The 70,177-nt window shown below is 42.2% G+C and overlaps 6 protein-coding genes and 1 non-coding gene across 7 annotated transcripts; 2 read left to right on the plus strand and 5 right to left on the minus strand.

Moving 5' to 3' along the window:
• Nucleotides 1–790: 790 nt before the first annotated feature.
• cenpi (centromere protein I) lies at nt 791–11,950 on the minus strand. Its single transcript, XM_071536420.1, has 20 exons — nt 11,736–11,950; nt 11,036–11,173; nt 10,436–10,554; nt 9,405–9,512; nt 8,799–8,847; nt 8,578–8,624; nt 8,140–8,229; nt 7,907–8,038; nt 7,558–7,701; nt 6,008–6,128; nt 5,655–5,749; nt 5,369–5,486; nt 5,044–5,108; nt 4,529–4,638; nt 4,164–4,299; nt 3,810–3,934; nt 3,198–3,246; nt 1,944–2,162; nt 1,420–1,461; nt 791–1,221 (listed from the first exon to the last, which is right to left on the minus strand). Exons 1-20 carry the CDS (start codon nt 11,905–11,907, stop codon nt 1,078–1,080), a joined length of 2,223 nt encoding a protein of 740 aa, XP_071392521.1. The 5' UTR covers nt 11,908–11,950; the 3' UTR covers nt 791–1,077.
• A 700-nt stretch (nt 11,951–12,650) lies between these two features.
• tmem35 (transmembrane protein 35) lies at nt 12,651–15,229 on the minus strand. Its single transcript, XM_071536426.1, has 2 exons — nt 15,079–15,229; nt 12,651–14,076 (listed from the first exon to the last, which is right to left on the minus strand). The coding sequence occupies exons 1-2, from the start codon at nt 15,196–15,198 to the stop codon at nt 13,711–13,713; spliced, it is 486 nt and encodes a 161-aa protein (XP_071392527.1). The 5' UTR covers nt 15,199–15,229; the 3' UTR covers nt 12,651–13,710.
• A 1,013-nt stretch (nt 15,230–16,242) lies between these two features.
• arl13a (ADP-ribosylation factor-like 13A) lies at nt 16,243–19,609 on the minus strand. The gene is made up of 9 exons (XM_071536427.1): nt 19,536–19,609; nt 19,066–19,136; nt 18,710–18,962; nt 18,433–18,538; nt 18,036–18,241; nt 17,779–17,887; nt 17,149–17,413; nt 16,928–17,044; nt 16,243–16,820 (listed from the first exon to the last, which is right to left on the minus strand). The coding sequence occupies exons 1-9, from the start codon at nt 19,592–19,594 to the stop codon at nt 16,765–16,767; spliced, it is 1,242 nt and encodes a 413-aa protein (XP_071392528.1). The 5' UTR covers nt 19,595–19,609; the 3' UTR covers nt 16,243–16,764.
• Nucleotides 19,610–26,072: 6,463 nt separating this feature from the next.
• Nucleotides 26,073–34,597, plus strand: xkrx (XK related X-linked). The gene is made up of 3 exons (XM_071536413.1): nt 26,073–27,018; nt 31,789–32,048; nt 32,743–34,597. The coding sequence occupies exons 1-3, from the start codon at nt 26,666–26,668 to the stop codon at nt 33,594–33,596; spliced, it is 1,467 nt and encodes a 488-aa protein (XP_071392514.1). The 5' UTR covers nt 26,073–26,665; the 3' UTR covers nt 33,597–34,597.
• Nucleotides 34,598–34,899: 302 nt separating this feature from the next.
• On the plus strand, nt 34,900–41,227 carry nox1 (NADPH oxidase 1). Its single transcript, XM_071536393.1, has 13 exons — nt 34,900–35,025; nt 35,285–35,380; nt 35,627–35,737; nt 35,903–35,987; nt 36,640–36,785; nt 36,922–37,115; nt 37,227–37,353; nt 37,558–37,650; nt 37,736–37,977; nt 38,645–38,807; nt 39,067–39,213; nt 39,329–39,453; nt 39,609–41,227. The coding sequence occupies exons 1-13, from the start codon at nt 34,981–34,983 to the stop codon at nt 39,733–39,735; spliced, it is 1,701 nt and encodes a 566-aa protein (XP_071392494.1). The 5' UTR covers nt 34,900–34,980; the 3' UTR covers nt 39,736–41,227.
• Nucleotides 41,108–57,702, minus strand: cstf2 (cleavage stimulation factor, 3' pre-RNA, subunit 2). Its single transcript, XM_071536394.1, has 13 exons — nt 57,624–57,702; nt 57,292–57,370; nt 56,779–56,948; nt 56,492–56,628; nt 55,171–55,290; nt 54,858–54,980; nt 54,099–54,198; nt 44,317–44,416; nt 43,767–43,966; nt 42,763–42,887; nt 42,132–42,215; nt 41,441–41,596; nt 41,108–41,245 (listed from the first exon to the last, which is right to left on the minus strand). The coding sequence occupies exons 1-12, from the start codon at nt 57,700–57,702 to the stop codon at nt 41,474–41,476; spliced, it is 1,440 nt and encodes a 479-aa protein (XP_071392495.1). The 3' UTR covers nt 41,108–41,245; nt 41,441–41,473.
• Nucleotides 57,703–59,288: 1,586 nt separating this feature from the next.
• Nucleotides 59,289–59,361, minus strand: trnav-uac (transfer RNA valine (anticodon UAC)). Its single transcript has one exon. It is a non-coding gene; the product is annotated as a tRNA-Val (tRNA).
• Between the last annotated feature and the right edge of the window lie 10,816 nt (nt 59,362–70,177).

Consider the following 70,177-nt stretch of genomic DNA (forward strand, 5'->3'; position numbering starts at 1 on the left):
TTTGGTCACTGCTCATTTGAGACCAATGGTACTGTAAATCAGGAGTTCCCAAACTTTCTTACCAAAGACTCGACAAATAGATCCACAATAGACCCCATTTAGTAAAATTTAAGATTTTGTCCTATGGAAGCCCATCTGAGAAAATTTATGTCGGTAGATATGATGCCATGGTGATAACAATAGGGTTTTTTCTTGGGACCCCCTGGAATTCCGTCAAGGACCCCTGGGGGTCCCAAGAGCATACTTTGGGAACCACAGCTTTAAATGACTTGTGGCCTTTCATACCCATTGCATTTGCATTGCTTACAGATTACAGTGAAATGAGGAAAGTTGGACAGAAGTTCGATGTGTCAACACAAGCACAACAAAAGTTATGCAAATACATGAGATTGTTGGTCTTGTTCTCAGTCACGATGGTGGAGGAGGGAGAAAAGCTGATCTCTTGAGAACTGGCATGCTGTGGATTTCACTGCACCCAATATTTTCCAAAGTAGCTGAGGAGCCAAGGACCTATTAACTATCCAGATGGGTCCCTCAATTAAAGGAAAATGTTGTTTTCCAGATGGTTGAGCAACTTACTGCAATAGATACTGATAATTATCCCCATAATGAATTCCCAAGTAATTGATGCCGTTTGATAGAGACTAAATTCACATTGCCTTTAGGGAATGAGCCCAAGACACTTTGGTATGTGTACCTTCACATGTTACGTCTCCGTCAAGTACTGCAGTATAATGTTGTCATTAGACACAACAAATTGATTTTATTTGCTTCTTCAGTAAAAGTCCTACGCTCATTTATTCTTATCAATGTGCAAGAGCCACAGGAACGACAGATGGCAAGCTGTACAAGAATGGACAACAAAACAAATACAAGTAAGCTAAAAATTGGATTTAGACAATGCTAAGTAAAAATACAGGATAAACACATCACATTTATGTACATAAAAAAAGACACACTCAGATGTCTGGTGAGTGTCTTGTCTTGGAAGAGATGAGGGGATAAAATATGTACAAGTCTTTTATAAGGTGAGTAAGATCCAAGTGGTTGTGTTTTCCTTCTCATTGAGTTGAGCGTCTACCTCTGGTCTGCGGGCAGACTGTCGCCCTGCCCGTCGCCCGCTGTGGATCGCCGGCTGATGTTACTCTGAACAAACTGTTTAAGGCCATCAAAGCCCTGGGCAAACAGATACTCCAGGTACCAGCCCCATGGCTTGGAATGCTGAACACGCACACACATACACACACACACAGAGAGAGTTATATACAGGCCATCTAAAGACTTCCATGATCAAACAGGTCTCTGATCATTACAAAAAAAAAAAAAAAGTCTATGAAATATGAATTCTAAACTTCAAACTGACATCACTACACGTGAAGTCTATTAACAAGGAGGAAATGAAAAGGAGACCCTTCATACCTTTATGGAATTGAGGTCCATGCCCCTGCTCCCTGGCCAACACTGATAAAGAGGGAACATAAATATTCATTGTCAACCCACACCTAGTAAATCTCAGCAGAACATCGCTGGAAGTTGTGGTCGGACAGAACCAAAAGAAGGTACGTGTATTATTAAATATGATGAAAACTCACGTCTCATGCAGCTCCCATGAATAATAAAATGCGCTACTGTATTAATGGATCTTCCATGAAAGATACATTAATACCACATTTGTCTCCTTGTCTGGCCTGTAAGTCTGTTAACCAAACTGGACAGACCGGCTGCGTGCTGGTACATCAAATGCCTCTTACAGTTTGAAAATCAGCATGAGCTTTTCAGCAGGTGTTTTTAAAAAGGGTATGTTGATGATACCCTTCGGCTAGAAGAATAATTTTGCTTCACCCCCTCTGGGCTGTGCTGCACCAGACAGGACCCTATCTGAATCTCTCCACACAAGACAAATCAGAAAGTAAACCAAAGCATCCTAAATGCTACACACCCACCTTGTGGTGAAAGTCGACAGCGTAGCTCAAGAAGGCAGGGTGGTGGATGAAGTCGAAGCTGGTCCAGTACTGCGGCACTTTGCTCTCGACCAGCAGCTCCTCTCCCAGCTCCATACCTGTGCCCGGCTGGAACATCTTGGAGTTCCACAGGCAGTTGACCATGACGACCAGGTAGTGGTTGAATTCACGGTACGTCTGTCGGCTGATGTGAAAGGCCTGCTGAAAAACAGATGAGAGAGTCAGAAAGGCAAGACAGAATGGGGAGAGAATTAGATGAAAGAAAGATAGAAAGTGGAGAGAGAGAGAGAGAGAGAGAGAGAGAGAGAGAGAGAGAGAGAGAGAGAGAGAGAGAGAGAGAGAAAGACAGAGAGAGTTCAACCAAACCACTCTGCATGTCTAAATATCTTGAGAATTTCACCAAGGTTGGATATTATGCGAGACCCCATTATATTATACGAGACCTCATTATCCATTATCTCTAATGTTTGCTGCGCTTGATGAATTTGCAAGTCGTTTACTGGGTCCATTTTCCTTGATAAGATGCAGTGACATTTTGAGTTGAGCATATTGGCTGGCTGACATCTAATTATAAATTCATGTCATATAGTGGCAGTCGTATAAAAAAACATAACCAAAAAAACATCTTTTCAAGTCCCCATCCCAGACTGTTTTGAGTATATCAGCTATAGGTAATGCTTGTGGATTCCTAAAGGGCAGGACTAGGTAATGGAAAACCTCTTTGCACCACAGTAACTCAAAATGTTTACAAACAGCAAATAAGTAAACTAAGTCAATCTACATAATAGCATAAGCTACATTCCTGCAATATAAATGCAACAATAGTTTGGAAATACATTTAAAATTAAATTAAAAATGCCAAATGGTGTGTATCTTGGGCTTTGTGTTTTATTTTGTTTGTACACTGTATTCCCCATTTTTGTCTTGTGATTGATTGTTGATTAGTTAGATTTAGATAGGTTTGTTCTTTGTACAGTCCTTTGAGACATGCAATGTGATGAAGGGCTATATAAATAAACCTGACTTGACAAACCAACAGGCCATCTCTTAATCAAATTAACTGCCATTATGGAAAGTATTTTCTCCCCACTGTATGACACGTACCTGGTGTCCAGATGGAACAGATGGACATATAAATATGTTGCAGCAATATTTTGCACTAAGTGTGGTAAGCAGCTTTCCTTGACCTTATTATGCAGAATCTCGCACATGCATAGCAACAAAAGTTTTCTTTACCTCTGTCAGTTTTTCTTGACTCTTGGCTGATGTCAAGTTCACCTTGTACCTGCAAATAAATAAAAAATAAAAAAAGAGCAGTGACCTCTGTGATCCTGAATTGTAGGAAAACCAAATATACATGCTCATTTCCAGCAACCTAAACATGTTGAAGTGTATTTAACCTTGTTAGTTATCATCGTAGCTGCACGAGTTGTGAAAGAAGATGCAGAGTAAAACAATGTTCTTTTGTCACAACATATTTATGCTTAGCTTTGGAATAGTTTTATTTCACTTCCCCAGGCTACAGTCAATTAGTTGACATCGTAGGATGCGTGTAATTCAAGCCTGGAGTTATAAATGATGCTTGAATTCTACTTATGAAGAGGAGAGGAGAGCTTAAGTGTATTGCCTCTTAGCCTTTCATTATCATAAATCATACATGTCAGATTTACTGAGGAAGTGCGTTGAAGCCATTTCTGATTCCAGTTCCTTTTCATCATCAAATATGCATACACGAATGACATATTACATGCAGGGTATTTTGCATATGACATACAGCTGGTGTGTGTACGAGGCTGAGGTCGAGATAATCTTGCGGCAGTCTGTAGCATGGAGATGACGAGTCCTCACCTGTACATGATGTGGGCCAGTCTGTCCACGCTAACGGGATCGGTGGCAAACAGGGCCGGGTAGAACACTCCAACCGGGGGCATCACCACCAGGGGGAGCCCATACTTCAGAAACATGTCACACACCTGGGGGGAGGAGAGAAGTGTGCAGGCATACACCCAAGCACATGCACAGTGACCGAGCAGAGGTGAGTGAAACGCACATATACACAAACAAATATCTCATTGCTCCTACTTTTATTACGACCCTGCTTTGCCAGATGCTGTAGAGGCACCTAACAAGTCCAGGGACAGGTTTTATCTTGCCTGACTAAGCGGACAAAGTAAACACATTCATCAGCATCAGCCTAGTTACCGTCTCATAGAAATCCAGGATGAAACTGAGCAGGAGAGAGTGACAGCCTTCAAGCTGAAGGCCCACAGAAGCTAGGCGACCCACGAAATGCACCAGCTCCATCAAGGAATCCTTGAACCCTGACAAAGTCATGTTTCTGGGGAAGAGGGCAGAGCAGAGGGTCAGACGCCTCAACACGTGTAAGTGTAAGCCTGAAAGGACTGGTTAGGTGTGAGAAAGTGGTTACAGTGTTACTTAGCCTGAAAGAAGAAAAAAGCTTAAAGATCTGTGACCCTTGTACTCAATGAATCAATTCACATGATGAAGTGTTTCAGGTCTATTGCTTGTTTATGCCCAATGCCCCAGGAAGTATATGTGAGACTTACATGGAGGTGTGGCTATTGAGGCTGATATCCAAGCCATCCTCCAGAGCGTACACAGAGTGCCAGGTCAGCCACTTCAACAGCATACTGTTCAGACACTCTATCAAACCGCACTGGAAAGGGTGCCCACACACACACACACACACACACACACACACACACACACACACACACACACACACACACACACACACACACACACACACACACACACACACACACACACACACACACACACACACACACACACACACACACACACACACACACACACACACACACACACACACACACACACACACACACACACACACACACAAAGAGGAGGGAAAGGGTTAATCACAGTTAAAACACACTCAGAGCCTAGAGTAAGAGCCATAACGAGTGCTTTATAAATACAAAATGCCATCTAGGGTCTGTTTTATTAAGTAACAATCTGAGTTTCTCTGTCTGATTCAAATACAGTAGCAAGCTAGTTCTACTTGTGTCTCAGGGATGAAAGCTACCATATTGTCTACCTTGAAAAACAGCGTGGATGTGAAGAACAGCTGCATGAGGGGCTCAAACAGAAGCCGTCTGATACCTGGGGAGAGATAGAGGATTACAGTTGCACCAGCCATATAATTCAGCGCGCCACCATGCAATTCCCAGCACATGGCAGAATATGGCAGGCCTGGCTAACATGGGCATGTGGCTGCATTTTAATTAGGGGAGACAGCATGGTTGGGCAGGAAATCGAGTGTGTGTATGTGTGACAGAGACACAGAGAGAAAGAGAGAGCACACAAGAGGGAGACAGACTGAGAGACAGACAGAGACAAATGGTGGAGTAGGGAATACTCACAGGAACTGGGGACAACAGGGATGTTGCTCAGCAGGCTGAGGATCTGTGGGCGGAGGAAGGAACCATCCCAGACGTTGAGAAATTTGTAGAGAAAGGCCTCTGTGCTGGAGAATCCCTCCTGGGTGAGCAAATGGGACAAAAAAAAAAACATATGTCTGTGGTATCACTTATTAAAAAGCAGCGAGTGTCAGTTGAGTGCATGGGTGCCAGTCAAGGGACACAGGAAATGGTGGATGACAGGTGTGAGGGAGAGAGGTCGGCGTCGGGCCTGAAGGGTGAGCCTCACCTGGAGAAAGTGCTGTGTGGACAGCAACCGGTCCAAAAACTGTAGAGCCTCTTCTGAATTCTGGGAGACTCCTCCATCGCTGCAGAATAAAAACTCTTCACAAAAAAAGAGAAAATGGGCGTTTAGCAGGTGAAAAGGTCAAGGGAACAAAAAGAAAAAAGCAGCAGGTTTCTGATTCTATATGTCTTTTGACAGTGAGATCCTCCCTCTCTTTTAAAACCTTTCCCTGAAAGAATCCCTTTGATATGCCAACTAGGTAATGTTGTTTGGGTTCAACTCAAGGTGAGCTTTGCTTTGGATGCATCTTCCTGATGGAAGATGTCAGAGTAGTTTTGTAGTTGCTATCCCCCTACCTTCGTGGAGAGCATGGCCAAGCCAGAAGTTTAGGCGTAGGAAGGCAGACTCATCCTGTACACAGTCCAGGTACTGCAGTGCCAGGCTGGAGCCCAGCAGAGAGCCCATCTGAGCTGGCAGCTGGCGTAAATGAAGAAAAAACAACACATACATCCAAAAAAAGTACGATAAATAATAGTGGCAACGACAATAGTATAAAATATGCATGACTACAGAGGAGAAGCACAGAGATGTGATGAAATAAATCATATTGTCTACCTGTACCCACACAGTCTCTCACATCACATCAAAGACAAACACACACACACACACACACACACTTAAGGCCAGAGCGCAAAGCTGATCCGTGTGCTAAATCGGCTCAAATCAGGAGATTAGTTCACCTACTGAAGAATAAGAATCCCCTGATGCTCATGTCCTTGTTTTCACTGAGTGGGCCATCAATCCGCTACTGGGCTAATTCTTCAGTATCCAGTAATCCTCATAATGCCAGCATTGGGACATTTCTCCCATCACTCAAGACATTTTCCAGTCTCTTATTGTGTATGAACAGCTGCCTCCCAATATGGGGACTTTGTCAAGTATAATAAATAAATTAGAACCAGGGAAGACAGATTGTCGACGGACACAGCTCAGTCTTCCAATAATTACGGGGCAAATGCATCATTATTCTGAGAAAGCAACATTCTGCTTTTAACAACGGGAGTGCAGGCGAAGGAGGAGAGAATCGATGATCCCCCTGAATAGTTTTATCTGGATGATTGACTGTACTCATCTGTCCATCCCAGCACATGGTAAACTACGGCTCCTCGGCTATAAAAACAGTTAATGCTATCGCCATCCGAACGCCTTATTACTCATGTTGGCTTTGTGAGCAGTGAAAGAGATAAATTTATGTAGCATGAAGCATAAAAGTCCTTAAGCCATTTAAAATGATTTATGTTAGTTTATCAGGTCACTGGATCTGCAGAGCAAATAGACATTTATGGGGAGGCCTTTTTAAATGGCCGTTCGCTTTGTAACTTTTTCAGTGGATTACTCAGTACATCTCTTTTCATTTGTTAATTCATCATTCATAGAGGATAAACATACCACTGATGAAGTCTGTAAACAGAGCAATGGCACGTTCAGTAAGCAAATGACAAGCAGAGTGCTCATGAAGCTGCTTTATGCTTGAATCTAATAAACAAATGACAGTACCAGGCCACCTCTGCTGTGTTTCTGTAGGACAAAGTTGCTGGTGGCCTCGTACTTGGTCCAGGCAAAAATCTACAAGTGATACAGTGCCACCCTGTGGCCATGATGAAATATCACAAGTTAAATGGAGTGGGGTCATTCCTTCTAATGGCGTGCAGTATTCAGAAATTGACATACTTTATTTATTCTGCTGCTTAAATGCTCATCTTCCATCCGTTCCTAATCCAGGTGTTTTGGGGCTATGGGACTACCAACTGAGAGTGGTGGCAGAAGTACAGAGAGGTAGAGGCTGAGAGAGAGACAGAGGCAGATTCAGAAGTAGAATTCAGAGAGTCGTCCTAGGAAAAATTACCTCTATATGGTGGAGATTTTCCAGCAGTTGAGAGAAGGAGTCGAGCTGCACCAGGGGGACCACCTTTCTGCTGGAGATAGTGTCGGTCTGAGCCTGGATTTGGACTGCAGAACTCAATGCTGGCAGTTCCAGATGGCAATGTTTCTGAGACAGTATAGTAAAACAGGCAAGTAAGTATACAGGCAAGCCTAGGCTATTTCATTTCCTGGAATTAATCCTGATGCCAACATGAAAGGAAAAACTTAAAAAGGCTGAGATCACTCTACACAATAAATTCTACATCCATTTTCAAAATTGTTCTTCCAACCGAATCAGACAAAATCAACTTAAACCCGACCCACGTCCATACCCTTTTCCTAGGGTTGGTCTTATCTTTCATCCCGAAGGTCAGACTGATGCCAGAGGCAACCTGGGAATTGCTCCTTTTCTGCACAGCAATCAATGCTGATTTCCAGGGGGCATTGTGGTTCCTAAACCCTGCCTGAGAGACAACAGGAAAGATACAATCACTACGGTGCTTTTGATGGTCATATGTTATAATAAAAGCAAAGTGGGTGTGAACTGCACAGTCCAGGTACAAACCCTCATTCGTGACGGAAGGGAGAGCGTCACCAACTCGGGGCAGAACACTTTGTACAGCGACAGTAAGTGCAAGAGGAACGGCTGCTTGCCCTGAGGAGAAAGGAGAGAATATGAACATACTGTTTATGATACATCTTTGAGCTAGGCATCTCCCCTTTTGATTGAGGTCTCTAATTATATGCAATACAACGATAAACGATTATATGAGAGGATAAACTGTTTATGGGAATTGTGTGCATAGTGCAGATAACACAATATGACAGTATTATTCCCTCCAGCAATTTATCATTGAATGGATTTACATACTGAGTGAGGAAATCATGTACTAGTTTTGATAGATTGCTCCAAAGAACTGAAAGGATGTGGAAACGAGAGGTTGAATCTATCTATGAAATTTGATCACATAAAATCTGCAAAGGGCAAACAGAGGATGGTTACCAGTTTAGATTGTAGATCCAGTAGCTTCCTGACTCTGAACAGTCGCACTATGATGGAAAAAGAAGTGTGAGATTATGCTTAGAGAAGGCATGAAGTTAACACAAAAAAACAGAGGATAATGGAGGAACCCAGAAAAACAAATCAATGGCAGTTGTATATCCAAAAACCTTGTAAACAAAACCATGTATATCACATCCCAGGTGTGATAATGTTTGGCTTACCACTTTCCTTTCTGGTCAAAAGGTACAACAGATGACAGACGAAAGGACACTGAAAAAATTGCAACACAATTTCATCATTAATCCACAAACATCAAAACTGTTCAGTGGCTCTCATATCACCTAATTAAGTCATGTCACTATGCTGGTAAGCACTCAATAATTCACGTGTCTACTAACAACAACCATGTCACAAACCACTGAGGGCTGGTTATGAAGTATCTTGCTGGTTATTAAGAATAAAACAAACCCCTTTGTTGTCTATAAACTTTATGCTTGACCTGAACCAGATCAACTAATGGTCTGTCTTTCTAGTCAGGCAGACATTTAGCTCCATCTATCTCACTGAGACTGTTTCTGCGCCTGGAATAGGGCACAGCATACATAAACCAAGTGGCATTTACCAATTTATTCCTATTTATACTAAGCTCTGACAGATACAAATATAAATATGTCATTTAAATCAAATGTCAAATTAAGATTAGTAAACTTTAGATTTCCCACTCAAACAAACAGTTGTAAATAAATTGTATACAAATTTGATTTGATGCTGTCACATTTGTGCTAAGCAGCTTATTACAACAATGCCAAGATCATCACTATACATACCAGATTTTCCTCTGTCACAAAGCTGAAGAGGAAGCCATAGATGGCTCGAAGCTGGTCCTTAGCGTCAATCATGTCAAAAATGGTCAACACCCATTTTATGAAAAGAACCTGGAAAATATGTACACATGCATTGGACATACACTCAGATTCATGAATTATTAGGCTAAAACCTTAACCAGACACAACACATACAGACTCTCAGGCAGATAAACCAACACTCACTCATCGCTGCATAGTCCAAGAACCTCTTAGGTGTTGTTTTGTTGATTTCCAGTTATTTTTCCAGACTGAATAATTGCATGAATGCAAAGTATACAGACAGCTTAAGTAGTCTTAATTCACAGCCTGCAGCTTAAAAATTGATCAGGTGGCTACTGGCAACAGCAACAGGTAAACTAAACTCACACTTTTGTTATTGTATGTAGGATGATTAGATTAATAGAAAATTAAGTAAAACTAATTACTATTAATTATTTAGAATTCTCCCATATTTCTCTGATAGTGAACGTAACCATTGTACTTCTAATCCAACAATGTGCTTGTGAATTAAAAGAATTAGGGCAAAACAAACAATTCAAGAAATTATTGCACTATAACACAAAATAAAAAAATTAACTATCGTTGAGATCAAAGCTCAAGCATAAAACTTCAACAGGCAACTTTACACATTAGCAGCTCTAAATGGCAGCAAGAGGGAAATGTTTTCAAAATTTGAACTTAAATACCCAGAAATCATATATCGTTACATCAGCAGATGGCACACAGCATGGTCATGTTTACCAACCCAGCCGGTCTGTGATCGCTTGATATCAAAAGGGACAAAATATTTTGCTCTAAAGTGTTGTCACTTCCTGTGGACTGAGAAGTGTACCAACACCCAAATTTCATTTAGGAAAATAGGGTGAATCTATGGGGTCTCAATTAGGAGAGGATGGGATGCTCTTTTCTGTTGCATCTGAGGTATTATAGGCAAGCCCAACACAAATGACAGTGTAAGACAGTTGTAAGTCAATCAATTACTTGGTCCTTACTTGTGTAGTGATAGGTATTTTACCGACACACAGCCAAACTACCGCTCGAACAACGGCCTCTTGTGGCACCACAGTGGCAGGGATCAGACACTTCAGCACCCGGACACACGGACTAGATCCTACACAGAGCAGACCACAAAAAGAAAAACACATATAGAGAGAACAAAAGTGAGACTGACTGCTAAAATACTAGATTATCAAGAGACACCATCAACTTAACACAGGTGTTCCAGGCCAGACAATTCATGTACCTTGTGTTTGATACATATGAAAACTATGTGTTCACATCAAACTGATAATTACACATCACATCTACTGCATAAGCAATGTTTACCTCCAACATGTGAACTGGTCAATGAAACTGTGCAAAGGCAGGCTGAATGGCTTTTACAGTGGCTTTTGTGTGGTGCAAACACAATAGTATTATATTTTAAAATAACTACCAGATATTATTGCATTTAATTTTGATAAGAAACTTCTGTACTGAGCCAATTATCGTATCAGTGGCCTACAAATAGAGGCCCAATCCCATGGTTGGAAAAGCCAAATTTAACACATATCCAGCCCACAGTTGCTGAGATATAAAAGTGACTGTCTTACCCATACGAAGGCTCATGGCAAACTCCAGCATAATAGAGATGGCTTCTGGGGGAAGTCCTTTACTGTATGCCACTCTCTCCACCAGCACCAGGTTCCTCTCCACCTCATCATTCCCAATACACGGAGTGCCTGCTTCAACTGGAGGGAGAGGAGAAATGGCACATCAGTGTGTAAGTGTGTGTGTGTGTGTGTGTGTGTGTGTGTAACAGAAAAGGTTCAGTTACACAGCTGACCAATACAACAAAGAAACCACAAAAAAACAAGTTCAGATGTCAGAACGAGCTAGCTTAAGTATAGAGTTTGTTTGTTTGTTACTGCTAAAGTTGATGTTTGGTCAAGTGACCAAGAGACCACACTGTGTTACCAGTAACTGACTTAAAGAAACTATTTACTGAGCCAAACTAAAGCATTCCTGCCACGAATCCTGGTTTGATGTCGCCAGCTAACTAGCTAGCTAGCTAACGTAAACCAGCGTAGCAGTTGAGAAGTTCACTGGGAAAAAATGGATGGTAAATTTGGCAACGTTAGGTAACTTATCGGTAACGCTATGCCCCATATTCAAAAAGAAAGATTTTTTCTGGCCATGCCTATTTTCTGTCTTTCTATTTTCCTTGTTGTAAATACTGGATAGTAACGTTGGTTACGCCAACGTTAGCCAGCTAGCGTTGCCGTTGCTGGGTGTGTTGTGAGCCGTGCCTACCGTCTGAAAAGTACTTCAGCGCAAGAACAAACGGGTCCTCCGCCTCGTTTTTTCTTCTTTCTTTCTCTGCGACTCTCAAACTTCTGTTACTGCTCCGACTAGAGACAGATTGGTCGCTTGTAGACAACGAGTCTAAATCCGGCGGCCGCGACAGGTTTAGCGTTGTTGCCATTGCTACATTGCTAAAAACAAAAAAATATTTGTTTCTCTCAGCCTTCAGCCATTCAAATAAAACTCAAATCTTCCGCGCGACCGTTTGTCGTGCGCTTGCGCAGTATACTCCATCCGCTAGCCTGCTTCCTGGTAGTTGTAGTCCATCCCATTCTCACCTCAACCGCCTACAACTTAGTGGTAAATAAAGTAGGTGGGTAAACTATTATCTCCAGTCCGTGATCATCAGTCGAACAATTACCAATATAACACAAATCAATTATATGTACTGTAAGGCACGTATTTTCCCCAATAATACCGTATCATATAACTACATTAGTTTCATGCTATTACTATGATGTGAGTAAGAAGGTGGTTAGACTCTTGGTTTACAGCCCTGACTGTAAATCCAAGTTCATTTAACAAAATGCAATCCAAAACTGTGTAATATAAAATGTTGATAACATAAATAACACATCTAGCCACTGTTAGGGCATGATGGAGAGCACTGCATTTTAGGCTGTGCAGTTTATTGGCTTGTTATGAAGTAGTTACCTTAACAGGGATTGATGTACACATTGTTATATATGAGACAACAAAAAAAACACAATGTTGTGGGAAAAAAACCCATATTGTTGGACAGCTGTGTTATTTGAATTGGCATTAAGTGTGCAGTGCAGTTGAATGAAATCAAAAAACACAAATAAACAACATTTAGTCCATCTCACCTCCAATTCTTTATTTTAATTATATCATTTACTTTTACAGAAATATTGTGAAAAGACAAACTGATATGATTTTCAACTGAGATTGCATCCAAAAAGCTAAATTTGAATAGGAATCCTTTTCATAGCTTCAATGAGAAAATTCAAACAAATCAAACAAATAAGCGAAAGACATAAGTGACAGTGAATGAACATAAGACTATTAACTGTGAACAGCAAAAGTCAAAATCCAGTTTTGTTAACAAGGAAAGACACTTTTCATTGGGTTTTGCTCTGGAAACATGTAACCTAGTATCAGACACCTGATGCAGCACCTGCTGTCCTTTCCAACTAAACAACTTCAAGGTGATACTTGAAGCTGAAATGAGAAGGAGGATTTTCAGCTTATTTTTCTTTAGGAAAAGGGATTTCATGCGTATAGGTATTGGAAAAAGAACAACTAGTATTTATATATTTTTTCTAAAACAGGCCTTCTGCTAAAAAAATGATGTGATATTCAATAAATGCGAGATGATGTATAATCAGTCTATAAATCCAATAGTACTAATTTTGGTTTATAATCTATACTTTAGGCCAAATGAAACATGCTTGAACTATTGTAAAATAATACAATTCATAAATTATCAGTTTCCCCTGCCTAAGATATAAAAAAACAAGTTAGAAAAACAGGCTACAAATATTCATTCATGAAAAACAACAGCATTCTCAAATCAACTTGTAGCCTAAAGGAAATTCATATGAAAGTAAAAACAAAAACACATACATATTTAACACATTGTAATGGTGGAATAAATAAGGACAACAAAAAAGGGAAAATGGATGGACTAGTGTGACAATGAGCCAAGCTCATTACAGTTTTCACAGGTATGATTGTCCACAGTTTTGTATCGGATTTATGGAACAAGAGTTTTCAGTTTCACAATAACAGTGCAGAGGAGTAGGTGAGAGTAACCAGTCAGCCAACAGGATGGGACAGGGGATGTGTGTGAGGGGCATCATTATCAGTAGTGACTGCTTCCTTCAAAATTTGAATTACTACAATCCATAGAAGAGGCACGAGGCTCCCTTCGCTGCGGCCCAGACCAAAGGGGAAGCGGAGCTTAGGACTGCTTGACCTTGTTCTTCTCCTGGTCGTTCATGTGCTGTTCCTCCCTGCTCTCCTCCCTCTCCGGCCGGTCCTCGCTCTGGCGGGCGATGAGCAGTCGGCAGGTGAGCAGAATACCGAAGACTAGAGCGTGGGCGTATCGTTTCAGAGGGTCTCCTACTAGCTGGTGGAAGAAGAGGACGGCCAGCATGACCAGCAGCAGCAGAAAGTTGGCCACATCCTTCGGCCTGCCGGGCACCAGGGTGAGAACCACACCGCAGCCCACCTCCAGGGAGCCGATGATCTTACGGAGCAGGACCGAGCTGATGCCGATCTTTTTCAGGCCTGGCAACGCCTTGGCGTAGCTCTTGTATGCCCTTTTCTGAAAAACACAGAACAGAGACATCATGTCAGTTAATCCTAAAAGACTCAACAACTCCTTCAGGCAGTAGAAACTTCTACTGGGAGTCTTTTAGTGAGATGGATTAAGGACCAAGTGTGCATTAGAGGTTCACATCCTCAAGTCAAGCAGTGTTTCTCCACTAAAATGCTTTGATTTCCTCACTGTAATGAGTCTGGGAATGTGTGCCTATCGCTTTAATTGCAGGCCTGCAGTTGGGCCTTATCTGAAGAAAACCCTATAATCTTATAAAATGAAGCTGAACGACACTAAGCAATTATTCTCAATGCATATTCAGTTGGATTTAATGTGAAGTCTACACGCATGGCAGCTACTACCTTACACACAGCAGTTCAACATCAGCACCAGCAGGTGCATCACACAGAATTTGCTCGAATGCGCCGCCATTGCTCTTTGGCTATTAAATTACTCTCCACATGAATTGACAGCGAGAACTACAACACATATTCACATATAGATTAATATTTGCAAAACTGATGATTGTTGGGCCCGTTCTTTGCTGCAAGTAGGCCAATGCTAAATTATCTATATGCTGTAACACATTTATAAAGGAATAGAGATGCATGCGTTCATTCGTTCCTACTTCAGTGTTTATTGGCTGTTGACTGAAATTATATCTAATCGTTTCATGAATACGTTGCAGGCCTGCTGTCAATATCAATAACATTAAGGTTTATTATCTTTAAGCATATAGCCTTTATGCTAACTGTATTATATACAGGGAATGCAGCAGGTCTTAGAGGGATGCTTGACAGAATATTCCGCTGGGAAAGGCTTGGCGATAGATGTGATGATGTCTAAATATACGATGCATTCATATTCAGTATCTTGGACGAATTTAGGTCAGCATCCCAGCACATTATTCGAGCTTGAGAGCCTTTCGCATCTGCACCCAACACAGAACAATGGCCTTTTCCCTCGGATGCAGACCAGCAGTTTTGTCCTCCCCGCAGTTTTACTCACCATTTCACTATATGCATCTTTGCTTAGTCTCGGAGTGAGCTTAATGGTTCCCATGAACACGAAAAACAAACCAAGAGCGAATGAGAGGGCCACAATAGTTATTGTCCTTGGTGAGGCCATCTTCGTGTGTGGAGTCCCGCCACCGTGCAGCCTAGTCGCTTCCCGGTGAACTGAATGAACGACGCTTTCCCGGTGAAGATGCACAAGGGGGATGGGCTTCAGGATGAGCGACAAAAATGGCGACGTACGAGTCCCAGTCAGTGCCCAGTGAGCCAGGGGCGGAGCTAGGGTTTATGGGACAAGAGGTGACTCCGGGAACCCCCTCACTTTCCTCTCACCCCCACACCACCCTTACAGCATCTAGGACACACCTCTGTCTACCCATCCGCAACTCAAACACACCCCACACACATTCATGACTGATCAGTTATTGGACATTTCCCTAACTGAAATTACTGCCTTAATTAACCAAACTTTCACCATGTTCAAATTTTGTCTTCGGAGGACAATTGTGTTTTAGCCTACAATAAATACCTTGCCAATTTATATTCCTGCTTGTTCCAGTTTGTCTCAGATAAGACAGCATTTGCTGTATCATATTTTTGACAGTTTTATTTGTTCTCAGTTTTCAACCAAACCCAGCAGATTGAAATGAAAGTAGAAAATCTTAATAAATATACACTGGAGGAGCACAAAGGGCATTTTTGCCCATATCTCATCATATTCAATCCCTTGTGATTATTGTAACTTAAGATGTAAAGTTGCCCATTCACATTTGAACTTTAGTGTTTTGTTTTCATGGAAAACAACTGGCCTTTTCCTCATGTTTGGCTTTTATAACAAATAAGAGTAGAGGTGCAAATCCTGTGTAACAAAATCTGCCTATTATATTGGCTGACAGTCAAAAGCATACAAAAGAATTAAGCTTATTTGGTTATAAAAATTCAAATAAGCATTTATAGTTTACTGTGGCTTTTTTTAAAGTTTCAGTATCTCAGAAAGTAGCATAAGGGTTGCTAAATAATTTGCCCGCTATTATAACCGTAAGTGGTATGAGTGTTGCTCCTGCTATAATGTAAACACATAACATCAAACACATGACAGTAGTGACAAAAGAGTGTTTATTGTAGTTTTCCATAGATCTGTTCATCACTTTAACGATGCCCACCCTGTACACACACTGTTCATTTCTGGAAAACGTGGACATTTTTCAAATAATCATAAAAAAACAGTTGAAACATTTCAAAAATCACATCTCCCTTTCAATCAAAATAACAAAGTATAGTATATAAACAAAAAACTCTTCTAACAGTTTGGCGAAGTTAATGTTTGACTTTTTTGTTGTTGTTTTTTCTGTTTCTTTTGTGTAATTTTTATATATATTATTTATTTATATATATATATCTATTAAAAGGACAACACACACTATGAATAAATATTCAGAGCTGCCCTTCACTACACAGTGGAATTTCCAGTTGTACTCCAAAGGTTCAGGGATCAGGTCTGAGGTGAGAGTGTAAAAAGGAAATAATAAAGAAGTAGTAGGCAGAATGTGTCTCTCTGCCTTTCTCCTGGTGACTCGCTGAGATGTGAGTGTGTGAAGTGATGCTGTGTGACCATAAACTCTTGCAAGTAGACCACACATCGTCCCGTTCAGGTCACGGGACACAACCAGGCTTCACTCTTTCACTTTCCCTGTTCCTGACGTTCCTTCAGAGCCATGATCGCTTTTCGATACAGATCTATCAGGGTTGGGAAACAGGGTTGTCTTTTAAAACTGGGATTTCATCACAGAGTCCACAGTGCTATCGTACTTGAGTGGGGAATTAAAGAAGTGGATGAGGCTCACCAAAGGTAGCAGACAGGTCAACAGGTTGGGAGTAATCTCTAGGCACCTCCTCCGTATTGATCTTGTTTTTCCTTTTTACCTTCACCACTTTCTTCTTTTTCCTCTTTTCCCCTTTAGCTAGACATGAGAGAAAAGAAATATTGATTTTTTTCCCTTAAACAAGAGTTGAAAGCTTATTAAGAACCCATAAGCTGATGATAGTTTATTTAAACCATTTATACCTTTGGGTGTCTTCTCTTCATTTTCAGGTGATTCTGGCACATCCAGAGTCTCTTCTTTCACCTTCGTCTTGCGCTTCAGTTTGCCTCTTTTTGGGGGGATCAGGGCACTGCTGGCTTTCTCTTTCTGTCCAGATTGCTCTTGCTCCCCTTCGTTGCCTTCGCCCTCCTCCTCCTGTTCATTCTCTCCTTCTTGGTCCTTTTCACCTTCCTTGATCTTAACCTGCTTCTTCTTCTTTCTGCTCAGCTTCTTTTTCAGTGTGTTCTCCTGTGAGGAAAATACTTGTCAGCACCATTCGAAGTATTTATTATTACAAATGTCCAAAGTGCTTCACAATCAAAGCAAACAAAAGACAAAGGACAAGCTTACACAAGGAAAGAAGACGACAGTGGCATAACCATTGGGGTTAGGGTGGGATACAGACCCTGGTTAGGGTAAAGGATGGGGTAGTGGGATAAATTTATACAAAATAAACTAACATAGTGGAACAATAATAGAAAGAGAAACATCATTACATAAAAGCATGTCTATAGAAAGACTGTAGGTCTTAAAAAGTGATTTAGACATATTTCTGCTTTGACGTAATGATATCACATGATTGATTGATAACAGATTAATAACATTTTCTTAACCTTTTGCAGGATGTTTCGAATGGGTTGCAGTTTGCCTCCACCCTTGGTCTTTTTCTCCTTCTCTTGCGGTCGATGAACCTGGCGAAGCTCAGACTTGATGGAACGCATTCTGAGGTGAGAAAATATTTTACATAAAAGGTCAGTGTGCAGCCCACACTGAATAATACTCTATACCAAAGTTGCTCTTGATCTATTCTCTGCACAATATCTGAAGGAAAGACCTCTATGAACTATGTGAATGTGAAGACGTCTCTCACCGTTCCTCCTTGGGTTTTCTGCGTCCTTTCTCTGCTTTCCCAAGTTTTTCCCTCTCTTCAGGAGCCAGAGGCCTCTTGCTGTCCCGGGCCACGCGGGCACAGAGCTCTGGGTAATCCAGACACACGGCACGCAGCAACCAGCGGAGGCCCCGCAGAGTCTTCCTGTCCGACCAGCGTCGCAGGTCCATTAAGGCTGAGCAAGGCTCCTGGGAGGTAAGGAAACTTCATCAATTCAGGATGAGTCTGTTTCTCTGTCTGAGTTGTCTACCTGCATTTCTACAGTTCTGTGCCACTCAGTCTGCCTGCTTGTTTGTCTACTATCCACAGTCTGTCTCAATATCTACATGAGATTTGTGTCTGTCCAACTAGCAGTAGGTAATTGTAGGACAACACTTACAATATGGCACAGAGAGCGGCTCTGGTTGACCAGCTTCTCCAGAGACAGAAGCTCAATCAGCTCACTTCCCAGCAAAGCGTTCATCTTGTCCTGTTTATTGGCCAACCTGAAAAATAAAGGAAAGACTACACAGTTAAAAAGTCGCCCCCCAAGTTTACGGTTACCCAATGACTTCAGTTATTTTGATATTTTGTCTCATCAGCCACCAGAGAGCACTGTTTACACCGTGGATAACAAATCACTCCATTCATCCAATTAAGAAGCTGACTTTACTTACACCAGTATGGGTTTTCCAGCCACTCTTGGTTGCTTCAGCAGGTCAGCCAGAAGCTCCTTGACCTCCTTGATCCTCTGCCTGTCGCTGGAGTCGACCACGAAGATGATCCCATGCACCTCTCCATAGTGCTCCCTCCAGGCGGCCCGCCACTCCGCTGCCCCTCCCACGTCCAGCAGGGTGACCAGGTAGTTCTCCACTCTCAGCTCGTTGCGGACACAGCCTTGGGTGGGACCCGCTTCCATAGCATAGGGAACTGAAGCAGACAAATATTTACACGCTGTGAGACACAGATGCGTTTTTTTATTGTCTCTATTTCTGTTAAAGGCACATTTAAAAATGAGTCACTGTTGAATTACCTCTGAACATCCCCCTGATAGAGGATGTTTTTCCTGCTTTGTCAAGACCAAGCACTAGAACTGCCACTTTCCTGCGGAGAAGCACAAAATAAAATAAAATACAACATTGAATTTGAGTTAAAACTACACTAGGCAACTCACATGTTGGCGCTAAATGGCAGCAAGAGGTAACTGTTTGAAAAATGTGAACTTCAAGAGCCAGAAATCATGTAAGATGGCATCAGTAAACTGCACACAGTTGCTCATGTTATGTCTAGGATTACTTTATACGAAAGGCAATAGAGAGGCAAAAGATCTAACGTTGGTGAGTCCAGGAGAATGGGACACTCCCATCTGTTGCATTTAGGCTGATTAAACAGGTGAGGGTTTTTTACATAAAAATTTTGCCTAGTGCAGCTTTAATTCATAGACATCAGACTATTATTAAAATTTTCAATCAGTCATTTTTGAAGTAATTTGCTTTCTCTTGCCTGATTGGCTCCTGTATCTTGGAGACCCAGGTGCAGCAGTTGCTCATCAGGTTGAACATGTTTACTTGAGGTGAGCAAGGTGAGCACAGTGGCCACCATTTTTTTCTGGAACTGGTACCTGGGAACAGATGGTAGACCTTAGTATGACACACACACACACACACACACACACACACACACACGTACGCATACACCTTTGTGCGCACACACACATGCGCACAAAAAGGGCCAATCTGTTAAGTCACTGGGGGTCATGGCCGGGTCCAGCACAAAGATGCTGTGTGTCTGTCTCCCGTGGGCTTAGGACAGTTTTACAGATGGTCACTCCAGGCAATGATGTGACTGCCAAGTCTCTGTCTCTAGCTCTTTAGAGTCCAAAATTAGCTCACTTGCTGAATATATAAGCAGTCATATTTTCTTTAATATTGCGGATCCATAATCAACCAAAAATATCTAAGTATTTTTGTGCAATCAGCAATAAGGACCATTGCAGTGTTGTCAATCATGTTCTCCAACATACAGATTTCCATTTCCTTTTTGAAATGACTTTTAGGTGCATACATTTACTACACAGATTCAAACTTTAACAGGAATCTTCTTCACCCATACTTGGTACCATAAGTTGAACAGTTAAGATTTATCTCCATTGTACATTGCAAGATTAGTTTATTCTTACATAACTAGTCGGCTACTTACACGAGTCATAGCTCTCGCATCTTCTATTCTCCTGAGCATATAAATCTCAATGATCAATGGTGACATCACACACTTGGCCTGGCATAATCCGCTCATGCATGAGCACAGTACTAGCTTTCTGCCATGTCCTGGGAACTATGAGTCGTCTGCTCAAGTCTAGTAATACACACTCAGCAGGTGTGTCTGAAGTGACAGCCGGGCATGTGCTAAAAAAAAAAACAAGCACGTCTGTCAGCCCTTTGCCCACTGCATCTGCTCAGGCTCTGTAATCTGCTAAAGCCCTGACTGATTCAGTTAAGAATGTCCCTCTTTCACAGTGTAGTTAACAAGCTGACCCCATTTTTGTTTTGACTAGAGAAGGCAGACAAGCCATCGCCTGCATTTCCACAACACTATGAGCATGAGGGTGTAAATATTTTCTCTGTTCAAGAAGAGCATTTTACTCAGGTGTCCAAAATCAGTGTTTTGGACATTCAAAACAGGCTAGTACACCAGTTTCACTATCTGTAGTACAGAACAGTAACAGTAATGACACTGACACGAATTATTAGTGTGACTACTATGATTAACAACTATTTAAAATGACACGATAAGGATTCAGTGTTGAATGTAAGAAAAGTTCAAATGTGAAGGTTTATGTATTGTGCTCAATATGAAGATTTAAATAGGAAAATATTAAATGTTGTATGTTCCGAATTCTCTGGGTTTTCTCTGTGTTTCATCACTACTAGCAATTTTCAGCTGATTTTTGTAAATACTGTGATAATATTGTTTACCATGAATGTTTTTGGCAGACATGATCATACCATGAAAATCTGATATCGGCCTGCGCCTAGAACAAACGTATTGACACCCTTGATATCAGAAAGCATAAATAAAATGACAGATGGGAATATAAAGGATGAAGGAGGCCCAGTAGATAAATTCAGAGTTAAACTCTTCAGTGTCAGCAGTAATCATGGCTATGTGAAAACCTGTTGATGTAAACAACAAACCTCTACAGAGGACTAGTTTGACTGTGTTTAATCAATATCTGAAACAAATAAATCTAAACCTAAAAAACTCTTGCATCAAGAAAAATGACTAATCTAAATTCACACACAATGAACAAACATGACATACACAAAATGCAGTGGAACAATGAAATGAAACAATGCATTTTAAGCCCAGTGGACACTACAAGTCTTGCTAAGTCCCTCAAACAGGCTCAAACAGGATACATGGAGACCCCATTGGGTCTCCATGTATCACTTACTTCACCACATCAGATGCAAAATTTGCAAAGTTTAGTACAACTAAGAGAAATTGAAGGAATACTTACAGAAGGATTTCTATGTCCATGCATTTGCTTGTGTGCACCTCTCTACTGACATCTTGTACCAGCCAGCTACAGAGCTAATCAGGCTCAAACTAAGCCCTTGGTCACCTCATGTGGGAGGTGCAATCTGGGAAGTGTGGTATTGGCATTTCAACCAATCCCACGGCCCTTTGAGCCAATTGCCAACCCCATTGGGTGGCGTGCTCCTTTTTTAACTGGAACAGATCAAGGTGTGTATATCGGGCCATGAGAACTAAAAGTGTCCCATGGTGTCATCTGTGACATGCTGTGATCTCCCACGCCTTTTCAGGTCTGAGAGGGGTAGCTATGGCAACAACAGAGCGTTTGGATGGATTTAGGCTGCACAACTACAGGAGATAATGACATCATAGCTATTTTTAATGATAAGATTACACTACACAGTGACAAACCAGCCAGCCCAGATCACAGGTATAATTGGAACAAAAACATCCATTATAGTTAAGGTCTGATTTATTGTAGACTCACTGTACACTGTACTCACTGTACATTTTGATTGGATTAGATGGGAGGGGGGCTATGATCTCAGAAATAACAATGTCAACACTTTTCAGTTTGCATAATAAAGAGAAAGAAAACAAGATATGGTTTTACACATTTGATTAGTGTGAAAACTATTTAGAAGGGACCACTAAAATGATCTATATTATTATTATATATTCTATAAATTATTAGTAACTATTATTATCTATAAGTATAATACATTATCAAATGCAACTTAAACATTTATAGGACTAAAATGTTATGTAATGTTAATAATAAAACACAATTTGCAATATAGCTTATGGATCACTTAATAGACACTGCATGTGTATGATACAATAAGGCACTACTGTAACTTTACTACAGTAGCTGTTGCATTATTTCTCAGTGCCATGGTAACATTTAATTTTGGCCACTAGGTGGCCTTATACACAGAGGTTCACCGCTAGGAGCTGTGGTTGCACCTCATGGTCTGTTTCACTATTATAATGGATCTGTGTTGTGGTTCTTTACAAGCTGGCATGAATAGGGCAGAATTTTGCCCTGCAGCTATATCTATGTCTACTCATAACTTGATATACATGTTTTTGAATGGCAACCATTTTACCTACCAATCCACATTGCTAAAAACTTCACATTATAATGTCTAAGTAGGAAAATCCTAAGAACATGGACAGTGGACTTCAGGATAGAGCCGCTGCAGCTGTAATGAAATGATACTTCAGGCAGATAAAAGTGACATCATTCAGTTGACATGGCATGAATAACATCCTGGACACCTGGAGCTGCATTCTCTACGCCGGTCTTATCTCATTAAGTTATTACAGCAATGTCCAATCAGGCATGATCCTCCTCTGCTGACTAGACTCATCCGAGACTCTGACCACAGCCCTGTCAGCTGCCAGTGACACACACACACACACACACACACACACACACACACACACACACACACACACACACACACACACACACACACACACACACACACACACACACGTAGTCACACTCAAAGCAGCAGCAGCAGCTGAGTATAGTTATCACACACCCTGTCTCATCTGCTCCTGTTCTCCACATTGCAAACATATCTCAGAGACACTTGACTGCTGAGTCTGGAATCTGGGATCGAGTTTTGTTGAAGATATTCTTTGCTAACCTTTCTTTGATTGAAAAAGTATAGCCTACTCTTTGTTTTTCCCTTGATCACTTTTCCCCTTTGGTTGATTGAATTTCCCTTGATCACTTTGATGACCTTTGTTTTTTTTCAAGATGATTGCATCACCACCCTGTGTTTATAAAAAGACCTTGCTAAAGCCAGTGCAGGGAGAGACACTATTCTCCTCTCCAGTGTGCACACATAACTATAACAGGATCAGCAACAGCTTATGTTGCGATTCTTATTTAATTGTGATTTGTCCCTTTGAATACATTTTTACTAAAATTATAATTTTGTCTTTTTGGTTAAATTGCACAGTTAGGTTTCTTTTAAGCTTTCTGCTTTTGTATGTATGACCTGAAGAAGGTCTACTTGACCTAAAGCTTGGTTTAATAAGGAAACTCACACGTGTGCAGAGGTTTTGCTCTTCCGTTTTAAGGTTTCTGCTTTAAAATGTCAACATTACATATAGTTCAAAACAAAGGCAGGGCAAAGGTAGAGAGAGAGTTTCTGTTTCATTCTGATGTGAAGAGTTTGTGTGCAAGAGGATTAGGGCCACATTTGAAAAAACATTTTGAGTTCTGAGATTAAAGTCAGAATTTTGAGATTAAAGTCAGAAGGTCAGAATTCTGTACAATCTCAGATACATTTTTCGTATGTGGCCCTAATCCTGTTCAGTAAAGAAAGAGAAATGCACCCAGCTTTTTGCTCTATTTTGAAGTGGGGAGTGCCCTTGCACTGATCTGATTGGCTGGTGAGGTTGTGCACTGGGTGCAGGCCAGGCACTCTGTATGGCTGACTTGTTGGATATGACAAGACCTCAGTCTTCCACTTCCCCCGATGGCTCCACAGAGTATCCAGTCTGTGCAGTCTGAAGTCACTGACCCACACCACTGCCTCGCCAAACACATGCATTAGTAATGACAAGCCTTCAGTGGTTTGCGTAGACCCCCTTCACAATGCAGAGCTCATGTCACTGACTTGGGATCTGATTAGACAGGGAGAGATTGTCATGTTTGGGCTGAGCTTGTGTATCCTGTGTTGAAATTGTACCACAGTTCACAGTGAGACAGGTCAGTTCAGTTTACACATATACTTGGCACAACAACTCTCTTTGTGGTTTTTATGTTGTTGTTCGTGTTACAGAAGGGGAACAAGCCTAAAAGTTCCATTTAGCTTTGCAGGTATTTGTGATCACGCTATCATGCTAGAGGAAATGACAGCTCTTTCAGGAAAGGAGGTTTTTGTAAACAACATTTCCAGTAAACATGCACACAGGTGACATGTTTAATTTATTTTGAAATGGTAGATCATACTGAAATTAGGCTGTGCAATAGAGAATGATTGGCTTTTTCAGGGTTTTGCATGGGAAATATCAAGTTGGCAACAGCAGATGATATTCTTCCCATGCACCTTGCAAATTGACAATCCTTGTTTGCATAGTATGAGCAAACATCAAACTGGTTCTGTTGCACTGGATCACAGATGTTGGTTTTGTTGTTTACTAATGAGCGTGTAGTCTTAGCAAAGACTAATTTGATGAGGATAAGCCTGTGTGACAATGAGTCAGAATAAAGTTGAGTTTTATAGCTGACTGACGACATATCAGTGTGTCTGCTGCACCTGTTCATGTTGCTGCTTCACTCGGGCCTTGCAGGCCACTATAACAAGGCCAAGTCTGCCCTACTGGTGGAAACTAAAAATGGAAACAGAGAGTAACTGATCTCTCATGCTTGCCCTCTACAGCGTTGTCATTTGGATAGGAAAACATATAAGACCTACAGCTATATATTACTCATTGCATGTATTCTCATTGCCAAGAGGTATATTCTTGTTTTGCAAGAAATTAATGGAGCAAAAATAGTCCTGAAGGAATGAATCATGAAAGTAAATATATTCTGTTTACACACAGTGTTTACCTTCTTACATCACCATTCATCATTTTTATCTAATTGATTGTTGTACCTATTTTATGACAGAGAATCCAATGGGATTTTCCACCTTTGACCTCCTCTGATTTCAGTTTAGCACATCTAGGATGTATTCAATGTTGTTTAATGTTATTTTATTTATTTGTTTACTCCTTATATTTATCTACTGAAACGTTTAGTCTCTGCATTCATAGGGTGTAAACACTAGAACTGACATCCACTACGTTGCCATCAACAATGTCAAGTTTCAAGAATAAAAAGTTAGTTTTCCGGTCAGAACTTTCAAAATAAAATAAAAAAGGGGCGAACGTTTTTTTGTTGTTGAGTCATACAAAGTGGCAACATAAAGAATATACTTAAAGAGTCTACAGTAAATTAAAATACAATTGTTATATTTCTAAAAGGCTCTTTACATTTTTTTGTTTATTTCACTCACCCGTTTTCTTTTTTACTGCTCTTATTTATTTTCTGACGTTTTTGCCTCTGCTTTCATTCTGCTTAACTGTTTTTCGCTTTGTATTTTATTTTCTGCCCTGCGCTTTTGTTTAATTGAATTACTTCAGTTTCCTACTTCCTTGTCTCTGTGAGGCACTTGTAACTTTGTTTTGAAAAGTACTATATCATTGTTGTTGTTGTTGTTGTTGTTATCTTTGTTATAGCTTGCCATATGTTCATAGTCACGCATGATGCCATATAGGGTTGCTCAAAATCAAATGCCGGGCAAATGTTGCGCTTTTACTTTGAAAGTACAGTTCCATCATTTCCGGTACTGTGGTGGCTCCCTCTGTCTGACTTGACGCAGCTGTCGCCGTTGACACGGCATTAGGACCCGGGGTAGTTCGAGAAACGCTGGGATACGGATTACCGACCGCACAGGCATGTCGGGACAGGGGACACACCTGCCTTTCAGAGCCTGCCGTGGGACTTTACAGCTGGAGCCGAGCTCAGCCTCTCTTCTGTGAGGAACAACAAGTATTTTCTGACATGTAACCTACGGGTTTATCCCTCCGGTTAAATGTTTTGATGGGACTGCGTTGCAACGTTTAACTTTCCCGATCCTACACAATGGCAGGGTAGCAACAGTGCCGAGATCCTTTCGGGTGGTAGGCTAACGTTGGTTTTTCCTCAAATAAACGACACCACCGTGGCCACACGGGGTGGTAACGCCACGTAGGACGATATCTGACAATAAAGACCTTTGGGGGTGACTGGGTGCCTACTACAGGAGCTAATATGTGCACAAAGGAGTACATGTAATCAGCGATGATCAAGTAGGTGGAAAGTGAGCAACGTCAGCCTGCCAGAGCGAAACAGCGCATCGGAAAGAAACATTGAATATGTTTACAAAATGTAATGTCATGCGGCTCCGACAAGATACACAGCTTTGACGGGGAGGTCGTGTTTATTTCAGCGAACAAGAGGCTAAAGCAGACGAGCGACGAGCCGGGTTAACATCGTTTTCGTGAAGTAATCCCCGTTTCATTTTTGACGCCTTCGCGAAGTGGCCATGGAGGAGCGCGAGCCGGTGGAGAGGGAGATCTCGGACATGGACCAGTCCCAGGCGGACTGTGCCACCATGGAGAACGGAGTCATGCTGGTGGTCAATCACAGCCACATCCAGCCTCCGTTCAGCGTCGTCCTGGCCACCCTGCTGTACTGCGCCGAGTTTGTTAGCGCCTCGGTGATGTGCAGCAGGTACCACAAGACCGACGACACCATCTGGTTGGGCTTCACCATCGCCTTCATGCTGGTGCCCGCTGTGTTGATTCAGTTGACGCTGACATTCATTCATAGAGACTTGGGAAGAGACCGGCCTCTGGTCCTCTTCCTGCACCTCCTGCTCCTCGGTCCTCTCATTAGGTAGGTGGTGGTAGTGGTGGGGGGGGGGGTACCATTGGAAAGCAATGGGCAACGCCTCCCTTCAATCTGGCACTTTAAACTCATTAAGAGTCACCAGTTTCAAGTTTTTCTGCAGGCTCTCCCATGCAGTGGGGGTAAATAGTGGTTTATTATGTGGAAGCCTCATCTGAATCATATTTGAACCCCCATGTAGTCTTAAAAGTCCTGGCATAGACCCTCAGAGACTTTTGTGCAGAGCTGGCTTCCTGCCCCAGCAACACACCCCTCACACTATGCTTTTACCACTCAGTCATATGACCTCATCTGACCGTAATGGCACCCAAAGGCCCTCAGTACTGGAGACTGGCTCTTGGTCTGGCTGGCTCATGAGCAGAGAGGTCAGAGGGGGTTTAAGGTGTTAAGGCAGTAGCTCAGAGATCACACTCATCTAGTGGGGAAGGCTGCCACAGCTGCTATGCCTTTGGTTATTATTGTAGATCAAATCAGAGGAAATGCAAATATCACAAACTGCACTGAAGGTCAGCACATGTTTAAGCAAAGGAAAAGAGTAGGGAGCACTTTTTGGGAGAATATTGGAATAGGTGACCAGATTCTGAAGATGAGCAGCAAGTATGTTTGTAAAGGATGAGGAAGGAAATGAACCACCCTTATTGAAATATGTTTGACAGAAATAACAGCAGAGTTCAGTCACGTTACTCTAAGGTTCTACAGTCCACATATTGAAATACTGTCAGTCTACACCTCTTGTTAGTGGCAGTTGGTGATCTCAGTCAAGAGACCTGTTTGGCGAACTGTGACTCATGTTGGATTAGCTGCAAGACGAAGGTGGAGACCTCGAGTGTTTTGAAATTCAAATCTCCGGCGATACTCTCTCTCTGAACTTTGATTTGTCAACAGAGTGCCCTAAGGTGCTGCGCAGAATTTACTGTGCTGTAACAGTTAATTGAAGCGTGCAACCTTTTGCAGGGCAAGAAATTCAAAATTGTCTTCAGGTCTGTGTGTGTTCCTTGCCATAGGAAGAATGGCTTCCAATAGAAAGTGTTGCTAAAAGGCATAGAAATGATATGCCTTGTTATTGTGGCTCAGCCTTTAGCATAGCGTATAAGTGAAATGTGACAATCTGCCATTACTGTCCCTTCCAATGGCATTCAAAAAGAGAAAGGATTTCATCTTCAAAACTGAACAAATGGTTTTGATTTGTGTATGATCATTGTAGTTTATCAAAACATGACATAACCCAGTGTCTTTTCAATATACAGCACTCGCGTGATTCGTGGCCTTATCTGCTTTATCTGTTAAGATGAGTGCCTTGAGGGCCAATATCCTTTGCCAGATCAGCACATAATATCATACTCAAACAGTATTTACTATCATGCAAGCCCTCTCTTTGAGCAGTGCTCTGCAGCTTTGCAGTTCCCAGTATAACTGGACCAAGGTCAAGGTTTGGTTCAGCTACAGTTCTATAATTACACATTGGAGAGGCTTGATGTCTGTGGATGTCATCCCCTCCCCTCAGAGGAAGCCACACATGTCATGGACCGCCTGCAGCTCCAAACAGTATTTCATATTGAGGTGAAAGTGTCAACGAGACTTAAACAAGTCAATCAACAGTGAGCAGCATGAACATTCAGTTTGTATGTCGTTTTCTGCATTAATGATGCTGCCTGTACTGTAGATTTGTGAGAACGTGTTGATTTTGTTATATTGGCAGTGAGGAAATTGCAGAGCTGCTGGAGCTGTACTGAGTTTCACAGACTGCTGCTTTTATTTTCAGGAAGGCGAGACAGAGACTGTTTTCACTTAGGAAGCTGAAGGGGTTTGGTGTTGGACACAATGACCTGGAGATGGTTTGTGTTGGCATGATTAAAAAGCATCAGCATCAGTCTGTTAGGGGAAGGCTGATCACAGAACAAAACAAAAATATCCAGCATTGTTAGTCCTGCTGGAAGAAAAAAAGAAAGCAGCCAAGAGCAAAAGTAGCTGTATAAAAGCTCTGACACTGGTTTATCATTCAGCGCACCCTTCCCCGTCTAGCTCAGGATGCCTCCCTCGGGTCAGTGATTTGGAACGGCCAAGACCAAGAACAGCTTTCATAAAAGGCAGCTGCCGATATCAGTGGGCCTGTGCAACCAAACTGGCTGCGTATTTGTTACGTTTGTGATCCTGTAATTCTCATCTATCACATTGAGCTGTAATATTTCCAATATGTGCTTTTAATGTGCCAAAGGTGAGGCCAGAAAACAAGTTCTAGTATCGGTTGTACAAAACATGTTACTCTGCTCTGTTCAGTTTTGTCCTATGTTACTCGACACTATTCAGTGCTACTCTATTCTATTCTGTGCTATGCTGTTGTAATCAGATTACCTCTGCTGCTTAGGTCTGATGGGCGTTTTCCCGTGTAGCTGAGGGGGATGATGTAATTGTTGATCATATGCCGTGGCTGCACAATCCAGTATTGCATTTTCAGAACGGAAATGGGTTCAAAGTGTTGCTGTACAGTCGGTATTCATGACAGACAAGGAACTGAAACTCACAACTTGGCACTGAAATATGCTTGATATTGCTTATCAGCTGCATCACTTTAAAAGACCCCTTTTATTTGTATTGCAGTCCACCTGAAAATAATGAGGAGTTTGTCAATACAGAGTCAATATGGAATCTGTGAGTAGGGAGTCGGGTTATCTGCTACATGTTGGACCTTGTCATGACTTGTCTCCCTGAGAATATGATCCTACCCCAAAGCAGGGATAGACTAGCTACATAATTACACCATGTCAGCCCGGTCCAGTCCCAGCATGCAAAGCTGAAACAGTAATTACAAATGGTGTTGTCTGTTGTCTGTGCACCGTTCAAAGAGGCCATGTTGACAGCCTGGTGGGGTAATGCCAGGCGACCGCCTACCAAAACAGGATGAGTATCTCCCCATCTTGCTGATGAGCTGTCGAAAGAATTTCCTGAATCGCTCCGCTGCGCTTTTGTTAGTTAATTTCAGCATTGTGTCGCAAAGAACCTGTAGTTTCATTCCGTTTTTTTTTTTTTTGTTCCTCTTACTGCATGTCGTTTGAGTTTCACACTCTGTAGCAGTGTGCTCAAGCAGAGAGGGAACAGATTGCGTGGTTAGGCTGCGATTACAGAGCAGTAGCCTGTGTGTTTCTTTTGATAAATCCATAAGATGCTGTCGCGGAAAGTAAGCATATCGATTCTGCTGGCTAATGCTTTCATCAGTCATGCTGTTTTTTTTTCTTCTCCCCCTCTAAGTGAAATTCAGTCTGGCTCTCGGTCGCTTACAGAAGCCTAAGTGCAGGCTGGCTGGAGTACACTACCCATACTGCATTCTCAGCCCGTTGTGCTGCCAAGTTTCCTAGGAAGACTGTCAGTAAATCATGTTCTTGTGCCTTACTCTACTGTAGACCTTATACAGTAAATCGTAGACTAGATGACCCCCATCTGCCTGTGTATATGTGTGTGTGTGTGTGTGTGTGCGAGCATGTGAGTCCAGAGATAAGAGTAGGCTTATGTCGGACAACAAGATTATCCTCATCACCCTTCCTCTCTCTAGTTTTGGGTCAAAGACAGTTCAATGAAACACAGAAGCTCGTGCAGCACTGCATCTGCACTGTTAAGGAGAGAGTAAATGTAATTCCTCACCAAATACCAGCTGAAACAACACTGACTGAAAACTGCTGACTGAGTTTGGGGCGTAAGTTCAGCAGAGTCCGATGGCACATAGTTGAACTGCGGGGAAGTGAATACACGTGGGATACTTCTGCCTCTAAGTCCATCATGTCTAAAGTTGGAGATGTTGGTGCTTTGGAGCAAAAGATAACATTCCAGCACTGTGCTGTGAGATTTACTGTTGGAGTGAGAATCCTCAGCGGGCTGGGCTGTGTCTTGAGCGCAGCTGCTCACGGCACTGTAAATATATGGTGATTTTTCTTCTCAGGAATTCTAATGAAAGCATTTTTGTTGTTGACATGTGAAAACCTCGCCATTCCAGTTTTGGTGGATTTTCATGTTTCAGCTTGAACGTTTATGTAGTGCTGAAATGGTTAAGCAAGTTTTGTGACCTTAGGGCCCCTGAAAACCAGTCAGAAACTACTGAATAATTAAAAAAATGCAGAAATAAGGCTGGCTGAAAATCAGTTTTTTGAGATGAAAGGGCCGTTTGCACCACTTGCACAACACGCTCCTTTACATGTGATGGTGAAAAACATGCTTATACTCTTTTACGAAGTGTTAATGTCCCCATGTCGGTAAACAGTGAGAGCATTTACCTTGAAAGTACAGGGAACCACACCCTGAGATTTTCAGTTTCATGTGTTCAGGCATCAGGAGGCTGTAGTTTCTTTCTTCTGACCGCCCTCTGGTGGAGCCACAACACTGTGCTAGTGTTTGATTCACAGCCCAGAAAAGGTTCACAGGTCTGTTCATGGTGGAGCCCCACATGACAAAATTTCTAGCATCTTTTAATGAACCTTGGTTCCATGACAAGTAACTAAATTGCACATTTGGTTCCTGGGCTCAAAAAAACAATTAAAAAAAAACTGTTGTATAAAATTGTTGTATTCATGGATTTGTGTGTTATCTGTGTAGATTCTATTGTAATTTGCATGCACAATATAATTCTAAAATCACAGTAAATGTAAAAAAGTGCATAGAAAATCATGGCGTCCCACTGTGGTGTAATTTAAACGTTACATTGTGCTGCCCTCTGTTGGTTTGAAAGTATTATTCCACCCTCACTGACCCCTCTCTCTCTGTCTCCCTCAGGTGTTTCGAGGCTCTGGTAGTCTATTTCAAGGCAGGTAAAAAGGAGGAGCCGTATGTCACCATCTCCAGGAAGATCAGTCTGAAGAAGGGGCAGGGGACGCCCATGGAGTGGGAGATTGGCCACTCGGAGCGCAAGCTGGCCGCTCACAGGAACGCCTTCAAACGCACCGCAGTCATCCAGGCTTTCCTGGGCTCCACCCCTCAGCTCACACTACAGCTGTACGCCACGATCCAGGAGAAATACATCCTCTACACCAGATGTAAGAAGTCACAGAGGGGTGGGGGTTGATGCTAGGGATGCTGTCTGTCAAGTCGGCCATTTTCATGCCAAAAATGACAACGTGCACCCAGAATTTTATTCTTGGCTGAAACAGTATTTAGAGCATCATGGGAGATTAAAACTCTCCACTGACACCCAGAGGTGAAATTTGTTCAGGGGTAGCAGCTCTTTAAGACCGTGACCCACTGTATGGGATACGTTACTGTCTTTAAATGAAGAAATAATTAACAAAAATCTGTAACAATTAAATTAATACATAAAATATGCAAAGAAAATCTAATTTCATTGTTGTTTTATATGTAGCTGTGGTCTGGTAGGAAACAGATAGCGGTTGAACTCATACAGTATAAAATAATGATACTTTTATTGAAATTGAAAAAAAAAAAAAGGATTTTTTTCTAGCAACTGATGAGCATATTTTTTACTCAGGTTTGAGATGTATTTTCCTTTAGGGATACTATTTCCATTTTTCACTAGACTTGAATGAAATAAAAATGGAATAATAAATTATAATGTATAACTGTACTGAATTACAATAATAGTATGATGGTAATATTATAAGGAGTTCCCTGTGCTTGCCACCTAGTGACAAGACATTTTCAAATGCTGTAGCAGTGTGTCTGCTACTGTTTATGTGTGGAGGTTTTAACGAGTGACTCCCTCTGTGTTTGCAGTGACTCTGATGATCATCACACTGATCTCCATCATCTACGGCGCTCTGGTGTGCAGCGTTCTGGCCATCCAGATCAGATACGACGACTACAAGGTGCGGTTGCGCCCGGCTGCCTACCTCTGCATGATCGTGTGGAGAGGGTTGGAGATCGCCACCCGGATCACCGCTCTGGTCCTCTTCAGCACGGCGCTCACCCACTGGGTGATCCTCGTCGGCCTTGGCAACCTGCTCTTCTTCTTCTTCCTCCCCTGGGCCGAGTTCTGGGCCGGGAAGGGCTCGCTGCCCGAGAACGTGGAGAAGAACTTCTCCAAGCTGGGCACCACGGTGGTGCTGTGCATGTTCACCTTACTCTACGCCTGCATCAACGTCTTCTGCTGGTCGGCGGTGCAGCTGGACCTCCGCCATCGAGAACTCATAGAGAAGAAGCAGCAGTGGGGCCGCCTGGCCGCCTACTACTGCGGCCGCTTTGTTGAAAACTTCGTCCTCATCACGCTGTGGTACTTCTTCAAGTCGGACTTCTACGAGTACGTGTGCGCCCCGCTGCTGGTGGTGCAGCTGCTGGTCTGCTACAGCCTGGCTGTGCTCTTCATGCTGCTCTTCTACCAGTTCTGCCACCCCTGCAAACGCCTCTTCAAGTACAACGTCCATGACTGCCTGCACTGCGTCTGCTGTCGTAAGGAGCGGAGGCGGCGGGGGAAGCCACCGCCTTCCTACTCCACCGCTGCCACCATGGTCCTGGTGCCAGAAGAGCCACTGGAGCTGCTGGACCCCCAGAATTCACAACCCCCCGACATCACCAGTCAGCTGGGGGAGCGGGAGACCGCCATCGTTGATGACACTATGGATGCTGCCTGAGAAGGAGTTTGTGGGGATTTAGTGATTTTTACATAATAGCCTTATGAACTCAGATGTTCTCTTCTGAAGAACAGCTGCACACTGGGAGCGATGGGACACAGCGGTGCTTACGCTGCACTGCGGAGGACAGGGTGCGCTCCTGAAGGAGGTCTTAAAGGGTTTAACACAGAAATTAGAATTATTTGTGTTATTAGAAGAACAAAGGTGCGTGAAGAGCCTTGACTAAGCAAAGCCATGTGTTGGAGAAGCCTCTTTTTTCTCTCAAGTGTACAAAACTTTTCTCATTCACAGTTTTGAGAGGGAAATGGGTAACCCATGATGCCTTTTATTGAGGGTGTTCACATACACTTAGGTCCCAGTATACCAAAGAATGTAGCAGGGTGAGATATGCAGTGATGCACAAAGGCCGCCTTGAGAGAGCAGCAGTGGGTCAGGCAGAGCGAGCCAGGTGTGTGGGAAACGTGCCAAGTGTCTCCGACCCCAAACTCTGCCCGGGGCACCAGTTTACTTTCTCTCAGGGTTTCCACTCCCTACCCTTTGCACAGCACTGCGTATGCGAGACTCGAGATGCAACAACAGGGCAAGAAAAGGTCAGATGAAGAATTTTACCTTCCTCATACCCAACTGCACCCACTAGGCTGTTGTGTGATGAATGCCTTGTGTTATTCACTGTCTGCCTGATCATGTTGCCGTGGTTCCCTGTTTTGCTTTTGGAAAAATGCACCAAGTGTTTAAAAGTCAGTGGAAAAAAAAAAAATCTGCTGGAAAAAGTCGTCACAAAAGATGTAAAACTGTTATGGAATATCAGGCACGTGTCTTTTATAAAAGGTAAAATTACTTACTTATGCATATTTAATTCAGATTTTAACATTACATTTTATGATGCATTAACAAGACTGACACTGAACGAGCTTCTAAAATACTGAAATGGATTCACAGTTTGCCCTTTATTTGTACGTTTTGCCTTGATTGTACGCGTCAGTGCCTTGACTACTACTGTATTTACTTGAAAAATAAATAAAATAATAATCTAACACACGCATTCTTGTCAAATTTCTTTTACAAAACTACTTTTTTTCTTAGCCTATTAAACAATCATGTCGCCATCTATAAGGGTCACTCAGAAATACTTCCTCATTCCACCCATCCTTTTTTTTTTAATTGACTTCCAGAGAAGGACCGGAATGTTGACATTCTTCTCCATAAAGGAAAACTCTCCTCCAAACTTCCTCAATCACGCAACTCCATCAGCTGTGCATTTGCTTCCTCGTGTGTCATTTCTTTACCACCTCTGTAATGGGAGGAGTTTGACCAGGAGTCTTGTCTATAAAGACAGCAGGTAGGCTTAAGATGCAGTGAAGCACCTACGACTCGCGTATTCAGCATGGGCAACTGGATTATCAACCATGGACTCACATCCTTCATACTGGTAAGGTCGTCATATATCTTTATAGAAACCAATAGTAGAAAATTAATCTACCGAAACAGCGCACAGCACTATAAAGGTGGCTGTTTATCAGTGTTTACGCGCAGCTTACCTTTTGTGTGGAAAAATGCCCAAGTGTCCAAAAGTCCAAACTGTTGCATCTTCAACGCAAATTCTTAAGATAAAAAAAAAATGGTATGCTTAGATGAAATAATATGTGCTGATTTTGTGATGAAAACATCTATCGTGTCTTGGCTTGCAGGTGGTCTGGATGGCCATCAACATCTTCCTTTTCGTCTGGTTCTACTTTTTCTACGATTTGGGGGATCAGTTTTTCTACACGCGTCATATTTTAGGGGTGAGTGACTTATCATATTATATATTATATAAGTGAATTATTTATCATATTACATGTTATATAACCTTATTATACATTTCTGCACCAACCAAATCTCTGCACAAAATAGGGGATTCAACCTATCTTTGAAGAATGTCAGTTATAATGCTTGGTTGATTATTTTTGCCCATGTCTAAAACATGAATGGATGACCCTGGCTGTTATGAGCAGGCAGTGCATGTGTTGATGCTGGTGTGTGTTTTGCAGTCTGCTCTGGCCTGGGCCAGAGCCCCCGCAGCTGTGCTCAACTTCAACTGCTTGCTGATCCTCCTGCCAGTGTGCAGGAACCTGCTGTCTCTGCTCCGCGGATCCTTCATGGTAAGATGGCTTGGACAAAAACAACAACACGGTCTGCATGGCACAGCAGGGCGAGGCACGGGAACTCTGTTATTATCTGTTTAATCACAGCGTTTGACTTTGCATTATAAAGATGTTTTACGCTAAATGTTTTAAATTGTTGACCTCACACTTCCTTGCTTTCAGTGCTGTGGCCGAACAATGAGGAAACAACTGGACAAAAATTTAAGTTTCCACAAGCTGGTGGCCTACATGATCGGCCTGATGACAGGTAAGACATGCGCATCCCTTTTCTAGTCTAACTTTTGATTGAAAGCATATGAACAAAGGTCCTGTTTATCCCTCTTATCCAGATATTTCAATTAACTTTGGCAATATTCTTCATCTAAAGAATAAAGATGAACTTCTAATTGGTCAGGTCAACTCAATGCAACTCATTTCAGAAGTGGGGTAAAAAACAAAGGTAAAAGTGGGGTTAAAACAAAAAAGCTTATGTTATTCAAAATGTTCATGGGTTAGTTAGGGTTAGATTTTGGGTAGGGGTGAGGGAGGCAAAGGAATGCTAAATTAAATATTGACACAGGGTGTATTGATAGATAGATTGACCTCCTAGCCTAGCTACCTCACCAGTGAGTCATGAGTGAGTGTAAACATTTTTTTTATATATATATATATTTGACAGCTTTCTAGAAGAAAACTAAAAGCACCAGGCTGTTTTATGAAGAAATGTATGTTTTTAAATATTAGGACTGCTAGCTGAAAACTCTTCTCATGAAATGTCATACAGCTGTGAATCCGCAAGTAAAGAGGTATTTAGAATTGTGTCTTTATAAAGTTCAACTCACCAGTGAGTTGTTTTTTTTTTCGTGACAGAAAGCAGAATTCAGCACCACTGAAGTGTCTCATGTCTGTGTTTTTGGCAGCTGTTCACATGATTGCCCATTTGCTCAACGTGGAGTGGTACAACAACAGCCGGCGAGGGGTGTATGACGGACTCAGCACGGCACTGTCCGATCTAGAAGACTCAGGAAATACCACCTACCTGAACCCGATCCGCTCCACAGACATTGTAAGTTATCAGATAGTCTCGATATCTGTCTGGCAAAAACAAAGCGTCCTCTACTGATGCTCTACACACACCTCTTCTTAATCCTCTTCCTGGTGAAAGATGTGTTATTGTCACCGTTTGGCTTGCCGTGTCTCAGGATGCGCAGCAGACTCCGACCTACTTCGTCTTCACCACCATCGCCGGCCTCACAGGTGTCATCATCACCCTGGCCCTTATCCTCATCATCACGTCCTCCATGGAGGTCATCAGGCGCAGCTACTTCGAAGTCTTCTGGTACACGCACCATCTCTTCATCATCTTCTTCGCTGGCCTGGTCTTTCACGGAGCGGGGTAAGGATAAAGGATAAGAGTCTCGGCCCTCATTTTATTTTAGGCGGGGCAGGATTATTATTCCGGGCAGGTTGCAGGTTTCACTCGTGTGTGTGTGTGTCCCATCCACAGGCGCATTGTGCGGAGTCAGCAGACGACAACTCCGCCACACAACTTCACCTTCTGTAAAGACCGATTTGCACAGTGGGGACGGATTCCTGAGTGCCCCGTTCCTCAGTTTGCTGGGGGGTTTCCACAGGTTAGTCCTTTTTGAATCTCAAAAGACCTGCAGTTAGGAGTTCAAGTCATTCCAGCCTCTCTGAGCTTCATTTTCTGTCACTATTTTTGTAAATATTTTAAAACTACAACTGATAATAAAAGCTACTCTACAAAAGTTAGTTGCTGTATTGTAGATTGTGAGATAATTTGACCACACGTCTCTCTGTCTTCCGCCCTCATTTAGACCTGGATGTGGGTGATTGGTCCTATGATCCTGTATGTGTGTGAACGTCTGCTACGTTTCATCCGTTACACGCAGACAGTCAGATACAGGAAGGTAAGTTTGTGGATAATGATTAATCTGTTGGCCTCCCGATGTGTTTTGCCTGTCATGGTCGCATAATCTCGCGCTTTACTTTCAGATCGTGATTCGGCCGTCCAAGGTGCTGGAGCTACAGCTGGTGAAGAATGGCTTCAAAATGGAGGTGGGCCAGTACGTCTTCCTCAACTGCCCCGCCCTGTCCCAGCTGGAGTGGCACCCCTTCACCATGACCTCTGCCCCCGAGGAGGACTTCTTCAGCGTCCATATCCGCTCGGCAGGCGACTGGACCCAGAAACTCATCAGTATGGTGGAGGAGCTGCCGGAAGGAGCGCAGGGACCCAAGTGAGTGTTTCCCTTTAATACACGTTTTTACAGTATTGCACTGATCTGTATTCATGTTGTACTGGCCCATATCGTTACTGTTCACACTGCAGGCACTGATTGTGACTATAGCCCAGCATAGATGTTTTTAAAATCACTTTTCAGCAGGTGGAAAGCGTACTAAAACATCCTACTCAAGTAGATCTGTTACCTTGCTGAAATGTAACTTAAGTAGAAGTAAAATTACCAGTGTAAAAAATCTACTTAAAAGTCAAAAGTAGCTCATTTAAAATCCACTCAGAGTAAAAGTGACTGAGTTACTTTTTAGAAATGATAACGTTGATAACGTGATCTTTTCCATGTAATTCTAAAAGGACGAGAGGAGAGTTCCAACTAGATTCTTTTAATTGGAAAAATGAGAAATTACAAAATAAAGTGCACAAAGTAAAGCCAGATTACTCTTCTCACTGCAAATGGATCCGCAGTTGACCAATTTACAACTGTCCAGTTTCTGTTGCTTATCGAGAGCCACAAAATGTGTACTCTGTAATGGATGTGATTTAAAATGTAGCTAAGTATAATTACTCTCGGTTAACTGGAGTAAATATAATTATTAACTTCCAACCTTGCTTTTCAAAAAAGAAGTTAGTTATAGATTAATGGATTGTTTGCTGTCCTTCTCCCCTAGAATGGGTGTGGATGGTCCCTTTGGCACAGCCAGTGAGGACGTGTTTGACTATGAAGTCAGCATGCTGGTCGGTGCTGGCATCGGCGTCACTCCCTTCGCCTCCATCCTCAAGTCCATCTGGTACAAATTCAAAGACTCCAACCCTAAGCTGCGAACCAGAAAGGTAACAACCGAAACTGTTTTGGCTCACGGCCTAACCAGTCTGGTTTTGTCCTTCAAACCTGTATATCACTTTCACTGTGTTGACAGGTGCTATGCTGACTTTGATCCAACAGAGACAAGACCTCTTTTTGTCTTTTAAATAAAGACTACAGTGTGTTTTCACAATACATCATGTTGTATGATGAGCCATCAGCAGTGTGGGCTGTTCTTGTGCAAGAGGATCATTGTTTAAAATGCTGGCATTTCCTTCCTGGTTGCAGATCTATTTCTATTGGCTCTGCCGGGAAACACACGCCTTTGAGTGGTTCGCTGACCTGCTGCAGGTGCTGGAGAGGGAGATGGAGGAGAGAGGCATGGGGGATTTCCTCACCTACAAGCTCTATCTGACTGGCTGGGATCAAAGCCATGTGTGTGAATCAATCTATGCTCGCTGACATCATGGGCTAAATTTATAATCCACCTACACAGTCAAGAGTTCAGTTCATCTTTACCAGCAATGTTTTTTTTGGTTTTTTTTTACAGGCTTGTCATGTGATGGTTCATTTTGATGAGGACACAGATGTGGTGACTGGTCTCAAGCAGAAAACCCACTATGGCCGGCCCAACTGGGACAAGGAGTTTGAGCAAGTCCGTAAAGAGAACCCCACGTAAGACTAGTTTTAATATCCTCTTAAGTGTTATGTCTTCTCACAACAAATCAACACAGATTGAAGAATTTGGTTAAGTATTAAGATGAGTATCGTGCTCTGTGTTTTACCATGGAAATCTTTAACAATATTGATTTTGTTGCAAATGCCCTCAGGTCTGTGGTGGGGACTTTCCTGTGTGGCCCTGCAGCCTTGGGAACGGTCCTGGAGAAGAAATGTGCCAAATATTCAGATGTCGATCCCCGCAAGACCAAGTTTTACTTCAACAAGGAGAACTTCTGAGCAGAGAAAAAGAGGAGGTGCATTTTGGCTGGCTCTTTAATCTTTTCAAAATAATTGAGGGGAAATTTTTCTTTTAACATGGATCGGTTGAGGACAATAAGGTGATGACAAAGCTTGAAAAGCTGTCAGACAGACCTATAACTCCAGATGGGTGTGTCGAACTCTGGATAATACACCCCACACCTACGCTGACTAGTCTTGCAGACAAAGAGGCAATGAGCATCACAATGACCTGGCTTCCTTATTGTCAGCCAAATGGGACACACCATTATATCACCACTACTCAGGGACTGGCTTTCTCTCTTCCTGTCTTTTCTACAATGATTCATGGCTTGGAAGAAATTACAGTTGTCAAAGATATGTGTATACTCGAGCTGTACTGAATGAAATCATTCATGTCAGGCTGTACTGCTGGTAGAGACGTCATAGTACCCGATAGCCTGAGACGTCTTAAGATTACAGGGATGAATTTTTCACGTTATTGACCTACTGTGAGAGACATCAGGACCTCCGGTGGTTTAACCATTATAAGGTTATCATGTAGCCGACTACCTATTCTCCTACCCCAAGACAGCAGACTTTTGAACCCAGACAGCTATTCTAAAAAATTTGATGTAACCCTTTCTACTTCATACTAGTGCTTATGGGGATTTACATTTTTCTACTAAATCAGCTCACCATATAAGCTCACCTTATAAGCATTAATGTTTTGAATCAAATTGAATTACCTTGTAAATACTGTAAATAAGCTCACTGTGTTGTGTAACGAAATACATGTGTATGAATAAAATAAAACAAACTGAACACTACAAGTGTTTAATTCACAATGTCTGCAAATGAATTAAGGCTCAACTGACATTTTCATCTTACATCATTTTCTCAAAAGCCATGCCGTTGAGGAAATGTGCTTCTTGGAAACCGACAACCGTTTATTATTGCCCATCAACTGACTCGTATTTCCTTGTAAGTAAGATAAGGAGACAAGGAACCGAGGACAAAGTATAGTCAACCAGTCACGTAGTACATTTTTCCTCAGAAGGTCATGGGTGAACAATAAATAACTGTTGAAATAACTCGTTCAATCACAAATGACATTTGTCGTTTCCGCATCACTTTTCCTCCCACCTTACCTGTATGTAATTCCTGACCCCATTTGAATAAAAAGAAAAAAAACAGTCATTGTCTCAGTATTTATTGGCAAACAAAATATCCAGACAACAGCTTCCAGAGCCATAAAATGAAAATACTGGGCTTTGGAGGAAAAGAATGAAACCTCATGACATGCCAGTTCTGGCCTTTATCTGTTCAGCTTTCACAAATGTCATCCGCTCAAAAGATTCACTTATTTTTCCATCCACAAGCATCAACTTCACCCTTCCGTACAAAAACACAGACACTATGATACAAAACAACCTACAAAATATTCCGAACTAACATGAGGTGGTGTCTTCGGACCGGTTCAAACTGATGGTGACAGGATCAGGGGGTGAGGGCAGACTGTTTCCCAGGCCTGAAATAAAAAATAAACAAGGGTAATTGAGTCCAGGAAGAGAGCGTCTCATGCCAGAATTAGCAGATAACGTTACAGACCGGCTCCATGACAATGACAAGTATGAGAATGTGTTGAAACGAGCAGGTAGTTTCTCAATTGTGATGGAAACTGGAGGAACGTGACTGGAAAGACAGAAGCTCCACCTCCGCCTACCTCCAGCCTGCGTACATCTGGGCAGCGAGGTCCTCAAGGCGCTCCCGCCGTCTTCTGGATCTGCTCTTTGAGGATGAGGATGCTCTGCCGCTGTTCTGGAGGCAACATGGCAATCTGTTCTGCCGTGAGCTGCAGGACTTGCATGATCAAGGCAGCCTGCAGAGAAAACCGCCCACCCAAAAATTAACAATAGTGCACTCAAGTTAGGCATTCAAACACTTAAAGCTTTAACTTGAAGCTTTAACTTTAACTGTCATTTTCTATGGAGGTATTTTTTTCTTATCTAAAGTGACTTGCAATTAATGACAGAGCAGGAATTCAGTATCTTGCTCAAGGGCGCTACAACAGGCTACTAATGGACAGAACAGCGGACACACTGGAGACGTTTTGGTTATGGGATGACATCTCTAACTGCTAAGCTGCAGTGCCACCCAGTCTATTCTACTTGTGGTAATTCTCCTTTATACCTGTGGGAGGGTGAATGGGGAACATATAACATTTGAAAAGTTGATGATCATAACCTGCAATTAATTCTGAATGGATTCTCAATGGAGGCCTGATGAAGTGAAACTTTTTAAATCTTTCACAAGGCAGCAGACACTAATGTTAGACATGTTCACAGTCTCTTAAAGTGAATCTTTTTCCAGTTTGTTATAAAGGGAGACACACACACACACACACACACACACACCTTCTCCTGGTCCTGTGAGGAAACCTGGCTCTGCCCCGGGCTGAAGCCTCCTCCCGACTGTGGAACGCCAGAAAGACCCGGAACCTGGAGGACGCACAGACAAAAACAATGTTAGTTTTCAGTGTTAAAAGGAAAAAGTCCAAATCGTGAATATTGATTTCTCTAGTGGCGTTCTTTTCTTTTGCATCTTTCTTTCTCCCTCCATCGGCTATGACTAAACCCCTGCCTTTGTGAATGTGATGTGAATGTGTACTGAATCACAAACTACGTATCAAGATTAACAAGATTAACACCTTAGATACTCTGTGTCTTCATTTCTACAACTACACCGGGCAGTAATAGTTCTAATTCTGGCCAATGCGTCTCCTGCCCCAAAGGCCAAATTTTTTTTTAATAAAAGTCAGAGGCTTGCATTTGAAGAGCCAATTCCATAACAAAGGAAGGACTCCAGGTAGCTAACTGTCAAACATTTTCAATGAAGAAAAAAAAAAAGAAAAAGGAAAAAAAGGGTAAGATTTGTTTTTACATAATATGAATGGAAGTGAAACCGTGGGACGCTAGAACCAATAAGCACTACAGATACAGCCAACTGAGTACTGGACCAGAATAAGACATTAGATGCAGCCATTACCGGTCTTGCGGGTGGAGGAGCGTTAGGACCCATGTTGTGGGGAACTGGGCCTTGCATTGCTCCTGCCATGGGAACCCTCTGCCCAGACACCGGCCCACGGGCGTCCATGGCCCTGGGGTCACGACCTGAGGACACAAACCAAGACCAGGGTGAGTCGCGATGCTCAGCAGAGCCTGTAATGTCCGTTTACATTACTGCTGCTGGGAAATCTGACCATTCAGGCCTCGCTGAATACAAGGTATACATCACTTAATTAGCAAATAATTTAAAAAATGAGTTAGACCATTTGAGGTGAAATAAAGTTCATTAATACATAACAGCAATAAAATTATAATATAGATGGTCAGCTCATTTTCACGGTGCACGACATAATAACCATTCAATGTAAAAAGGCTTGCATACTAACTGAGAGAAGTCTTGTTGGCCTCAATGATAAATATGAGGAAATGGTTTATATTCGAGAGTAACCGCAGTACTACCTGAAGTTTAAGGTGCATTGTCAGGTCATACACAACTGTGCTCATTCTGTGACGCATACATATTTCCACAATGCAGTTTGGAAATCAGGAATACCAGTAATAAAGTTTACAAAACGCAATGGAACTTAAAACCTACTGCTGAGACAAAGGACTTTTGTATTGTTTATTGGCATTTGGCCCATGAGCATGAGTGGTGCTTGGAAGGGTGGAGGGGCTCCGATGTTGCTCAAGCTAGATTTATTACAAACACACCCACACCCAAAGTGTCAACTGCATACACACGATTACACATGGATTTCAACTATGATAAAGAATCCTGTGTAAAATAAAACCGGCAGCTCTAAAACACATTGCTCTCTTGCATTTTCAAATACAAAGCAATTACGAGAAAATTAAAAAATTACATAAAGGAGATAGTAATGTTTGGAGGACAAATGGTATTGAAGATAAAAGAGAAAACAGTCTGTGCAGTGGCGTTCTCAACAAGTGCACCAATTTAAGTTTAAGCACTAGTGGCACAGCTACCTCTGGTTTCCATTGGAGGTCCCCGCGGCTCCATCATTGGGGGCCCTCTGGGGTCTCCCATCATGTTTCTGGGTTCACCCATGAGTGGGCCTCTCATGTCGTGAGGAGGTCCTCTCATATCCGGAGGGGGTCCACTTCCCATTTGGCCCATGTGTACGGGTGGTGCTTGGTGGGGTGGCGGAGCTCCCATGTAGCCCCGGCTAGATGTACAGATATAACACACACACACACACACACACACACACACACACACACACACACACACACACACACACACACACACACACACACACACACACACACACACACACACACACACACACACACACACACACACACACACAATTAGAGATGGTTCTAGACTTGAAACAATGAAACCCTTCTAATATTCAACTGGCAACTTCACCTATTTTGTCCGAAACCCAAAGTTACACCATCAAAGTGTTTGTTGCACAAAAGTGGCGATGGATGGCTTAAATAAACACCCTTCCAACATACACACACAAACTGTTCTATTGTTAAGGCAACGTGATCCAGGTGAATGTCTTACGTGGGCTCGATGACCTCTCCAGTGACAGACAGCAGAGTTCCTCCTCTGGGATCATTGGGACCATCTCCCAGCAGGCCTCTGGGTGGGATACCGCCTGGTCCTGAGTGGAACAAATCACATATTCAACCACATACATACACACACATCACTGAAACAGAAGATTTTCCACTCACTGACCAGGAAAAAAATGCATGCCTTAATCTACATCAAGATTGGGCTGTTACTTCCGCCAAAGATTTCTGGATAAGGGCACGAGGGCATGGTGGAATTCACAAACCACACACGACCGCAAAAGGCAAGTGTTCACCCAGGATAGATATCTCAGAACAACCGCAGTTGTTCAGGGTAGATACATCGCACAATAAAGTAAACAATGATCACAGCAAACTGCCACAGGCGTGTCACAACAGAAAGGCAGAGATTGGGAAGATGACTGGAAGAATAGGGATGTGATCAGGAAACACACAAAAGCAGGAAAAAATGGAAAACTGTAATCTCCCATTAAAAATGAAGTGGGAGTTGTATGTCCAAAACAACTGAAATCTTGTGGGTAAAAAAAAAAACACAACACAAAACATCCCAGACACACAGACAGAAAAAGCAACATGCAAAAATTTGCCTACTTGTGTCTTGTGAATCTGGTGTCATTAAGCCACGAAAACATCAAGATGGGAGGCATGCATTACAGAGAAAAGGTCAAGAGCAATGGGTGTGTCAGTGTGAGCTTGCTAGTACAATCATGTCTATTGTCTACTGCACCACACATGTACTAATAAAAACAGCATGAAAACCACAGACATGGCTACCTGAATCTACCCAAACTCAATGTTAGTGCACAACATTATTAAAGTCAATCAATCAATGTAGATGCGGTCCCAGTCATGACAGTAATGTGTGTGCACTTATTTCCTCAGAAATACTTATTATATAATTGATCTAACATGTGACATAGTCTGGGCCTAAATGTTACATCATGTAATAAGCTGGATATGACAGTCCCAGATATCTTCTCTGTACAAGAAGCCTAATTTGCAGATACACTGCTCCAGATTATATTGCAGCTAAAATGACTTCTGGGGTACAGACTCCCTCATGCACGGTTTTTGAATTGAAATTGACCTAGTATTACAGCGGCTCATTTAGCATGTCTGTAGGATGCAATACTTCTAGTATAATCTATATTTAGGCAGGCATTAACGCCTTGAAAAATACCAAGAAAAAGTCTTTTGTTGGTCTCCTTTGTTAGTCTGGATGCCCCCAATATACAGGCCTGTTTCTATTAGAAAATGACACTGTGAATTTGATTAGAATGCAATTTTACTGCAGCCTATTTTAGGATTGAATGTAGCTTCTTTAACCTTTAAGAAATGTATGACATATGTACATGTACATTCATCAAGATTGTGAAATGCAGATGATTCAGATTAGGAAGTGGATCATCACTTCCAAAGAAACCGTGTTGACTCTCATGGGCTATCCCATGCAGGTGGGGAGTGAGCAGCTGCCCCATGTGAAGGATTTCAGGCATCTCTGGGTCTTATTCACGAGTTCGGGTAAAAGGGATTGCTCACATGTGTCAAAAAGCAAAAGCACAGAGATATCCCAACCAAGAAGCTTAATTTGACCACAGAAAAACAAGATTCCTTGGAGCTAGGGATGCAAATTTTCAGAAATGTCCTTAATCGATCGTCGGTCACGTTAATGACCAATTAATCGATTAATCATTATGTAAAAAACAGCTTTTGACATAGAAAATACAAAATGCGTGTTTTACACCCGTTTTTAGGCCTACCTACTCAACAACTTACTCAACCAAGCATAATTGAAAAGAGTCGGGACCCCCAACAACGGACATCAGTGTTTCCTACAGGCTGAAAATGTACTTCTTTAGGGTTAATTACTTTAAATTGTCTTTACATTGTATCCAACGAAACCCAACTGGCGGAATATGCAATGAAGTCTCTGCACTGCACTCATGTTAACTTTCTGATTGTTGAGCAGCGTTAGAATTGTCCGATTGAAAAGTATCAAGTTACTCTTTACCTTTATAACACATGTGAGTTCAGAATCAGAATTCTTTATTATGCCAAGTATGTTTGCACATACAAGAAAAGTGACTTGGTGTGGTTGGTACATAAGGTACAAGATCGGAGAACGGGAGACGGACTGTCAGGTTGAGTACAGAGCTACTGCATCGCCAAATGACAGACATGACGTGATGCGCACATTAGACGCATTACACAGCGATTTAGATCAATTTCTATACATTGATTAACCCTTTATGTTGTGCCGGCCGTGCCCATATTGTGGCGCTGCCACAGTTTATTTATTTGAAACAATGGCACGACAATCTACTGGTTTATTTAAGAATAAGAGCGTATCTACGTGGTCAGGGATGAGTCCAGTGCGCAGCCTGGTGACAGTCAGTCCATCCGCTGAAACACACGCTCCAGGGGAACAGCTGTCCCGGGTCGGGAGGCACAAATAAATGTCGCGCCAGCTTCGCCAGCTGAGGGAATGCATTCTCTTTCATTGTGCTTAGAGGTGCTGTATTTCAACTTTGTATTACAATGTTTACAATGAACACTGTTGTCTTTTCGGGTGCAATGCTTCCGCCCGCTTGCTTGGCTTTCTTCTTCCTCTGTATAGGCGGTGAAAGTTAAATTGCGCCCGTGTGGCGGTAAATCATTTCCGAAAAAAATGAGAAATAGCTCATAACATACATTATCGATTAATATATGCTTAATAGATCAAATTATTAACGCTGATTAATCGATCGTCGATTAATCATGAACATCCCTACTTGGAGCCGACACGCTGCTTTGCGGCATGTTGGTTGACAGCATACTCAGTAATTTCATGTCAGTATTGACACTCAAAGTTTCCGTGGTGTAAACAGCAGGCGGAGTAGAGTCGTTTTACTCCTGCCAGTAAGGAGAATGGCTGTCATCAGGACATTTGACCTCAACTGCTATTGACTGGCATTACCACTGACGATGCCAGGAAAATAGTGCGCTTCAGGAACCAATAAAAACAGTGGGCTTGCAAGATGGTAAGGGAAGATTACAGTTTGCCTTAGCAATCTCTAACAAGTCCAGATTCTATACAGACCCATGGCACAAAGACACAGAGGGAATGGACGTGACCGGACCTAAGGGTAAGGCAAACACCATATTAGGAAATTACCCCCTAAAAAATTAAGGCCAATGTCAAAATTCACAATTTCCATCTCTTCCAACTGAAGCTGTCATAACTATTCCTGTATTCTGACAAAAAAAAAAAAATCTGTTTTGTCCTTTGTGACACATTTTTCTGTTATTTTTGAGAGATGCCTGACCATTGAAATTCACTTGTCTAAAACTAAAATGCTCCTTCCCTTAGCTTCCAGGTTGTAACTTTGTGGCATGATGTGAATTTGATTTAATACAAGAAAAGGAGTAGGAGTTGCGCGAACATTGCGTGAAAATGTGCAACTAAGGTGTGAAGTTCATAGTTAAAAGTTGAATTTCATAATAATATAGCTAATTCTTACTTCCTTTTATTAATTAGATGCTGCTAAATAAACAAAAGAAAATGAGAAAATGTATTTTCTCAAGTGCAGTGAACCACAAAAAAGTTTGAAAGCCCACAGGTATAGAGGAGTGAAGGGTCTCATCCGTGGCTGACTGACCTGAATTTGCCTCTTGATGCCCACAGTGCCATGGCAACAGCACCATGGTAAAAACGCAGAAAGTAAACACAGAAAAAGAAAATGAATAAGGCTGGACAAAGAGGTGTGTCCACTCTAAAACCCCCAAAAGAGATGACTCAACTCAGAAACTTGTCTGTGTTCTCAACATCTACAATCTTCAAGAGTAGTAACTGTCCTGGAGCCTACATCCCACATCCATCTGTCAGGATCAATGGGAACCGGCCCCCACTTTGAAAACCACTGGTATAGACAACACAGAGATGAAGACATGCACGAAGAACTAATACATTCATATCTTCATTGTAAATAAGTATCAGGTGGGGGCGATATATATTACACTCCATGTAAAAAATATGCAGTGATGTAAGGTAGAAATGCTAAAGTAAATTTAGCATCTGTGGCCCACAGTGTGGGATACCGAGCAGGGGGGAGGGCAATGATGACACCTGAGTCTGCACAATTATGGAGCAAGGTTGTAATGCTACTTAGTTTAGCATCTGAAGCCCATACTAAGGGATACAGAGTAGAGCACAGACTGCAGTAATTTTTACAACATAGTTGTATTATGCATGTAGATGTTGAGGTAACATTGTTTGCAGGTAATTAATGAGGTAGAGTTGTGGGTACTTGGATCTTAGATAAGAGTGGCACAGCAATGTGAAGTCTGTGAGTACAGCGGGGGTAGAATGCACTGTTGAGCCTTCTTCAGGTGGCATGGGCCTAAAATCAATGAAACATTGGTGAAGGAAGCACCTGATAACCCCAACAACATACCCACACTCACATGTTCAACCATGTAACATCTAGATCAGACAGCTATTGAAAGGTGCTAATTGTCTGACCAGTCTATTTTATTGCTTAGCCTGATGTCGTCTGTGTGGTGACCATTTGTGGATTAGTTTAGTTAGATTAGATTAGTTCATCATTCTTTTCACCATCTGAATTGGGCTTCTATATGAATGATGACCATAGATTTTGGCACAAGGGACTGTTACATTACATCTTGTGTATTGTACATTGTGAAGTACACTAGTTAGGGATTTCAAACAATATTTAGGGGCTGATTTGTATCCAATCTACTTTAAGTAAAGACAAAAGAGACAACTCACTACTGGTTCATAGTTTACAGGTTCTGAAGAAGTGGACGAGTGTTGCAGCACCTCTTGCACTCTTATTCTTTGCCTATTATTCTCCTTTTTCTATTCACCACTCAGATCATGCTTAAATGTACTACTGGTTTGCATATCTCTTCATTTTTAGCACTTTTTCCACATCGTTTTACTACCTTTCTAGGTCACTACTGGACTGTGCAGTACGTTGTTGTCCTACACTCCTGGCCGCTGGCCCTCGTCCAAAGAATCTGCCAACCGAGCTGCTGCCACAACGGACAGGGAAGAGAGCGGGGTCGAAAGCGAGAAAATAAGGAGACTTAAACCCTACCGTCCATCTACTGACATAGGGAACCTGAGATTGCTGGCAAACAAGATGGATGAGTTGTCTACCTGGGTCAGGGTGTGATGGGAATGTTAAAATCCCACCTAACATGCTGCACAGAGAGACAGCAACAAGAGAATGCACTGGACTTCTTGACCATGCTGGTGGTTTTTCAACTGATGTGAGCAGAACCGGGACATGAAGGCTAGCGTCTGTAGTCCAGATTTTAACTGCTGGCGGTGGGCTTGCAGCAATATTGCCCGCTGCAGGACATCCCACAAGCCATTTAAAGTCTGCCTTCGGCTAATGTGGGTTCAGCACATGATGTCATCCACTCAGCTGTCATGGGATTACAGACACAACACCCCAGCACCTTCATTGCAATCTCTGGAGACTTCAACCATGTCTCTGCCCCCTCGTACAGCCTGACTGACTTCACCCAATACGTGAAATGTGTAACAAGGGAGAATAAGACCTTGAACTTGATGTATGCAAATGTTAAGGTCGCATACAGAGGCACCATACAAGAGAGGACAGAGTAGACTGTTCCTCTTGAGGAGGATCAGGTCTGGCTCAGGTCTTTCAATGTATGCAACAGGCTACTCTACATCTTCCATCTTCCAGTGGTGGCCAGCACACCGTTCTTCAAAGCTGGGGATGCAGGCAGGATTAACAAACTGGTTAAAAGGGCTGACTCTGCTGTAGGGCTGAGTGTGGAAACCCTGGAGGCAGCAGCAGTGGGGAGGATGAAGACCTCCCCCCCACTCTATGGTGAGCTGATGAGGCTACAGAGTACTTTCAGCCTTCACCTCAGCACCCAATGGTGCACCACAGAGCATCCTAAACGCTCTTTGCGCTGACAGCCATAAAGACTTTATAATGCTTTCTGCCCAAACGTCCCCAGCCTCAGCCAATTAGTAGGGTGCTGAAGACAGGGTGCCTGCACTGTCTATATGAACTAGCCTGGATTTCATTCATATTCCTATGCTCTGGACTAAACTATCCAGCATTTGCTTGCAGTTTTTGTTATCTGTACATGTTTCTGTGCATTCTCTGCATACCAGTCTCATGGTACATTTGACATATTTTCTGGATGTATGCTACCTCCTACATAAACATGTTCTGACAATGGTAGTAATATAAAAAAAACAAAAATACAAATGTACATGCGTTTTGCATATTGTCATTGTACATATGGTATCTCCTTCTGGAGTTTTGATAAGGGAAGAGCTAGCAATGCAAATATCCAAATCGGCAGATTCTGTATTTATGTTATCTACATCTGTAAACTAAATATACTGACAAGGTCTATATATATATATTTTTTTTACAACACACATTTCACACCTACACACTTTATGGACACATGTAGGACCTTCAGTAGATTTGTTAATGTGAATATGACAAACATTTTGCAAATCATGTATATTTGCTTTAAATTCATGTTAGTTCTTTTTAATTCCCATATCTTTATTGTTATATAGGTGTATGTATATATATATATATACATACACACACACACAGTATATATTGTTTTTCTTCACTTATTTCATAGCGCACATATTTCATATTTTTGGTATATTATTCTTTCTTGTTTACGTGAGTTTTACTATTGTTATTTTGCATACCCTAATTTTCCTATACTTTTCATTCATACGTCTTCTCCTTAACATGTTCTAATACTGAAATTGTCAGTTTATATATAATCCTATCTGTTAATTTATATTATAGTTATCTTTGGTGTATCCCATTACAATTTTCAGCTGCAATGACCCAATTTCTCCATGAGGATCATTTAAGCTTCATCTTGCAAGGCCAGTTTCTCTTTCATGAGCAAATCCAGTAATGGGACCGAGAGTGACGCAATTTTTCACATACATATGCATTTCTTTTTGTGTGTGTGAAGTACACACATCAAGATTCAAATACGGCTTTGCTCAGCACTCTAGTAACAAAGTAAACCGTGAGGGACGAGTCATACCAGTATTATACTATTGGAATCTGGCCCAAAACCTATATCTGTTCACATGCAGTGTCACCACACCCCTCCCACCTATCGTAACATGACATGCTTTGCTGTGGTTAGATACTGTTCACCAGAGATCGTCCTCCTTACAAACAGGGCTTAGCAATTACTGGCTGAATATGAAAAAGCAAGAGGTTCTTAATTGATGATGGTTGACATGCAATTTAACCAACTGTAGAACAATAAGGCTAAATCTAATGCAGTGGCCAGTCCATAAGAGTTGTATGATCTGGCTAGAGAGCAGAGGGAGTATGGGTGATACCTTGAGGCCGCTCGATAGCAGCCTGCCCAGACGATCCTGTGGGAGAATGCTGAAGGTTTCCTGAGCCAGCATTAAAGTGAAAAGAACAGGAGACACAGGACTCAGAAAGTAAAGCAGCACTTTCAGAGCATTTTTAAGCATGCTCATGAGATTCTCTCTCTCACACACATGGGTGAAAAGGGATGAATTAATTATGATAAAACTTTAGAAACCTAACCGTAGTATATAAAGACATCGATGTGCTGAACAGAAACAATGAGGCCCTTGAATGTCAAACATCTAAGAAGAATATCAGTTCTATTTCCAAACCGTCTCTGCTACTGAGAACCATGACTGAGTATATCCCATGTAAGGGAGCTTCACTGATTCCAAGGCTATCATGACACCTAGTGACCAAAATGAGCCATGACGTGAAAAAAATAAATAAAAATACTTGAAAAGGGAACAATCTCCAAGAATACGACATACAACAAAATAGCTGGCACGCTTTAAGATGTCATGTTCTCATTTATCTCTTTAGAAAATCTTTTTGCAGTACTTTGCTTAAGAAATTGGGGAAGGGGGGGTGGGAGGGGGTCATTAGCAAAGAGGCTTTGCAGTGGCGTCCCAAATCTCCAAGCAAACTACAGCTGGTGCCAACATGGAGGTCCACTTGAGAATTAACTGTGCAAAAATAATGGCTAAATAGCGTTTGTTTCAAAAGTAGGTATACATTTTTATATACATTATTAATACTTACTGTATTATCAAATATTTTTCCTGTTTCCAGGTACATCTATTGTTTATGGACTGTTAAATTATTTTGTTAAAATGACTGAATACAGCTTTGTTTTCCATTATTATTGTTTAAAGTTGTATACCTACTTTTATTTTACCTACATACTGTATATAGTAAACATGCTAGAAACCAAAGATATCTGAAAATCTAGTTGTGGTGTGGGTGTAGGTACATTCAGTAACATAAGTAAATTGGATGGTCTGGAAAGTTCTCAAATTTCGATTGCTGTGCCACAGCACACCGCCTTTTCTTCTGATTTTTGGCTGCATTAGGTAGCTAACTAGCCAGCAAGTTAATTTAGCACAGCAACTGATGTTAATATTAATACACAATCACAACCCACTACTAATGCCAGCAACTAGCTTTATAACATTAACTGCTGTGCAAATCAGATGTGTTAACAACAAAATAGTGATGTTAGCAGGGCAGATACTTATGGTTATTATCTAAAAACAATATTTATGAGCTGTATCAGTGGTGAAATGACTAGTTAGAAACAGCACTGAAATTAGCCATATTTGTTCCATACTGTTTAGACAGCTAAGTCGTAAGTTTGAAAATGCTATCAGCTGCTGCCCAGGAGCGGAGGACCTCCACTATGGCCGCCAGAGGCTGCAAAACCCCAAAAGACCCAGGGAATAATCCCCCAGGAAGAGATTCAACTTCTAACTCTCCATTTTCACAGACTGGAAATGCAACCATAAAATGTACAGATAATTAAAAGGAAAAATTTGTGATGTCCAATGCATTCCAAGAGTTATTTTGTGATGATGTGTTCCAATTTACTTTTCTGGTATAACCACTTTCCCTCAACCTGTCTCGTCTACTTCAGTTTGTGATGTCCTACATTTCCCAGAATGACTTTCAACACCCCCAGAGAATGTGTGAACTTGTTGCTTTTAGTCAAAGGTATAAGGACATATAAATATAGCAAAATGGAGTAGAAAGAAGCCCTTGCTCTTTGATTCTGAGGAGCTGACTCCAATACTTGTCATTTACAACTGATGTTTTACATAACTGAAAACAATTCTGCTATCAAATTCTATTGTAACTGCACTGGAAATATTTTGACGTGACATCACACTGTCTACGTTTGGCTGGTTATCTGCGAGAATAAGAAAAATACAGCACCAAAGAACAAAATGGGCCCAGAAATTCAAGGCACATCATCAGTAGCTTGTTTTTAACAGTGTTAAAGTGTTTGAGTGTGGATTTTTACTTGATTCAATGAGCACAAAAAAGTAGGCAGTCACTTCAGGGACCAGGGAGTGTGTGAGTGTATGCTATGTTTTGAAATACCTAAACCCAGAAAGAATAAATACTTAAACAAGAATGAGTGGAAAAATGGTGAAGTAATATGGAGGTAGGTCAGATGAAGGGCGACTCATTTCACAGAAACAAAACTAAGTTCAAATGCACAACAAGACATTTATCTTCTACTGTACATACAGGTGAGGGGCTGATGTTGGATGTAAGGGAACAGTCACATCCCACATATTACCAATCACTGACCTAAATAATCAACACAAGGATGGTGCTAACACAACTAACTTAGCTGGTGATGTAAGCATGCATGTAGTTTGATGATTACCTGGAGGCCCCACAGGTCCTTGTCCAGGCATGGGTCCTGGGACACCGGCCATGTTGGGGGGCTGCATCATCTGGGGGGCCCCATTGACATGCATTCCCGGCTGATCAGATACCAAAATGAAAAAACAAAAAATCATCCCTTAATCTCAATTGTTACTTGGAATGTGAATACCATTACCATTTTTATAAAATTAATAAAATAGGAGTTTGTAGTTCTAAAACAACAAAGCACCTTATGCTATCCCACTTGCCTAATTTGTGGGTTTTAGATACACAGAGGAAAAAACATTAGTGCGACATGCTCTTTCTATGAAATAGTCTGAGCAGGTGAATTCAGGTGAAAGCTGTGATTCCTTAATAATTTCACTGATTAGATTTACTTTAGAGGAGACGTAGGTGAACAGGGGTTTTTTGGTCCTCTTGGCAATCAAGACATGGATTGTGCAGTGGGGTGAAACTCAATATTAGGAGTTGCTAATATTTTGTACACCAAGTGAACATTATACTGTATTCATGGTTGTTGAGTGAAAACCTTGTATCTCCAAACTGTCAAGAAAAACAGCCTTGCTCTCAGCTTGGTCTGAGTTTATCTGACAGGTTTTTGAAAAGGTTTCATAAGAGCAAGCTGGGTTGTATATTTTTTGCAACCTATAGAGGAACATGGAATCCTTCAAGTGAAGATAAAATGAAAATCACCAAAACTGGAGTTACAAGGTTTTCACCTAACAGCGACATGTGAGAAAGATTGTGCTGTTCTTACCACAGGCTGTGGCTGAGAGACTGGAGCGTTGGGCTGGGCCGGAGGCGGGTTGCCTGCTGGAGGTCCTGCAGTCTGGGTGCTGGGGATCAGAGGCTGGACTGGAGTCTGACGGTGGAGCATTTTCTGTAGTACAACACACAACAGAGTTATACAGAGTCGCTCCTCTCAAACGTCCGAGTTGGTTCAGAAGTGCAGACTGGCATTCAACAAAAGACACTGTTTGCATCATTGAATTTAAATAAAGTCCATACTGACTGCGTTAAATAAATCAAGTAAGGATCAAGTAAGGTATGTCTAATCTCATCAGTCTCACCAGGGCAATCTCAGGGTCAACAATCCTCATGACCACTTGGGCCTGCAGCAGAGCATAGGCCAGCTGAGGGTTCTGCAGCAGCATGTTCCTCGCCTCCTGGGGACTGTTCTGCACACACAGCTGAAGACAGAAATCGGGATTTAAGTCAACAGAATCCAGAAATATGACAGTCTAGACATTATGAATGACTGCAACTGGGAAGTCCAAAGCACAAAGTTGTGGGCCGATTCTTTCCAGAGAAACAAAAGGAGAGTTTCAGTTTTGTGGGCTTGTACATGTCCAACCTGTCATCCGTCTATTTCATTTTTTGCTGCGTTCTCATGGGTCAAGTCCATGTCCATAACCAACAAACGTGGTGGTATCAGCGCACCACAGGTGAGAAACAGAGGTGCACCGATACTGTCTGTAGTATCATGAACAGAGCCCAAACACTAATACTCGGATCAGCATATGAAGCCGTCTCAATACCGATACGTAAATGACACAGGCTTTGGCACAATAAAGCCCTTTCCCAGCAGGAGGAAACGTGTCTGCAGTGTAGTGATTCCTTGAGCTCAGTGAAACAGTGCCAGCTGTGCTAAGGTTTCTCTGGCAGAGTTGAGAGACAAATTGCAAATTTGTCACTGTCCTTTTAGCGGGAAAAAATAATTAAGTAATGGTGTTATACATATATGCTGTGAACAAGACCTTTTGGGGAAACGATTCCATTTTTCATTCACCACACATTCCCCCTTAAATATATTTTCACTTCTTGCTTTTCACTCTGGTACTTTGCATTATTCAAAACACTTTGCTGCACATGTTTATCAACAAGGGTTTTTGTTTTGCAAGTTTTGACAGAAAGTCCTGTTTTTTTTATTCTGGCTGGCTTAACACTGGTAGGCAAAGCTGGCTGACATCAACATGCTGAAATGCTGCAGCTTGTGAAAGCAAGAAGCTATATCCACTACCCTATTTCGGGTATACTATTGACTACTTTATTAGCATTTATTTGATTGAGTGTTGTTATCCAATGGTCAGAGCATAATTTGATCAAATGAATAGATTAACGCAATTGGTGCACTTGCTCCTAAGATCGCTTTACAATACTTGGAGGCATGAATGAGTGTACAGTATTCAGATTAGTTGTGAAAAATTGGCATATGTGCGCCTCTGGTGAGAAACAGTATGTGCAACTAAACGACTGATTAATTTAGAACATTGAGCAGTTTTATAAAAACTGGAATACAAATTCCATGAAAATGGACTGAAGGTTTCGTGGAAGGCTCTGGAGGAAGGGTGGGGATGAGAGCGAAAAACAAGAGGCAGTAAACCAACACACCTTCATCTGTTTCATGAGTTCAAACATCTGCTCTGGGGGCAGACTGGCCACAGCTCTGCTGATGGACTCTGGGGCCTCATCCGGCTGGACATTTTCTCCATAAGGAGACTCAATAATGGGGGCTCCTGTTCCCAAGCCTGTGCAAGACAAAAAAACAATATATGCAGCTACAGCCTCAACCTAACAGCTCTCAGCCAATTCTAATTTAAACACACACACACACACACAGGCATCCTTTATACAACAACCGTTGATTAACACAATGCTCAGAACATGTAAATACTTACTTTTGAGCTCTTCCTTGTTCTTCTCGCTGGCTGCATTGTCAACACGGAGAGCCCGACCGCTGAACTCTCTCCCATTCAGGTTCCGCATGGCACTGAGTGCCGTCTCCTGGTCTTGATATTCACAAAAGCCATATCCCTTTGGCTTTCCTGTCTCCCTGTCATACACTAACCTGAAAACCAGCAGACATAAAAAGATCATGCTTTTTCTCTTGAGAAAACAAATACTGCCATTTTAAGTTGTATGATGGCTTAACAGTAAATATGCTGAACTGACTAAAATTAGTTAGGAGTGTGCAACAAAAATATGAGTGTACAACGTGGGATTGCTCCATTGATTATGAAAAACGGACTTTGAGGACTCGTGATACATACCTCAACTTGAACAACAACGTAAGGTTAATATCGCAAACGGTGTAACATCACAGAGAGGAGGATAGGACTACTAATTCTTGTTTCTGGCTATGGGAGACGTACAAACATATCTGAAATTCAATGACACTCTCTTTAACTCACCTGAAGCTGACGACAAGTCCGACTTCAGAAAAGATGTCTTTTAACTGTTCTTCTGTGGCTTCATACGGAATGTTTCCCACTGTAATAGTTATGACATGAGAGCATGATGACAATAAAATGTTAATTCCCATTTACATTACTAAGATTTGTTTGCTAGCTACCTTTTTGATAGGTAACGTTACCTCGTTGCCTAGCTAGCGACACAATAACATTAGCCGGCTAACTATGTTAGCAAGCTTGCTTGCATTATTTAGCTTAAACCGTTCTTTTATCGACATCAATGCACCTACTGAGCAAATCTATGCATGTACAAGTAACATAAATATACTCACCAAAGACTGATCGTAATGAACGATCTACTGCTGGATCTCTACTCGCGGCAGCTGCAACTGCTGCTGCTAGATTCGCCATTTTGGGGACAGATATTAATGTAACACCAGGAAATCAGCATCGAACAATATCCGCTTTCAGAAAAGGGCCGTATTCAAATACATTTAATCCGACCTTTACTCATGTCTTGACGCTATCCACTACCTACGTTTTTTCTCGCAAGAATAATAAATCAATGATAAACAATAAACGAAATATTTATTAAACTACAGGCCGCGGGTCGTTGCAAAGACTGTCGTCAAATCCCGGCTAGGTAAAAATAAAAGATCACAGGTCAATCGTCAAAATCGGACAAATAGATGGCGCTGTTGTCCGCTGTTGTCTATATGTACCGCCTTTCCGCACGACAGGATACGCGTGTCGAAGGTGTACACTGCTATATCAGTTATAAAATAAAGGAAGCCATTCAAGAAACGCAGCCGATGTGTTGCTGAAGGCCCTCCTTGTCTAACTTTAAAACAGAGGATTTGGTGAGTTGTTCTTTAGTGACTAGCTATCGTTGCTAAATAATGTTCTTAGCACAAAATGTAGCAGTTGGGAATTTCAAGGTCTCAGGGCCTGTGGGTCAGCAAAATTAGCAAACTCCAATCAAAGCTAAGTTAGGTCAGATAACATATGCTTGGTTTCGCAGTGAGACTGTTATGATTGAGTGCATTAATATAATAGTCAAAACTTAAGTAATTACTAAGCTAGCAAGGTAGCTAAAGTACCTTTTTTCGTAGCCTTAGCTACCTGGAGGCCACACCGAAGCTAGGTCAGTCCATATATGGCATTGATTGCCGTTAGGAGTTTTGGGTGAGCTAAAGTAAATTATGCTAAGATGACTATGCAAATACTAGGATTCGAATTAAATGTAATAACAGTAAATATCACAACTGTGATTAGTTGTTTCCTTGTTATGTTTTCTCCAGTTAGTTTGTTAAATGTGTCAGTCTGCCAGCAGGATATCTCAAAAACTTATTAACAGCTTTCCATGAACTGTGGTGGACAGGCCTTGGGCCAAGGAACAATTGATTTTGGTGGTGATCTGGATGTGGGATTTCCGCCATCATCAGACGATTATGTTTTTAACCACAACACATAGAAACTTGTTCAGAGTTGGTCGATGTTTGTGCTCTCCAAATGGCTTCTAGTTTGATTAAATGTATCTAGCAGTGAATGTATTTAGTACCTAGTCAGGCATACAAAGAATTGTACTTGTCACATATTAGGATTGGTGCTCATTGTCTCATTCAAGTCACACATTACCTTGACTATAAATAGCTAGATTTCTCGCAGTCAAGATACTCTAGGATTTTATTATTCCATTTGTTGTTAAGCTAAACTGGCACTAACATTATATATAATCACCAGGACACAAAACGTGTGAAGTTATTAGTTGGAAGGGGAATATTAAATAAGATAGCACAGCAATTTGTCAGATTTCCCCTGTAAAAATTTAAAGAAATGTAATCTTAATGTTTAGAATGAACGTGGTAATTATGCGAAAATATGTAAAGAAAACCTGATTCAGAAATGCAGCCTACTCAAGGTTTGTGGGTATATATAAAACATGCATCTTCATCTACAGTGGTGTGAAGAGTTTTAGGGCAAAAACAAAAACATTTTGGTTCCACTGGGGCTCGAACCCAGGACCTTCTGCGTGTAAAGCAGACGTGATAACCGCTACACTATGGAACCAGATGGCTGTAAAATGCGCAAATCCTCATACTTCAACACGGGGAATATACCGAGACGGTGAGTGTTATCGGTCATTCAGCTGCTGTATGATTACAATACTAATATTCGATGGATTCGGCTCGACCATCATGTCAAAACCGTGTCTTTGAGATGTGATAACACGGCGACAAACTGACAGTCCAGCCAGTCCCGGTCCCTTCCCTTCCCTTCCCTTCCTGTGTCTCTGCTGCGCTTCACCGCAGCCTGCAGGCTTCGTTTCGCCGTACAAAATATTTGTCAGTCAACTTCATTTTCCCAGTAAGCACAGTTGAGGGGCTTGGTTATTAGGGCTTGTGAGAAATAGTTTCAGTTACGGGTCGGGTCCTCTTGGGACGTTTTGACTCTGCGGCTGATCAAATAAGCAGCCAGCGACCTGAAATGCTAGTGGATCCAGTCGGATAGCTCGCTCGGGCGACCTCATCTGTCCTTACTTCCCCTGCTCGCCTCGTGCAGTGAACCTAACATCGTGCAAATGCGGTTTTAGTGGTAGAAAACTGACTTAACTCTGACTTACTGATTCAACATTGCCCCTTCTGCCTGAGTGCCAGTATGACTGGAGTGCTGACATTTTTACATTTGTGATTGTTTTAATAGTACGACCCTTAAATACTTAACATCCTCTGTAGAAATTTAGCAGGGTGCCATATGCTCCAGTGACATGCCATTTCCCACATGTAAAGAGAGCAGGACACAGGTAATGTGAGGCACCTGACCAGCTTATAGGTTGTGTTAGATTTCCACTCAGTGGGCCTGCTGCTCACTGTAAGGCCAACAAGACAGAGCTGTCAAGGCGTCAGATCAAAGCTGTCTTAGTGTCAGCGAGGGCGACATTAGAAATTAGAAAGTAGGAATGAGAATCAACTCAAGGGCTGGACATGTATTTACATATAATTGCGTAAGTCAACAAATGAAAATAGTGACCTTTGGCCATATTTTTAATTTTCCCACATATAGCCTACTAACATAAAGGCTGCTTAACATTAAGCCCTAAACCACATGATAAAGCACTGGCTGTGCACACTGCATGGTGTTTAGTCAACCAAAATAATACATTTTGATTATGTTTAATGTAACTGATACACAGCCCGCCCCACGGGCCTGAACATGAGACATCGCTGGTTGTGTGTAACATTTAGTCAAACAAAATAATGTATCCTAAAGTATAATAATTAATTTCTTGACCATGATGTTTCTACAGGTCCCATATAACATTTGTAGGCCAGAATGTGACACATCAACAGCTGCAAGGTATTTTGCCATAGGTCATTTATTTACACCACCATATTTACACCAGCGGGACACTTGGCACCTATCCTTTAATGCAAGTTCATTGGTCCTTGGAGTAAAGTCTACAAAATGGAGAGAACATGTTGATCTGCTTATTGATCTTCACTCATCATCTCCTCACACAGATAGGTGCTTCCGAACTGTAGTATCATGTCTGGGATGAAAAGGTGGAAACTCGTGCATCCCAACAGAATAAAGCATGGCCCTCACTGCGCTGCTGCACAGTGATTCTATCCGTTTTATCTGCAAGTATTCTGGCATGCTCTCCACATCAAATGCAAATGGATCTGTTAAGACTTCAAACCTGAATTTCTAAGCCTCACAGTCACAATTCTCCTGCTAAATTCTGCTTTGAGATTGTTCAGGCTGAGCGTGTATCCCGCTCTGGGGAAAGTGCTGCTGGTGGGTGTGTTTGTCACTGACTGACAAGCCATAAAGTGAGCATCAATTCAGCGACTTTCCAAAGTCTCTCCAAATGTCCATGACTCCATATTTCTGCTGGTGTGTGGTTTCAAATCGGTGATGCCAATTCTATTCTTAGAAAACAAGTCATACGGGCTTTTTTTTTTTTTACACTCGCTAAGGAATAATCCATCTCCCATCTCTTGAAATTGTCTGCCTCCAGCATCATCCCTTCTTTTTTAGTCATTTTGAGCTAGCTATCTAGCCTGCTTGCTAGGTGCCAGTGAGGGAAGGGCAGTTAGGCTGTGTTTCAAAATGTGAGGGTGAGGGCTGCATCTGTTTATCATGTGGTGCACAATAGCGCACCTTGAGAGGTAACAGGGACTCGTATTCCCACCGATCCTGGCTCCAACATGGCAGGCCACAATGAATTGACAAGGCAGATTCTTATGTGGGCTGGATCAAAATTCATCCATCCCATGGCCGTTGAATCTAACATACTTTGTGCACATGATAAAGATAACCATAGATAACTGTAACTATGTTGCATGTGAAACAGAGTTGGTTGTTGATGTAATTTCATTTTTGTGTCAGCAATGTTAAACCTATATGAATATGTAATGAAAATGCCCCCCCCCCCCAAAAAAAAAAAAATGTTACTAAATTGTTTTGTTTTAGATTGTTCTGATTTTTTTCTTTTTTTCTTTTTTACAATTTTAAGTGAAGAAAGGTAATTATTAACTGGTGAGTGAGATAATGATTTTGATGTTGTCACCTTTTAAATAGGCTAAATATTTTAAATATTTAAAAAAAATAAAACGTTTAATGTTTAGGCCTTTTCCAGGAATTATAGTCTCTAAGTGAATTCAAGCAATTTCTAAATAGTTCTTCATGCTTCAATTTGGGATTTTTCTGTAAAATCAGTGTCTTTCTGCTGTGAAATAGTGAAGTGATTATTCAGCCATGAGTTTGGCTACAGATGTGTTGCTAGTTGTCCCGTTTCAATCAGGAAGTACAAAAGGCATCACCAAAGCACATGGTCTGAAGTGAAACTAAAGTTTAGCCTCATCATTTATCAAATAATGGCTTTCAATCAAATCATGGCTTTGTTATCATTGCGGTCAGTATCCTAATGCTTTTGTGTGACGTATATGATTTGTAGACACAAAATTATTTCTTACAATTGTATTATTCAGTTAGAAAATATTATTAAAAAGATATGTTCCAATGAATTCAAATGGAAGGCTGACTGGCCTACAGCGAGGCCCAAAACAGATTATTCATCCGGAAATGTCCACTGGCATTACAGCTTTGTCCAATGGTGTGACAGGAAATGTGTGTCACGCTAATAGTCACTTTGGTTTTGATGGCCGTCTTCTTGTGCACACTTGTGATGCAAATAACACAGTAGACCCTGCAGAGCCTCTGCAGCCAACCTCAGTCCATGCATGCCGCCCCGATCAGTGGGACTCATCTGCCACGCTCCGCCTTATTGTCCATCTTACTCTCATTGACCTCTTCTATCTGATCCTCAGGCCTGACCCCCTGCCTTGGTGTTTCAGACAGTAGCACAACATCTGGATTTGAGCTCTGTCTCTCCAGATCATTCCTCAGGTGCCGGTCTTGCACTCTTCTGACGAGTTTCACTGACTCTGTCCTCTGGGTTTGTGGCTTCAACGGCACTTTGATGAAAGCAGTGGCCTCCCTCGCTGGGCAGAGGGACTTGTCCTGAGTAACGCCTCAGTAATGTGTCTGCCAAAGCCTGCAGCATGTCGCGCTGCTTTTGATAGTGTCCTATTCCCAGAACCTTTGGGCAACAGCTGAGGAAATGCTCCAGCGTTCCTCTCTTCTCGAGGCACAGGGGGCATAATGGTGACTCAACCTTGTCCCAGCAGAAGAGCTTGGAAGAGTCGGGGAGGGCGGTGTAGACTGAATCATGTGCTTGACACACTGAGGTGAGATCTTCTGGTCGGTCCTTGTCCTGCTCCCATCTCATCCATATACATTCCTGCTCCCTACACTTCCTCCTGGGCCAAACAATGTCGCTTTTTGTTGAGTCTCAGTCCATGGGAGGGTGCCATGCTGGTGAATCCAGGCCTGAAACTTGCCCAGCAGCCCTGATTTGCTCACTGCCATAAGCCACATCTAAAGCTCAGAACAAGTTGCCAGGATGTCCTCTCCTTCAGAGTCCTGCCCAATAAGAGGTTCCTCTGTAATGGATGAGTGCCTTTTAGGAACAAGCAAAGGTTCTCAACCACCTGTCCCCTCTTCATCACCAGGATTTTGCTGGCTGGAAGCATATCTGCTTCCCTCTTGATTAGTTGACTTGTTTGTGTTCCAGTTGTGCCCAGCTTTTTTATTTGCGGTTTTAAAACATCTAGTGCAGCTGGTGTGTGTCATGTTGCCTAGAGAACAAGCACGGGCTGTTTATACCGTGTGTGAGCTTGCTCCAAACATCTGTACATTCAGTGATTCAATATTACAATCACAAGTTTGCTGGCATTTTAAAATATAGTTAGGATTTTGACTCATCAAAGGCACTCCCCTATTGACCAACATATCACAGGGTGTGGCTTAGTGATCTGAGCAGCAGAAACTGAGCAAAAGAAAAGCATTACATTTTGAATTGTAATTATTTAAGGGGTTCATAAAATACGAAAGGCTCAATGTAACCGTCCTCCAAGTTGGGTTTTGGTGAGCCAGTGTGCCCACTGGCTCACCAAAACCCAACTTGGAGGACGCCATTAGGTGGACTCTTATTCACCACACCTTATATCATGAGTATAGTATGAGTAATTTTTGGCATGGGGGTCCCAGTGGGAATCAAATCCCTCAGTCTGGGAGTGTTAGTGCCATGCTGTACCCCTTGAGCTACACAGGACTGCATATGAGTCTACCTGTGAAATGGCAAATGAGGTGCTTTTGAAATGGTGGCGGTGTTGAAGTCTGCAATTTGACATTTTCAGTGTAAAAGCTTACCAGCACCAATTCTATTATCAGAGTAATGTGTGGTCATTATTGATGGATTTGAAGATACTCTATATATGACATACTCAAAATTAATTAATTTTATAATGGTATATGTTAATTATGCCGCTAAGCATCGTTCCTAAATGTGTGTTGAGTCTTTCTAAAAATAGTGAGAAGGTAGTCTACCCAGAGAGAGTTTACCTGACTCCAAAGAAGTGGCTTGCAATTAACGATTCAACCCCGTCGAGTCCCAATCTGTTTGTTATTCACCTGTAGGGCTCCTGTATGGCTTTCCCCGGCGCTAGGACCCAGGGTGCGCGATTTTCATCTCCAGCTGCTGCAGACTGAAAACTGGCAATAAGGGAAGATCGCGAGGACAAGCCAAAATTGCATACTGTATTCATTCTACTTCAAAATCTTATCCCCGGCACCGCACGGAAGCCTCTCGGCAGAGAACAATAGCTTGTTGCGCTGTGTGCAGGCTTTGTGACTGTAGACAGTTTGGAGCGCAAGGTAAGACGGTGCAATACCATGCGATTACTAATAACAAAGGCGTTACGGGCGAGCAGGGGGCATTAAAGGGGGCATTGCACAACGCCATTGAGGGCAAGTAAACTCTGCCAAACTTTGACCTGGATGTCTGTATTTTTCAAGTTTTTAATGCCTTGCAGAAGCTACAGTAGTTGGGTGATGCCTCGCTGTATCCCGCGGCATTATGTAGAACCGTGTCACATGTATGGAGACCCAAGTTCTGCCTCGAGATGACATACATGATATTGCAGTCGGCTATCCAAACGCTGACACAGTAACTGTGAAGTGATGCATTTCAATTTTAGGCAAAATATTTTAGCATCATCTGAACGGCGTATCGGAGCACCACTAACCTGGCAAATAAGAACACCATCTCTGACTGTTTCACTGATCAATTGTCACGCTCCCGCCGTTTATTGTGGAATAATTCATTACTTACATCAAGATGGTAGTATAATGCGCCTGGTTTTTACTTAACGTTCAGCCCCCACCTCCCCAGCCTCGACATTCAGTATTGTCCAGGTGAACCACGAACTTAGACGGGACATCCTCGTAGCTGTAAACCATGGCGGCCTAAATAGGGTCGATAATCTCCAATATGACTCACAGATAGATGACCATGTATGCCCACTTTGAGGACGGCATTCTTAAAACCAGGCCTTCGAAGTAAACAATGTGCCTTCATCTATTGCCATGCTCGGTAGTTGTCACAGTGCATGTGTAGGATACCATGTTCCTGCTCGATAGGTTTTTTAATTTTACGCATAGCTAACAAGTTTTTGAATCCCAAGGCTTCAGACATCCGCTGTGGAGCCTGTGAACCAAACTCGTCTATAATTGGTGAAGCCCCGAGCAGCCGGTCACTACCGGGATAGCTCTTGCGCGGTCGTTGAGGTCTCCGGGTTACCCCAGCTCAGACACAATGCAATGTGTCAACTGCCGACTTCGTGGTCTCCTGCTTACACCGATATTGTGCTCCACACCGTTCCCCTTTTGATCGGCGTTTTGGTTTCCTAATTTCACATTTGGCCATCTGTCAGCGATTTGGCTGTTTGCACGCAGCCATTACTGAGCGAATGGCGAAGGGCATGTTAGAGCTCACACACACACACACACCGATCCACTCACCGATATGAAAGCGGCGAAATAGTTTGCTCGCGTACGCTCTCGTCGGATGGACGGGATCGTTGTCCTGCGCCGCCTCGGTGGTCAGTAAAGAAAACAGATCACGGATGGTAATAAACAAACTATTTCACTCTCACGATAATGTCACGCTTGCTTTATATGCACGTTTATTTCCTTCCCACCACAAGTGTTGAGAAAAGTAGGAAATTTGTTGGCCTAAAGGAGTGGATACCCTTGTAAGCTACAGGCCTACTGCTTTCAGAATTCAGGTAAGACAAGTGGCCTAATTATAGCAAGGTAACCTGTGCTGGGTAACTACTGTTCCAAAATCTGATTATCTTATGGGAGAACATAAATAGCCTGGAAATATTTACAGTTTGGGAGCAGAACCGCACGAGATAAAGTGCATATCCTGTGTTCTAAACTGATTTGACATTGCAAGCTATGTGCCAGAACCGTTTTTGCTAGACACCTGCATAACTGAAGGTTGCAGATATATGTCGATCATTCACCTCATACCTGCAAATGAGAGATGTTGATATTTCACTCCGAGACAGTCAACACATTCTAGTCAGCTCCTTTGCAGTTACATTTGTTTGTTTTGCAGTACTTTTGTTTGAGCCAGATGTCACTAAATAAGAAGCTGACCTCAATTGGGTTTTGATGAGCACTTATCCACACTGAAAATATTGAAAAGTGGGTTTTGTCTCACACTGTAGATTTTATCACTAATGTATGTAAATATGATGTCACCTGCAGGGGAGATTTCTCCTTAAATCATAACACACCTTTAGAACTGTCGGATCTCCATGTTTGTTGGTGTCTTATATTTATATAGTATATCTTAATACACAGAGCTGTATTTCTGCATCAGTGCCTAGTGTTAAACTCAGTATAACTGTGGAATCGCAGCATGACATGTTAAACATTATTGGATACTTGTCAATATAGGTTGAAGGCTGGTATCATTATGAATTAGTTCAGGCTTGTGTTGATTATGTGCAGAATTGTCCAGTGGAGAACTGAATTCAAACCTTGTCCAAATTGTAGGTTTGCTCCAAACTCAGCTCAAGCCCGCACCTCAGTAGGAATTCATGAGTGTGAACCTGACATAATCAGAGTACATGTGAATGCGATTCACTGTACTGCAAGATGTCATTTTGTTGAGGGAACTCGGAGTGAATAACACTCTTTGTTCATGTCTCCTTAATCAATGTTTATCTGCAGCCATGCTGACAAATCACCTGCGCAGTCAGAACCCAGACTGGTTAACCAAAGGTAATTATGAAAAATTAAACCTGCCAGGCTCTGGTTTGGTTGGGCACAATAGGGTTCAGGTATAAAAACAAACCACAACAGTCAAGTATAGTGGATGTTGAAAAAGTATTTAACATATATCTATGGGAGAAAATAACACTGTATGAGTTGTCATTATTAGTTATTATGGATTCATTTTGAGTTTCAGCATTTTCAGTGAAGGGCAACAAGCATTTGGGGGTGAATATGCAAGTACATTATACTGCAGACCTCTAGAGAGTCTGCACATAGCCTGTGGGGTTGCTAAGGATTGGGGAAATGGTTCCTGCTCATTTCATATCAGCTATAGTGAATAAAGACAAGACACAAAAGGGGATTTGCAAAAAAAAAAGCCCACCACCCCCTAGTAAACAAATGTGTGTGTTTCCAGAGATGAGGCATTCTGCCTTTTATAAAACTGGAATTATGGAGGTCAGTGTTAGGGGCACTGCATATGAGGCTAGCCCTCATTCATTAAAGTTAGATCCTTTTAGGGGACCAACACAGATCACCAGCATGCCTTCAAAGATAACATGTCTCAGATGGTTATAGGTTTTCAGTTCATATGAAGATCTGTAGAAAAGGCTCCAGTGTCCGTCCATCTCCTCCATGGCACCGTGTCAGTCTGTAGCCTGTAACATTTACAACATGTAATTGGAGTGCCCCACACACCCGGAATCTTGCTTCCTCGTGTTAATTCCGCTGCAACAGAACCATACCTCTCCCACTCTTTTTTTGTATTTGGCAATTCCGTTCAGCAACCATCACCCCCTTGTGTGATTCCGTTAATTGACTTGATTGTTATTCAAACGCATGCACCCGTTCAATAAGACTCTGTGCCTCATTTTGGTTAACAAAATACAGTTTATCACTTCGTTACTCAGATAAGCCTTTTCAGTTTAGCGCACCGTTACACTCTTTGGTCGCGATCCCTCTTTCCCCTTGAGCGGCTGGAGCTCGCGTTGCATGCCGGTACCTGCAGTCCTTACCCCTCCCAACCGCTCCAGCTTCTAATCCTGGGCGTGGATAGCCAAGCACTACATATCCCATGCTGGCTGTGCACCTTCTGCCCCTCTCTCTCCCACCAGACTAGAGACTGGAGATACGGTACGGACTGTCTTGACGAACCCCCCCTCGGACTTTTAGAACCGAAAACCGTCGAGATTAGTGAACAGCCACGGACGGCAGAGCGAAAGGCTGGACGGCGCATTTGAGTCGTGCTGTACGTCGTTCACATGCCATTTGGACGGACGGGTTCGTAACTGTTTGTGTCATTAGACATCTTTATCTTGCCTGCTAATTACCTTTAGAATTATTCAGTATTTGGGAGAGTCTGGGGGACGAGGAGGATCGATTCGGGTCGGGCTTGGCGAATGCCTTTCAACGCCGAAGTGGCTCTGCGAAGGGCCGATAGGAGACGGAGCACTTCACGTTGGTCGGCCAGAGATAAATAACAGTAGCCTGCCTAAACATGTAAACCACTGGGAGTAATGCAGAGGCTTCGCGGAGACTTTGCTGCGCAGGGATCTGAAAAATTATTCGTGGTGTTTGGACATTGGAGTTGAATATTGTTTGCCCTTTTTTCGTGTAGTGGCGACCGTTCCAGCACTAGCCTATCTAATAAGTTGTTACCCACCCCTCTGTTAGTTGTCCAGCTGGCTACTTTTTTTATCACAACATTTGTGAGTAACTCAATGCAGCCCATGTCAGTTTCCGTAACGTTGTATTATCAGCTGGTGAAATTGATTGTGGTTATCTGTTTGGAAACCACGTCACCGATAATATAGGCTGACTTGGTTGCCTGTTTGTGGCTTGGTGAAACGGGATGGTCGCCGGAGTTTTGTTTGGCTCTGCCTTGGTTTTTGTGCTTTCGGCTGATGTTGACTACCTTATCGGGAAAGATGTGACACATTGCCACATTGTGCTCGTACGACGCAGCCCAGGCACTCGATGGGGAATTCTCCTGTCACCGGATTGCCCAAACATCTGTCTTCATCTTGAAACATTTTAATTTGTGCTCGCACGTTATTCCGGGGCTTAGAAATGAAGGGAGCCTGTTCAGTTTGTTCGTGTGTTTGTCTGTGGGCAGACTGATCACCTGAGAGGCAATTGTCATCCTCTCATTATGGTGACTGTTCGCCATCTCCCGCGAGCGAGCGACCCGGAGCTCTCCAGAGTTTTTCCGTGCTGATATTGATACAGAAAATGAACTGTTTTTGTGCATGCCCGGATACCACGAAATGAATATGCCATTGGTCGTATTGTGCACTTTATCTCTTTCAAATATGACATTGGGACGTGTGTCTTTTGTGCCGTGGGCTGGACAGTGAACTGACCGGGTGGAAGTAGGCTACAGTCTGAGTAATAGAATATTTGGTTTCTTCAAATCCGCTTTCCTTACCGGTAATGGCAGGCTTGACTTTGTTTTGACTGAGTGGTGTTGCCCACGGTGTGTGCACTATTGCATGTATTTATTGGCCTACATCAGAGCAGATGAATTCAAATGATGTGGCGGAGTAGACCGCGTATCTGCAGCACAAAGACAAACTAGCTGTAAGCAACATGATGTTATACGGTAATGAATGCAGACCCTCCTTGCATTCAGCGATAGCTGCATCGCTGTATCCCTTTCAGTCTGTATTCGCAGATTCCAGCGGAGATGGTGTGCCCGGGTGTCAATCATTATGTGCATTAGATTGGTTATGTCCCGGTAACTTGAGAGTAAAACATTCCCCATTTCCCTAAGATTTGACATAGATTTGCGTCTGGTCCGTTTTTGTAGTTGTCTCATTTACTTGCAGATGCGCTCGCCTGCGCTCACCTCGCTTTTACCTACATACCAGGGGCTTCTGCTGTGTGTCGCCGTGTTCATGAGAGTATTGCAAATGTTTATTTTCAGATGTCATCAAGTTAGATTGAATATTTGTTTGTTATTGTTGACAATGTTGTACATGATTAGGATTGTTTTGTCATGGAAGGTATTCAATCTCCTGTGAAAATGTTTTGTTGTTTGAATGGTAGTTTTCAAAAGGGAAGTAATGTATGAATTTATGGATCTCTAGATAAGACTGATGATCTCTTACACTCCAGCACTCTCAGTTAAATAATGCATTTAACAGAGGTGGGCTGCTTTATCCTAATCATACATCACCCCTTAAGCATGAGT

Source organism: Centroberyx affinis, unplaced genomic scaffold, assembly GCF_046629955.1.
Source record: "Centroberyx affinis isolate AG114_WGS23_722 - 3 ecotype Tasmania unplaced genomic scaffold, CSIRO-AGI_Caff_v1 ptg002870l_1, whole genome shotgun sequence".
NCBI lineage: Eukaryota > Metazoa > Chordata > Actinopteri > Beryciformes > Berycidae > Centroberyx > Centroberyx affinis.

Bases quoted from the DNA above. Each gene is read 5' to 3' on its own strand.
- cenpi (XM_071536420.1), bottom strand. From the start codon at position 11,907: ATGGCAACAACGCTAAACCTGTCGCGGCCGCCGGATTTAGACTCGTTG. The intron at 3,247-3,809 runs GTGAGGACTCGT...ATTTATTTGCAG, and splicing joins CTGGCCCACATCATGTACAG to GTACAAGGTGAACTTGACAT. The intron at 1,462-1,943 runs GTGGGTGTGTAG...CCTCTTTATCAG, and splicing joins CTGTCGACTTTCACCACAAG to TGTTGGCCAGGGAGCAGGGG.
- cstf2 (XM_071536394.1), bottom strand. From the start codon at position 57,702: ATGGCGAATCTAGCAGCAGCAGTTGCAGCTGCCGCGAGTAGAGATCCA. The intron at 54,981-55,170 runs GTGAGACTGATG...GTTGTACTACAG, and splicing joins TTGACCCTGAGATTGCCCTG to AAAATGCTCCACCGTCAGAC. The intron at 41,597-42,131 runs GTGTGTGTGTGT...TTTTCTCTGCAG, and splicing joins CCTCACAGGACCAGGAGAAG to GCTGCCTTGATCATGCAAGT.
- nox1 (XM_071536393.1), top strand. From the start codon at position 34,981: ATGGGCAACTGGATTATCAACCATGGACTCACATCCTTCATACTG. The intron at 35,988-36,639 runs GTAAGACATGCG...TGTTTTTGGCAG, and splicing joins CATGATCGGCCTGATGACAG to CTGTTCACATGATTGCCCAT. The intron at 39,214-39,328 runs GTGTGTGAATCA...TTTTTTTTACAG, and splicing joins CTGGCTGGGATCAAAGCCAT to GCTTGTCATGTGATGGTTCA.
- tmem35 (XM_071536426.1), bottom strand. From the start codon at position 15,198: ATGGCCTCACCAAGGACAATAACTATTGTGGCCCTCTCATTCGCTCTT. The intron at 14,077-15,078 runs GTGAGTAAAACT...TGTGTTTTTCAG, and splicing joins AAGATGCATATAGTGAAATG to AAAAGGGCATACAAGAGCTA.
- arl13a (XM_071536427.1), bottom strand. From the start codon at position 19,594: ATGTTCAACCTGATGAGCAACTGCTGCACCTGGGTCTCCAAGATACAG. The intron at 18,963-19,065 runs GTAATTCAACAG...TGTCTGCTTCAG, and splicing joins TATCAGGGGGATGTTCAGAG to TTCCCTATGCTATGGAAGCG. The intron at 18,242-18,432 runs GTAAGTGTTGTC...CTTACCTCCCAG, and splicing joins GCCGCTCTCTGTGCCATATT to GAGCCTTGCTCAGCCTTAAT.
- xkrx (XM_071536413.1), top strand. From the start codon at position 26,666: ATGGAGGAGCGCGAGCCGGTGGAGAGGGAGATCTCGGACATGGACCAG. The intron at 27,019-31,788 runs GTAGGTGGTGGT...TGTCTCCCTCAG, and splicing joins CTCCTCGGTCCTCTCATTAG to GTGTTTCGAGGCTCTGGTAG. The intron at 32,049-32,742 runs GTAAGAAGTCAC...CTGTGTTTGCAG, and splicing joins ATACATCCTCTACACCAGAT to TGACTCTGATGATCATCACA.